This window comes from Podarcis filfolensis (genome assembly GCF_964270895.1).
Source record: "Podarcis filfolensis genome assembly, chromosome: 9".
Taxonomy (NCBI): Eukaryota; Metazoa; Chordata; class Lepidosauria; order Squamata; family Lacertidae; genus Podarcis; species Podarcis filfolensis.
Window position 1 is genome coordinate 57,111,884 of NC_139610.1, and position 62,314 is coordinate 57,174,197.

The 62,314-nt window shown below is 43.0% G+C and overlaps 3 protein-coding genes across 8 annotated transcripts; 2 read left to right on the forward strand and 1 right to left on the reverse strand.

Annotated features, from left to right (window-relative positions):
• Positions 1-6,611: 6,611 nt before the first annotated feature.
• LOC310742702 (uncharacterized protein) lies at positions 6,612-22,540 on the reverse strand. 5 transcript variants are annotated; one of them, XM_083572129.1, is made up of 7 exons: positions 22,469-22,540; positions 20,828-21,220; positions 15,712-15,991; positions 11,743-11,884; positions 11,107-11,152; positions 8,233-8,319; positions 6,612-7,219 (listed from the first exon to the last, which is right to left on the reverse strand). In XM_083572129.1, the coding sequence occupies exons 3-7, from the start codon at positions 15,904-15,906 to the stop codon at positions 7,126-7,128; spliced, it is 564 nt and encodes a 187-aa protein (XP_083428255.1). In that variant the 5' UTR covers positions 15,907-15,991; positions 20,828-21,220; positions 22,469-22,540; the 3' UTR covers positions 6,612-7,125. The 5 variants fall into 5 exon arrangements, with proteins under 5 accessions (XP_083428255.1, XP_083428254.1, XP_083428256.1 ...); XM_083572128.1 differs by lacking the exon at positions 22,469-22,540 and adding an exon at positions 21,820-21,980 and having other exon boundaries at positions 20,828-21,284; XM_083572130.1 differs by lacking the exons at positions 20,828-21,220; positions 22,469-22,540 and adding an exon at positions 21,820-21,980.
• H2AZ1 (H2A.Z variant histone 1) lies at positions 22,094-25,704 on the forward strand. Its single transcript, XM_083572131.1, has 5 exons — positions 22,094-22,273; positions 22,814-22,891; positions 23,409-23,522; positions 24,900-25,029; positions 25,162-25,704. The coding sequence occupies exons 1-5, from the start codon at positions 22,271-22,273 to the stop codon at positions 25,221-25,223; spliced, it is 387 nt and encodes a 128-aa protein (XP_083428257.1). The 5' UTR covers positions 22,094-22,270; the 3' UTR covers positions 25,224-25,704.
• A 1,408-nt stretch (positions 25,705-27,112) lies between these two features.
• Positions 27,113-60,435, forward strand: DNAJB14 (DnaJ heat shock protein family (Hsp40) member B14). Of its 2 annotated transcripts, none has more exons than XM_083571622.1 (10): positions 27,113-27,604; positions 39,550-39,724; positions 43,271-43,416; positions 44,733-44,915; positions 45,469-45,563; positions 46,328-46,437; positions 48,176-48,348; positions 49,702-53,184; positions 55,595-58,559; positions 58,820-60,435. In XM_083571622.1, the coding sequence occupies exons 1-8, from the start codon at positions 27,472-27,474 to the stop codon at positions 49,824-49,826; spliced, it is 1,140 nt and encodes a 379-aa protein (XP_083427748.1). In that variant the 5' UTR covers positions 27,113-27,471; the 3' UTR covers positions 49,827-53,184; positions 55,595-58,559; positions 58,820-60,435. The 2 variants fall into 2 exon arrangements, with proteins under 2 accessions (XP_083427748.1, XP_083427749.1); XM_083571623.1 differs by having other exon boundaries at positions 55,595-58,554; positions 58,825-60,435.
• Positions 60,436-62,314: the final 1,879 nt, after the last annotated feature.

A 62,314-nucleotide genomic window follows, 5' to 3' on the forward strand; every position in this document is an offset into this window, starting at 1 on the left:
CTGGAGGGAAGGAGCCTTAGAGAGGGGTGGGAAGGACCTTCAGTCCTCTCAAGTGCTTTATTGGGGCAAGACCTCCTTGGAAGCCTTGCTGAGACCACTAGGCTGGAGCTCTATGGTTTGTTTCATTGAATAGAGATTTAACTTCACTGGCCTCAGGTGATTTGTTGTTTTTGTTGCTGACCTTTGCCTGACTCAAGCCCTGGCAGCTGTGCTGGCCAGCCAGTAGCCTCACTACAACTGCACAGCTGTCATGCAGCTTTGGAGCGGCATCTCAAGGCTCCACAAAGCCTTTTTATGTGTGTGACATGGATTTGTGTGTGTGCGCACGTGCTTGTGGCAGTCATTCCAGGCAACATCCTATGAATACCAAGTGTTCCACTTGAGCTGGCCCTCACTGAACAAGATCACCTGTTTCCATCTGACAAATGTTTTAATGTATCTCGGCAGCTTTGTTTGCAACCTTAAGGCCAAACTCAATTCACTTTCAATGATTCGGAGGGCACTGTTTCCGATTGCTTTAATTTGTCTTCCCATTTCTTTACTTATTCCTTAGCCTGAGGAGCAGCCAAAGGCATCCAGGAAATACAAAATCAGCTCACGGTTCTTTGGTGTATCTGACACCTATCATTGCTGAATGCACCTGCCTCAGCAATCCTTTATGCCAGGCTTTGCCAAGCTGGTGCCCTACAGGGGTTTTGAACTACAGCTAGGAGCTGATGGGAATTGTAATCCAAAGCAGCGGGTGTGCACCAGGTTGATGAAGGCTGCCCCATAGAATTGCTGAGCTGGTCGTATTCAGCAGGGATCAGCAGTGTTCAACTGGCAAAGCTGCTGACATATTCTCTATCAGCACAGAACGGAAAGGGAGGAGAAAACATGATAATTCAGAAAACTGTTCATACTGCCCACCACTGGCTATGCCAATAACAACACCCACATTGCAGCCCGTGTAGCCAATAAACTCACAGCAATGAGGATACGTTTCCAGAGCACAACTCTGCATTGCAACACACAACCAGCATGCAAAACATAGTGCCCTGCATCACCTCGGTCTATCGGTCCCTGTGGCACAGCCAGCAATGGCCCTGCTTCTTCCAGTCTTTGGGCATCACTCCAGGTAAAGGTTTGATTCCCCTGTTGCTGCTCATAAGCACAATTTTGGAGGGAAAGTAGGAAAGCCTGCGCAACACAACACAGCACCTAAACAGTCCCTCCCTGGGCAGGAGGCATGCCCAGTCCTTCAGAGACAAAGGGTCCAGTAGACCCACTTAGAGAGGGAAGGGCCCTTTTGCAATGCAGCCCAGGTCACACAACTAGAGAAGTCGCAGAAAGTACTGGTAGCAGCCGCATCTAGTGGTTCACTGCATGGAGTGGAAAAGCAGGAGGTGTGTGTTTGGTTCCAGCAGGGGCTCAAAACTCATACCTTCTGCTCTGACACTCAACTTTTTGCACACCTGGCCCCAAAATCGTCATGTTGGGTACAAAAGAAAGGGAGTTCCCAGGAATCAAACTCATTGTCAGGAACTGGCAGGGCTCTGAAGAGTGTGCGACAGGGGACCAGGGAGGGATCCAGAAGAGATCCAAACAGACCTTGGTCCTTAGGAGTTGGATCCCATGCTCAGTATTCTTGACGCTGACTGGCCGCAGCTCTCCAGAGTTTCAAGCACATTTCTCTTCCAGCTCTACATGGAGACACTGGGGATCAAACCCGTGACCTTCTGTATTCAAGGCAGGTGCTCTACCACTGAGCTATGGCCCTGCCCCCAAAGGTCTGCTTAAGTGCAACCCTCCATTGAAGACCTGTCTAATCCAATTTCGCTTTAACAAAATAAACAACCATAAGGAGGGAGAGCAGGGACTTTGAAGTTCCCCAGCAACAATAAGCCAACAATCTGGGTAGCAGATGGAGCAGACACGTAGATAACCTGGTCGCGGTCCTCTTCACCAGGATGAGCTTTCTATTTAAATTATAGTCCTTATTTTGAAGCTTGCATTGCTACAAATAAGTTAGCACCTGCAAGCGTGCCCCCTGACCTCGGCCCTTCTTTTTTGGTGACACGGGTGGCGCTGTGGGTTAAACCACAGAGCCTAGGACTTGCCGATTGGAAGGTCGGTGGTTCGAATCCCCGCGACGGGGTGAGCTCCCGTTGCTCGGTCCCAGCTCCTGCCCACCTAGCAGTTCGAAAGCATTTCAAAGTACAAGTAGATAAATAGGTACTGCTCCGGCGGGAAGGTAAACAGCGTTTCCGTGCACTGCTCTGGTTTGCCAGAAGTGGCTTAGTCATGCTGGCCACATGACCCGGAAGCTGTACACCGGCTCCCTCGGCCAGTAAAGCGAGATGAGCGCCGCAACCCCAGAGTCGGGCACGACTGGACCTAATGGTCAGGGGTCCCTTTACCTTTACCTTTAAGCAGCCACCTTACCAACAAACCAGCATCCCAGCCAACAGGCATCACTGTCCCACTGCTCCTCCCTCACCATCGTCCAACGTTTATCCCTCACTCTCCTTCCACTTCTGCCGATTTGCCACCCCACTAGTGCGTCCTGGGAGGTCGGTCTTCTCACAGTCCAGGAAACCTGAGTGAGCGGTTTAAGGAGCCCACTGGCCCTGAGTCCATCATACTGCCTGCCACCTTCTGAATGTCATCCTGAGCTCCTGTTAGGGGGTTGGAAATGGATCTCTTACCTGCCGGCCCCTAGCAACCAAGAAGCATCACATGGGACAATGCCAAAGTCTTCGCAGAACAGCATCTGGGCTGGAGGAGGTCCCGAAAGGGAAAACCATATTGTGTGATGCTTCCAGCTACTCACCCGAGCACCAGCCAGTGACTTGGCACATGCTGTAGGGTAGCCGTAGGTGCCATGTCTCTTGTGGCACTGGCTCCATGCTAGGAACATCTTCACCTGTTGCATAAACTGTGTGTCACATATGTTTTGAGGCTACAGGAGCTTGCCTGCAGCAAATACAATTAAGTTCTTAACCCGAGGTACCACTGTACCAAGGGGCTGAAACACCTCTCTGGGCTGCAGATGGTGACAAATGGAAAAGGCAATTATAGGGTACATCCCTTAATGAATTTCATTCCCATGATCATGTTCACTTAATTGCAGCACCTCCAGCCTGAAAGCTATTTTGCAAAAACGAAATAGAAGCTAATTAAAACATATTACCTGCTTTCCTCAGGAAAATTACTGCCTCAGTCTAACCAAGCTTTGGGGCACTGCTCTGCAGAAGGTCCTCTTTGCCACCAGCGGGTGAGTAGCAGTTACAACTTTGCTACTCCTGTGAAAATTGTGTGTGTGTGTGTGTGTGTGTGTGTGTGTGTGTGTGTGTGTCTGCACACCACTTTGAAGAAAAGGGGGTGGGATATGAATGTAATATATAAATGGCAATAAATAAAGAGTACCGTGCTATCTGGGAGGCTTACTGTATTTCACCAGGCACAAGGTATTGTCCTTTGAGCCCAGAGGAAATGTGATAACTACAGTAGAAAGACTACTTGGATTCCTGCATTACAAGGGGTTGGACCAGATGACCCGGGGGCTCCTTCCAACTTACAATTCTATGAATCTATGATTCTAAGGCATCTGGACCCTCTGGAATGCCGTAAAGAAGAGGGTGGAATGGGAGCCATGATGAGGAAAGGTCCTTATTGAGGGACATCTCTTATTTCCAGAGGGATGGTGGGGAGGGATTTGGAGGTTAGAGAAAAATTGTGAGTTGCAAGATGTGCAGGAAGGCAATGGGTTGGGGTGGCGGCAGTTAACTTCAAATCTTCACATTCTAACCTCGTCTACCAACCTCAAGCCTATTTGATATTCACATTTGGCTGTGGTTTTCACTTAAATTAATGGCATCGGTTGCTGATTGGTATTAGGAATTCAGCCAAAGAATTGGCCTCTGTACTGCTTCATTCTCCCGGGCCAATCCACTACAATACACTTTTAATTGTTCCACTCAGTAACCCTGAGAGGACAGGAAAAGCAATCACAGAGGGCTGGAAGAGTCAACAGTCTGCTCCTTCCAGAGTTATCGAGCTCATTTTATCTGCCCTAGGCAGAAAATACCCGGGAGACTAATCTCATTAAAGCAGGATTTCTCCAACCTTGGACTTGATATAGTTGTATTTTTCCAAGCCAAGATACTGTCATGATGAGGAGACGTGGGGCCACAATCCTACACATACCTCAGAGTAAGCCCCATTGAACTCAACGGGAATTGCTTCTGAGTTCGCTGTAAGTGGAGACGGTGCCACTTTGATCTCCCCAAAGGGCTCACATACAATATTTGAACTTCTTTTCTTTCACATAGACTATTAAGTTAAGAACTACTACCATTAGCTGGAAGACTGGGTCTCCAAAACCACCCCTCGCTTTCACAGGAAACAAATGACACTGGTAGAAAGAGGGGCAATTTTCTGCCCAGCTTCAGTTCAGACTAGTGCAGGGGTTCTCAGACTTACTTACCTGCAGGGCCCACTTAATACGACTGAAAAGTTCTGAGGTACATCAGTCACAACATGGTTGTGCAGGGACAGAGCTAGTCCCAAAATGGTGGCAGATGGAGGCAGAGTGCGGCATAGTAAGATGGCAATCGCTAGCAACATTTTCTACTGGTATCTAAACCATCTAAGGAAATGACTAAATTCTTTCCCAAAACATTTTCCCTGTAGCAAGGAGTTTCATAGTTCTCCCTTTCCGTCAGCTAAGTGCAGGCAAAGGCTCTGGAATTATAGTGACTCAGCGCTCTCATTTTAGGCAGAATGAGTTGACCCAGAGGCTCTAGAACTCTCTTATATTTTCCCCCTTCCCATTCCTACATGCCTCTCAAAGTTTTTTTATCCCATCTCCTATAATTTCTTCCTCCCGTCTCCCTTCACACTCAGCCCTTATCCCTCCAGCACTCCAGTTTCTTTCACGCCTCCTCTTTGGTCCTTTTACATTCACTCCTTCCTCCTGCAACGCTTTTCTGCTCTTATGCCCTTCCTTTCTATTCCCAGTTTGCTTGTTTGTTGTAAAAAAAACATCATTGCCCAATACCTATTAGCTTTTATCTCACTTTCTGATTTCCTTCACCACCTCCTCCAGCCCTTCTGCTCAGAGGAGGGAGTTCTTTCTCTCCTCAGCCCAACCCTCACTGTATTTCTCTGTCTCCCAACCACCTTTACTCAGCAAGGAGTCCCTTGATTCCAGGGTATTAATCATCTTGAATTGTATTGATCATTTTGATGAACAATTTTTGATATTTTGAATGACTATGTTCTTATTAAACTGATTAATTCATTGTTGTTTGCTTTATTTGCATGTTCTTGTGTTTGATAGTATAGCGGTTGTAATGTTTGTTGTCTTTCGATGCCTTTATATGATTATTGTGAGCCGATTTGAGCTCAGTGTTGGTTACTGGAAAAGCCGAATAAAAATGTCATATCAAATATTAAATCAAAATAAGGGTGGGGCAGGCAAGTGAGGAGGCAGTGGGCAGGTTGGGGCGCAAGCGACCACCTAAAACGGGGCCCAAGGCCCACCATTCGAGAAGCACTGCGTTATATACTGTCTATACTGCTGTGACCTACACGAAGAACTGTGTCCCTGTGAAAAGTTCAGACAGTGCTTTGGGGACTCCTAGTGTTCACTACATGGAATGTCACATCCTTAAACCAAAACTCACCACCTTAAAATTAAAAGCAGCAAAAGAGGAATCCTTTTATTAGGAGGACAAAGGAAAGGTTGAAAAATAGTGGACAAACTTTTGAGTAAGCTCACTGTTTTGCTTGGGGGGATTCCCCCCTGAATAGACTAACATGGCTGGATGTTTTTATGTTGTGGTTTTATGTTGTGAACCACCCTGAGACCTGCGGGTATAGGGTGGTATACAAATTCAATGGATGATGAAATCAACAACAACAGCTCTATAAACCTTAAGGGGAAGAGCCACAGTTCAGTAGCAGAGTGTCTATTTTTCCAAGTATCTCTTTATCATATCCTCCAATACCTTGCAGCACCAAACAGGGTGTCCATGGCACATACCCGTCAACTGTCCAAGACATCCTCTTTTGGGGGTCCATGCTGTTGCACAAGACCACAGCTCCCCAAAATGTGTGATATGGCGGACAGACACACATCTCACATGAGAGCACGGTGCCCAAAAATGCACAGGAGCGCAGCCTGGAAGATGCACAGCTGGTTTTGCTCTGGGACATGTTGGAGAGTATGTGGCACCATTCACATAACAAAAACTACCACCAAGATATCAACATTTTCAAAAGTAGGGGGTCCATGGATTGGCTGTTGAAAAAACATGGGGTGCACAGTACTTAGCTAATAGGGAACCACTGTTCTAGAAAGGACGTGAAAGGATATGACAAAAAGCTCCAAGAGCCAGACTTTCATCACTTAAACTCTTATAGTTTTGATTAAAATGGCAACTCTTCATAACTGGACTCTGTCATGTGCCTTGTGATCCTGTTCCTATTCCCAGGTGCTCTTGTAAACCCCAAATTTGACTGTAGCAACAACCTTCCAGATCATGCTTGTAAAATGCCCCATGTTGCGTCATAAATATTTTTTACCAAGCAGTCGTGACAAATATATGAGAGAGCACAGACTGAAATTTCTCATGAAACAAGACTTTATTACCCACAAAAATCATATATATCTAGGCCTAGGAACTGTGCCTTCTGCTCAATATAATTATTCCCCTGGTAGCTTGAAAATGAGGGTATCATGAATGTGGAGGCAGCTTCTGTTCAATGTAATTAGTTCCCCCAGCTACTTGCATTGTGAAAAGTGCAGCTGTTAAGCCATAGTGAATGCTAAATGAAGGTAATTTCCATTATAGATTGCATGGTAAAGATGCGCCATGTTCACTTCTGTCACAGCCGACTATTACAATGCATAAATAAATTCTACTGCTCCAGTGATGGCCTTAAATCCTAAACCACGCTGTCTGGTACACTGTGTTGTCATGAATGGGGTATTTCTTCCTGCACCATACGGTAAATCATGCCAATTAACTCCACATATAAGGAAGCAGCAGTGTTTCCAAAACCAAGCATCAGAAATACAAGCAGAACCAAAACACACAAATATACACGGGAACCATGTTGTTCAATAGCCCTGGTCTCTCAGGGTAGATGCCTGTTTCGGATGTTATCCAGGAGATTTTGGGCCTCTTGGAGTCCATGACCAGCAGCTACATTCAGAAGCTTTTCTACATCCCTGGAAGATATGCAATCATTATCAGATAAACAGGCAGACAGAGAGGAGAAATGAGAACAGTGTGGGAATGGGCAGTTTTGTGCTTGCGTCGCTTCTTCATTATCTATACGTTTGCAGTGGTGCCCATTGGTGTGTCCGATGCCGAAAAAATAAGGTAAAGACTGGTGCAGATCTGCATAACATTTGCACATGCTATTGTATACAATGCAAATTAAGAAATAACAAGCAGAATTTAAACAAAAATAATAATACACCTCACCAGAGTGAAGAGCAAGACTGTGACCAAAGTAACAGTAGGTGCATGCCTGCTTAGTCCGCTGTGGGGAGCAAATTGTTGATGGGCAACTTGAAGCCCCGTCCTGGGACTCAGCTTGACTGGTAAAGAAAAAGCATTGTATATGCAATATAACACTGAGACACCAGATGGCGCTGTGGAGTCCTGTCTTTCCCTACCGGGTTTCCCCGTTAGGGTTGCCATATTTTGAAGAGCAAAAAAGAGGACACCTTTGCTGACTTCTGCTTTTAATTATGGATCTCTGTGACGACTCTCATGAAAAAGAGGATGTGTCCTGGAAAAAGAGGACATAGGGCAACCCTTCCTTAAATTTACAGCGTGTTTAATTGAAACGCTTCTTTGATGTGTCTAGATCCAGCCCTGGTCTCCCTTCTTGGGGTTCTTTATCTTTAAAGTCACACTTGACTGAACAGCACTTCAAAGAGAGACGAAGAACCTTGTTCAGCTCAAGGGCTGCATTCCCATCTGGCTAGTTTTCTGGGGGACACATGCTGGCAGTGGAGAGGGAAAAGTAGATGAATTGTAATCTTTGTGCTATAGGCTATGCATACTCACGCCCCCATTCTGTCCTGTATCCAGACAGAGAAAAAGCGCAATCAGAATTTAAGGAAACTTTCTAGTCAGGGAAAGACAAGGAGGGTTGGTCAAGAACGTGTTCATGGAGAAGGGAGAACTTTGACTGAGTATTGCCCTAGGAACAGAAAGAAATGAAACATACCCTTCTTCAAGGATAGTTGTCATGTTCTTCAGTTTCCCCACGGCCAGGTTGAAAGAGGAGTGTGGGTGGCCTTGCTCTGCTGCTTGTCTGAAAGAGGGAAGACGAAGGAAAGAGGCTCCAAATTAGGGTCAACATGGTGACCAGGTCAGACAAACTTGCAGAATGTGGCACCTTCCAACATTTCGCTGATGAAATGGGGGCATGCTTGAAACACCTTTACTGCCACACCAGAGACACCAACTTGTGAGGGAGATTGGGGGAGAATTCTGGGAACTGTAGTTTACCCCTCTCAGAACTAGAATCCCCACACCCTTAACCAACTATAGGTCCCAGAATTCTTGGGGGTGGAGTGGGGGCTTTAAACATATGTGTGTTACGCATCCATACCTAGCTAGGCCCAAAGATCCCACACCAGAATATGAGGTAAATTAAGTGCAGGCAGTATAAGTCCAAAGAAATCTTACAGTAACCATGTGTCCTATTTTACAGAGACTAGACCTCCATTTTGAAGGCCTGATAGAGAACAGCCCTTTATTTGAAGGCATCCTCAATTTGAGGACTGTCCAGTCCAAGTCTAGTTTGCAGTTAAGGAACCATAAAAGAAGAGAGTAGAAGCCTTGAAGTTGCCCATCCACAGTCAGGAGTGCTTGGTCAACAGACTGAGCAGGCACACAGGTCACCTAGTGTCTTCTGTACTGTAATGAGATGTATTGTGTTTTTATTTAAATCATGGTAATTATTTCTAAATTTGCGTCTATACTTATAAATTACCATGTGCAAACTGACATCCTCCTTTGTCCTCTTCTTTTTGGCTATACAAATCTGTTTTGGCAATGCATAACTGGCCACCCTAAAAAAAAACCCTGTCCCATCTGGACTTCCTGCTGGCGTGGGACCTTCAAACTGCTCTCCAGATGGCTATAAGCTCAATTGCTACAGCTAGAATAAATTATTCTCATCGATTACTTCTTCATATCAAGGTGCTTAATGGAGAAACATTTAGGAAGCATGTTGAAGAGGTAGGTTGAGCATGCCCGGCTGCGGGATTTAGCAGAGGACGGGCGATCAAGGACAAAGGGATTTAGCTACTATCCGTGGCTACTAGACACCTTGGCTGTGTTCTACCTCCCATATGCCTTTGAATCCCAGATTCTGGGAGTCGCAGGTGAGGAAAGTGCTGTTGCACTCAGGTTCAGCTTGCAGGCTTTCCAAGACCATCTGGTTGGCCACTGTTAGAACAGAGTATGAGGCAAAATGGGCCTTTGGCCTGATCCAGCTGAGCTCTTCTTATGTTCTTAAATTCAGCAGATGTTAGTGGTACCACCAAGCAGTGGCGTAGCGTGGGGGGTGCAGGGGGGGCCGGCCGCACCGGGCGCAACATCTGGGGGTTAGGGTTAGGGGGCGCAAATCCACGGGTTAGGGGGCGCAAATCCACGGGTTAGGGGCGCAAATCCACGGGTTAGGGGGCGCAAATCCACGGGTTAGGGGGCACAAATTACTTGCCTTGCCCCGGGTGCTGACAACCCACGCTACGCCACTGCCACCAAGGCAGGGCTTTGGGGCAGATGTCCAGGGCCCCATGTAGCGGTTTCAGCAGGAGAACCCCCAAATGCAGCAGGACTGGCTTGACACATCAAACTGTATGTGAGGGAAACCCTCTTAAGACTATTTCATAAAATCATAGGATTGTAGAGTTGGAAGGGATCACAAACAAAGGCTTGGGGGCCGGATCCGGCCCAATCGCCTTCTAAATCTGGCCCACTGACGGTCCGGGAATCAGCGTGTTTACACATGAGTAGAATGTGCCCTTTTATTTAAAATGCATCTCTGGGTTATTTGTGGGGCATAGGATTTCATTTTTTCCCTTCAAAATATAGTCTGGCCCCCTACAAGGTCTGAGAGACTGTGGACTGGCCCCCTGCTGAAAGGGGGGTGCTGAGCCCTGATCTACTTCAACCCACTGCAATGCAGGAATCCTTTGTTCAAGGTGAGGCTTGAACCCATGACCCTGAGGTTAAGGATCTCATGCTCTACCAACTGAGCTATCCCATGGATAGCAATCCCAGACCCAGAGGCTAAAATTACCTAATTGCAATCTCAGCAGGTAAAAGGTAAAGGTAAAGGGACCCCTGACCATTAGGTCCAGTAGTGACCGACTCTGGGGTTGCGGCGCTCATCTTGCTTTATTGGCCGAGGGAGCAGGCGTACAGCTTCCGGGTCATGTGGCCAGCATGACTAAGCCGCTTCTGGCGAACCAGAGCAGCGCACGGAAACGCCGTTTACCTTCCCGCCGGAGTGTTACCTATTTATCTACTTGCACTTTTTGGTGTGCTTTCGAACTGCTAGGGTGGCAGGAGCAGGGACCGAACAACGGGAACTCACCCCATTGCGGGGATTCGAGCCGCTGACCTTCTGATCAGCAAGTCCTAGGCTCTGTGGTTTAACCCACAGCGCCACCCAATATCAGCAGGTACAGTCATTTAATTCTTACTTCTTCTTCACGAGATGCACTTGCCCACATTACAGTATCTACAAAGAACTGTTAAATGCTCAGGAGCCCTTTGCTTTTGGCCATCCCAATGGAGATGGCTGTTTGTTGCTGGAATCAAGCCCTCAGATCCCTCACTATGCCTTTTCATAAACAGGGGAGTTTTAGAAATCAAAATACCAAGAAATGGTTACTTTGCTGTTCCTCCCATTGGCCCTGGAGCTCTGGACAGCTCTGGATTTTTTTATTTTTAATAAATAGCCACAGCAGGCACTGCGAACTTCCAATAGCTTGACTTCATCCCCAAAAGGTTCACTCCTCCATTGTCTCCTGAGACAGACAGATGCCAACAACAACAATAGAACGAATCATTACCCGCTTCTCACCTGAACCACTGCATGGCTTTCTCTTCATTCTTTTCTACACCAGCTCCTAGCAATGAGGCAAAGTCACAATCAATATGGTTGCTAACTGTTTTTTACTGGTCCTTGCTCCTGCATTGTTAAGGGCAGACCTTAGCAGACAGTGGTGATACTGAACATCTCCATGCTTTGAAAAACTTGGCTTGGCTCATTTCTGCAAGTTACCATTACAGCAACAAGCCAGACCGTCAGTTGACAACCTCACAATACAGGCCTGTTAGGTGAAAAGCCTACCCCTATTATCCAAAATATTGAGGGCAGCTATCACAGCAGCTGACAATACAGAGGGGGAACCAGGATGCACTTGTGATCCTGCTGTGCAACAGCTGCCGCAAGCCCGCACATTGAGCCTAATATCTGAAAGGGTCCATGTACACACAGAGATCTTCCATCTAATTAAGAAGCCAAGATTATTTTATCTAATGTTTTCCAACGTTCTTGTTCTCTATTTGGTGCGAAAAGAAGAAGTTCAAGTTCAATCATGGGTAGCCTAGATCTGTGTGAACAGGGCAGGATCCTGCACTAATGTCCTTTTCACAAATTCAAAGGTTGCTAATTGGGCATAGAAGTCATCTGATGGCAACCAAAGTTAAATATTACCTTTTAGGTATCTCTGTCCCACAATGTGCTGGGCACTGGGGTACCCTAGATGAGCGTACATGTGAGCCACGTGGAAATGGAAGTTCTCATAACACAGCATGATGTAAAGCAGAAGAAAGATGGAACCAATGATAGCCACCAGCTGTAAAGAAAGAAGAAAGGACTGAGAGGTTTGCTAGTAGTCTTTTTAGACCAAAGACCACTAATCCCCAGGCTGGTTACCGTAGAAATGTTTCTCCTCCTCCCTGTCTCACAGTCATTCTCCTTTCACTCTTTCTTCTATCCTGGGTGTGTACACACACCACATATTTTAAACCCCCCCCCAAAAAAAATCCTGGAAACTGTAGCATGCAATAGGTGCTAGAAATTATAGGTTTGTGAGGTGCAAGCTACAGTTCCCAGCATTCCTTGGGGGAAGCAACGTGCTTTAAAAGTATGGGGTGTGTGGAGCCCATTTCCTCCCCTCTTCTTTTCTGCTTTAAAAGCATTCTGTTACATGCCACCCCCATCTCTGAGTGCTGCGAGATTCCAGGGGTCCAGGGTTTAAGTTTCCATTGGGAATGAGGCACAGCGGAGACAGTGATGTCTTTATGATATATGGTTTATTTACACTTATATACAACCTGAACCTATGATGGACGGGCTCCCAGCATTACACTCTAAGAGGGTTCTGCGTCTTCTGTTGCTGCAAGCCTCAGAAACAAACAGAAATCAAACATGCTCCAAAATGTGGCTCTGGCCCTCTCACCAGCTTTCCGGCTTTAACAAACTGAAACGATTTTCCTCCAGCTCACATCAAGCAAAAGCTGCTAACCTGAAGCTCCACTGCTGGCCTTTGTTTTTCTAGCTAACCCTGAGCTCAACCCCTACCCCTCCACATCCAGCAGAGAGTGCTAGCCTTCTTGATGGCTTTCCTGATGGGTCACCACCCTGTCTTTGTTTGCTTAATGACTTGGCCATTATCAGGCTGGACATGGGAAGCTAAGTGTGGCTATTAAGAGTGTGCTTTCCAGTTTAACTCTCCAGGCATTGATTACATTCTAACACTTACTAAATCTAGAAATTATGAGTGCCTGACACTCACAAACTCGGACACCCGAAACTACTAACAAAACAGTCCACAAACTGGAAAACAGGCACTCTCAATGAGCAGTTATTACCCACCTAATTCCACCTGGAAGGGCACTCAGAAAAGGGCCTTTGAAACAGATGGTTAAATTTTGGACAACTCCATACAGGAGAAGGTAGTCCTTTAATAACTCCCTTAGTCCCCATTCATTTAGGGCTTTGAAGGTTAAGACCAGCATTTTTATTTGAGCCTGGAAACAAAATGGTATGATTCACTGTACTGTATATGAATTTGGATTTCCATGGTATTCTAAAGACCTTCTGCGGGAGAGCTCAGTCGGGAGAGCATGAGACTCTTAATCTCAGGGTTGTGCAAAACGATTCTTGTATTGCAGTGGGTTGGAATAGATGACCCTTCACGGTCTCTTCCAACCATACAATTCTATGTTTCTGCAATGGCTGGCTGCTTCTTTGGATGCCAATGGGATTGTGATCTTCATCCAGAGCCGCTACTTGTTGCATCCAATAAGAGATCATTTAGAACAATGGAATTCATTTTAAGAAAGCAATTTAGGAGATACTGCCACGGCTGGAACACTAGTTATTGTGGACTTTTTAGTTCTTAATAAATGGCTTTAGTTCTTAATAAATGGTTTTCTAATATGCCTGGATGGATGGACATCTCTTTAGTTGGGTTATTGCAATTCCCCACTTCTATGTGATTAATGAATGAGGAGCAGAGACTTCTTTTGTCTAGGTCACTGATTGGCCAGCTTATCAGCATATTTGCAGGCCGTGGCTGACAATTTATGCAAAGCAAACAGTATCAAACCTAAGAAATCTCTGCCTTTCACAATGGACTCAAATTGCTGTTAGACAGCTCCTTCTTAGATAAAGCCCATCTAAGTCCTTTAAGCATGACAAATGTGCTTTTATCATAGGGCACACAGATGTTTTCAATGACAAGCTGTTACAAAGGGTAATGGATCACCCTGTCCGAAGCAAAAGGTGGGTACCACTTTGAATGAGGCTTTAGAAAATAGGACCCTTGCAGCCTTGATATGCAATGATTGTTTCTCCTCTACCTGTTGATTTCCTGACTAAAAGTGCTTGATGCCTTTAAATGTGTTCATTCTGGATATAGCTTAATGAGAGCTATTTTTCTTTTTGTTATCTTTGTTGTCAGGAGGCAGGTTATATTTGCAGCATTTGAAAAAAAATTAGAAGCAGAAAACAGGAAAACAGAGATATGTATCAGCAATGAGAAAGTTGAGGGGGGACATGGGAATCTGCTTTAAACCAACTCAGACTATTGGCCCATCTAATCCAGCATTTGCCTACTGTTATGGGTTAGTGGTGAAATATTCTGTGGAATTAGCTATGCACTGGTCTCATGGGCATAGCATTTCCTGAAGCCTGGAGCAAGATGGCAGAAAACCATTCCGTTGAAGAAGAAGGACCATAGCTCAGTTGAGGAGAACAGGCTTTGCAAGGTTCAATTCCCGGCATGTGCAGGTAAGGACTGGGAAAACCTCCTGTCCGAGATTCTGGAAAGCCTCTGCCATTTAATGTAGCCAACATGGTGCCCCTCCAAATATGGACTACAACTCCCATCATCCCTGACCATTGGCCATACAACATTTGGGTGGCATCAAATTGTCTAGGCAGTTTAGATGGACAGTCAGTATAAGGCAGCTTCCTATATTTCTATGAACAAGAAAGGCTCGGACTCTGGAGTTTCTCAGCTACACAGTGGGTGGCGTCATCACCATCATCTTTAGTGCTGTTGTTGGTTGCATTATTACTACTGCTACGTAATAATGGCTCCCAGTACGTTTCTGGGCACAATTCAAAGTGTTGGTGCTGACCTTTAAAGCCCTAAACGGCCTCGGTCCTGTATACCTGAAGAAGCGTCTCCACCCCCACCGTTCAGCCTGGACACTGAGATCCAGAGCCGAGGGCCTTCTGGCAGTTCCCTCATTGCGAGAAGTGAGGTTGCAGGGAACCAGACAGAGGGCCTTCTCGGTAGTGGCGCCCGCCCTGCGGAACGCTCTCCCTTCAGATGTGATGAAAATAAGCAGCTATCTTATCTTTAAAAGACATCTGAAGGCAGCCCTGTTTAGAGAAGTTTTTAATATTTAATGCTGTATTGTTTTTAACACTCGATTGGGAGCTGCCCAGAGTGGCTGGGGAAACTCAGCCAATTGGGAGGGATATAAATAAATTATTATTAATTATTATTATTATTATTATTATTATTATTATTATTATTATTACATTCATTGTGCTGGGCACTTACAGTGGAACAAGAAGAACACAGATCCCTGCCCCATGTTGCTTTACTGTCTAAAATTCATAGTGAAAAAGCAGCATACTGGCAGGGATACAGCGTGTCTGTTGCCCTCATCCAATGTACTAACACCAAACTCATTCACCGTGTGAATCCTTATGCAGCCAAAATGGCAACATTCCTACATAAGGGAGAGGAGGAAGCAGGATCGGGGGAACCCCGAGATTTGCAGAAGTTCAAAAAAATATTTACATATATAAACCCTTAAAAGGGAGAGGGAAGAAAACCCAAAAGCAGTCCAACGAAGACTGAGTGTACCCATTTGGCATGGAATATGGACTGCTGCGGTGGACAGGGGAGAGAAAACGGGGTTGGGGGAGGTGGAATGGAATGGAATGGAGTGTCCTGGAACAGGGCATAGCTGGCTGGCATGGGGGGGGATCTTGAACAGGAGCAGTCCATGCTGCAACAATTTGTTGCAGGTCCCACTTATGCATCCTTTGATACTGCCCCTGTGACAAATAATAATCATGGCTATATTTTCTGCCTTTGAGCAGAGATGACCCGGAAAGTGAAACCACAGCCCCAAGTCCCCATCCCTGGTCACTCACCTCCCATCTGCTCCACTCGGAAAGAGAGGCTTTCTTAATCCTCTGATGAAGAGGAGCCTCCCAGATCTCCTCAGGACCTGCCTGGCTCCTTCTTGTCGCTTTCCTCTGCATTGTAGCCGCTTTCATGCCCCTGCTTCCTCTCGCATGCTTCTTGCTAGCCAGTTTTTTACTCCAGCGAAGAACAGCCTGCTTCATTCCCCTCCTCCAGATCCCATTCACAGTTTGCGCTCAAGCCCAGATCTTCCCGTCAGCGGGCAGGTGCTCAGTGTGGCTTCTACCTCTGATTTATGGGCAGCAAGAAAAAGAAAAATATGCACTGCTCTTGGAAGCAAAAAAGAGGGGGGGCAGTTTTCCTTTTGTATGGGTTCATTGCTTTTTCTTCCCCAGCAAGGCTTCCGTGTTTTGGCTGCATGGTAGACAGAAATTCAACAGATGCAGCTTTCAACAACGTATAGTGATGTGGGGGATAAGCCAGCAATCCCACCTGAACAGAAAGAGGGGAATAGTGACTTTTCCTTTAGGGAGCTTCTCAACAGCTCATATTTTAAAAACAAAAAAGTTCATGTTAAGCTTCTCGGCTTCTCTCTGATTTGAGTGGCCATTATGTGACCACATCAGCTATGAACATTTTTTTTAAAAGCATTTTTGACCCCTATGTTTTCAACTCATTTCTCAACATATAAGTTTCATATATAATTCTGAGTTTCTTGTTAGCAATGCAGATCTCGCTGCTAAGAAAACTGGAGAAAAAACTATGTTCCTAATAATTTTATTACATGTAAAAAGAAACTGTTTTTGCTGGGATAGCTCAGTCAGTAGAGCATGAGACTCTTAATGTTAGGGTTGTGGGCTTGAACTCCACATTGGGCAAAAGAACCCTGCATTGCAGGGGGTTGGACTAGATGACCCTCGTGGTCCCTTCCAACCATACAATTCTATGGCTCTATGATCCTTCAGAGGAAAAGAGAGGAACATAGAAAGCTGCTTTAAGTAGAGTCGGACCAACTGCCCATCGAATGTCAATAAACCAAACAGAATCAGTTGGCTCCATCTGGCATCAACTCCGGTGTCTTTTTTAATCTTGTGTTTTTATGTTGTGAACCTCCCCGAGATCTACGGATGAAGGGTGGTACAAAAATTTAATTAATAATAGTAATAATATACAAATGTACTTGTTTGCAGTTCTTATCTACCAATTTGTGCACTCATTCTACTGTTTATCATCATCATCATTCAATATGCTGCAGCTCAATTGCTGACAGAAGTAATACCAGTCAGCAAATTACGCCCACTCTAACGCATCACTCTGCACTGGGCTGGCCCACTGGAAATTGATGGGTGGGTTGTAGCCTATATTTTGTCCTCTGCTGATTGAGTGGCCATGTTAGAAGCAGTGATAAGGAGCCATCCTTATACCATGCTGCCATCATGTGGCCATATTAGCCTTTTAATGCTACAATTTCCAGAGGGTTTTAAAGAAAATGGAATCCATTTTAGCTAGCATTTCCAGAGACAATCAGCTAACTAGAACAGCACACTCGGGAAATTCTACACCCTGGTCCAGATAAGGAGCTCCATGTGTGGCAGAGTGGACATGCATCTCATGTCCTAAAGGACAGTTATCTGTTTTGAAGGGCTGTCAGAGGACAGTCCTCTATTTCAAGGCATCCTGCCTGGTCCAAAGATAAAGAGCCATAGGAAATAAGAACAGAGGCTTTTCAATTGCCCATCATATGACCTCCAAGTGTCCCTTTTTTTCCAGGGACAGTCCCAGAATTACAAAAGCTACCCCGGCTTCAGATTTGATCCTGGAATGTCACCAGTGCTGCCACTGACACTTGTCCTGAGTAACTATGGTGGTGACAGTGGCGAATGCAAGGGAGCATCTTGTTGCTTCTCCATGGCCTCTCCATGGCTACTGCTGCCGATCTCCTCCCTTGGGCAACTCATAGCAACGGCTGGAGAGCAGGTAAGGAGGAAAGACTGCCACCTCTGTGGCCCAGCCCTGGGTGACACACCAGCTCTGAGGTGCAGGGCCACCCTGGGCAGAAAGAAAAGGGGAGCAGAGCAGAGTGCAATGTGTCTTGATTTTTTTAAAAAATGTTTTGTGCATCTGCATCTAATCTTGCCCTTTCTAAATGTAGTTATTGGTGTGTGCTATTCTTTTGGTAAATCCACCAAATCTGTTGGTTGCTGCAGCTCAGACTGTATGGCTCTTACAAGCCACTGTTGAGTTCCTAGACCAACAACTCAGGAACTTTCATTGCTGTAAGCAAGTCAACTTTTACTGTCTGTGCAACTTGTTCTAAATGCTAAATGGGTAAACACATGAACCTGATCTTTGGAGAGTTTGTAAGGAAACCATTTTTAACTTACCAAATGTGTAGTCTTTTTCTATGCTAGGAAAAGAGGAGGATTCTGGAAGGAACTTTAAAGGGCACATTTTAAAGGTCTAACAGTCTATATTTCCACACTTCACATTGCTGCATATTTTGTCATTTTAAGCCTCTGCTGAGATTCTCTCACTAAAGAGTACTTGCCTCAAACTTTCATCTTGGTGTCCAGGAATTTATTTTTCCTTTAACCAACAGTAATGAGATCAGGCAACCCTGCACATCAGTCAAAGTGGCCTACGGGCGGGCGTGGTGGTTGAGGAGCCAGCCTGCTAGGCTGTAAATGTTCCCTGTGCTGTTATACGACTCTATATGGATTGCCAGCATTATTTAAGTTATGTTCACAATTCCAGTTGAATGGAAAGTTTGGTGTGCTGCAAGCCTGGAAAAAAATAGGATTTCTGTACAGACTTCTATTTTATTCCAAATGCCCCTCTGTGACTTTCCATATGCCCGCCATGCCTCAAACAGAAACCTGAAACCAACCTCCTTTGTCTCTTAACTGCTGTTACCAGTTGGGTGGGCCCACACCTTATACCTACTACTTCCATTGTTCTCATGTTAATTGATAAAATTCCCTGTTCATCAAGTTATTTTCCTTGGGGGAAATCACATGCCTAGTAGAGGAAAATAGTGGGTGACTATGAGCTGCTAATTAGGTTGGGTCTAGAGTGCAGACCCAATTTAAAGAACTGTTTCTGGCTAGATGTAAGAAAAGCCAATTTAATTTATCTAGATTTGAGATTAATTTGGTCATCCTCTTTTGACTCCAGCTTTCTCTAAAGAACTTGGCTCTCCTTTCAGAAATATGCAGTTTGGCACTGTAAGGTAACTAGATGTAAAGGAAGACAGGGGTCCCGAAGGTTGTGCAGGAAAAGGCAGGACATTGCTGGAATTCATTCTAACCTCAGTGTTCATAAATTACCTTTGTGTGCTAGTAAAAAACAAAAAAAGTACTGTATTTTTTGCTCTATAAGATTCACTTTTTCCCTCCTGAAAAGTAAGGGGAAATGTGTGTGCGTCTTATGGGGCGAATGCAGGCTGCGCAGCTATCCCAGAAGCCAGAACAGCAAGAGGGATCACTGCTTTCACTGCGCAGCGATCCCGCTTGCTGTTCTGGCTTCTGAGATTCAGAATATATTTTTTCTTGTTTTCCTCCTCCAAAAACTAGGTGCGTCTTGTGGTCTGGTGCATCTTACAGAGCGAAAAATACAGTACATACAGTAGCTGAGACACGATGAAGGTTGTGTGTGTTAAAGTTGACTATGTGAAAAAATTGTAGGGCTAGTCTGCAGTTACTAGAAAGCTGCAATACTAAGACCCATTCAGTATGGTAGAATTTGATTTTGGAGTAAGTGAATGGCCTTGGATTAAGTGAAATGTGTAAACTCAAGATATAGAAAGCTACCCATGTGCAGTGTCCTACGCAAGAAGCTAGGAAAAGCAAAGCTGGACTAGACAAAACATCTAAGTCTGGCATCCTGTTCACACAGTGGTGAACCAAACATTGTGTGACTGTTTTGATTATATGTAAGCCAGTCTGGGAACTGTTTTGGTTGAAGAGCGGGGTACAAATGCTCTAAATAAATAAATAAAAATAAGCCCACAAGCAGAGCTGAGCATTACAGTCCTCTCTCCCTACTTGTGTTTCTCAGCAATAGGTATTTAGAGACATACTGCCACCAACACTGAAGGTAATATATATGACTAGCATCCACTCATTTTTCCTCCTTCTCCAGAGAAACTGGTGTGTGATTCACAAAGGGTATAGAAAATATGTTTGTTGTCCAACTCTGTGTTTACTCAAAAGTAGGTGCCACTGTATTCAAGGGGCTTGCACATAAATTAACATCAGAAATCACCAGAGCTGGAAGCATGTCACAATCTTCATTTGTAATTATGACCTTGAAAGTTGGGTATTAAGAAAGCTTATAGCTCTGAGCCAATGCCTTTGTAGGAGGAAGAGAGAAGACAAGGCAGATTCATGAGAAGCTCTCTTTTTCCGTATAAACTGAAAGTTGCTCTAAGTAAGTACTCTTGGGGTGGATATTTGGCATGGGCTGTTCATGCAGATGCCAACAGAAATATGCCAACAGTTTCTAATTACTGGACTGTGTCACACAATTGGATTGCACAAGGGCCACCACCACCATTTTGTGACTCCTTATGTTTTAAGTGCTGCAGGTTTGACCCACAGTATTGGAAAGACACTGGAAGAAAACCATGAATGGCTCACTGATTACTGTGCTCACTTCACAAATGCACTCAAGTTTTTCTATCTACTTCATCCATGCAATTCATAATTTTATAAATTGAAATACTTTACACAAGCACCTCCCACTCAGCTCTCTTAGTCTTAATTCCCCTCGTTTACTGACGCACACCCACCAAACCCGAAAGTCAGTTGCCCCGTTGTTATCTTTTCATTCAGCAGCCTAACAGCCCACGGATAGAAGCTGTTCTTTACCCTGTTGGTGTGACTAATCATGCTACTGTATCTTCTGCCTGAGGGCAGTAGATCAAGAAAGTGCTGGCCAGGGGTGAATCATCCCTGAGAATTTTCCTCTCTCCTGAGACAACGTTCTTCTGCTATTTCATCCAGCGGATTCACGGGACACCTCAAAATATCTAGTGCTGCATTCACCACCCTTTGTAGGCACTTCCTATCAGTTGATGTCAAACTAGCGTACCACACCATGATGCAGTATGAAAAGAAATCCCACCTGATTTGACCTAAACGTCATGACAAATTAGATGCAAATTCATTTTAGTGCATTGGAAAAAAATTCAGTTCAGGCTTTACTGGAGAACCCACATGATGGTGTACGCAGGTGAGGAACTCAAGGCCCTCCATGTCTTCCTGGCTGATTGTCCATGGCTCAGTGATAGAGCATCTGATTTGCATGCTGAAGATCCCAGATTCAATTTCTGGCATCCACAGGTGGGCCAGGTATACCACCGCTAGCCAATGCCTACTGGGGATAGCTAACGCGGTATCCTCCAGATATTGTGGATCATCATTCTTGACCATTAGCCATGCTGGCTGGAGCTGATGGGAGCTGCAATCCAGCATCATCTGGAAGGCTCCAGCATGGTTATCTTTGGTGTGGACAGCACTGAGGAAGAGGGAAGCAATGAGCAGACTCAGTATACGGAAGCTTCCAACATTTCATAATGATCCTACAAAAAAAAGAGAGGTCAGGTTTGCAGCTCTAGTGGCAACCTAAAATGCAGATTTCAACAAACTGTTTGAGCATACAAGTTGCAAAAGGGGCTGATCCCACTATGGAACACCTACTCCCTTAATTTTCTCCATCTAAAAACTGTAGCATTGCACAGAAAATTTCCCAGGGAAAGAGAATCTGTGTGTGCGTGCGTTTCTGCTGGGCATACTTTGCTGTTGTTGTTGGGGGTTCTGTTGGGCCTACTTTGTTGCTATTGCTATTATTTAAAAAGTATGTACCAATCTTCATTAAAAGTTCTAACTTTTTAAAAAAATGCTAATTATGGTTTCTAACCAATCTGTCCATGAAATCCAGCTTTTGTGCCACTTGCCTGAAAAGCTCAAACTGCATTTCCCCCGTTTGTTTATTAAATTTCTATACCGCCCTTCGGATGAGGATCCCTGGGCGCTTTTAAAAACACAAAGGGCGTCGTTAGGCTGAAGGGTGGCTTTAAAATCACCAACAGGAAACCTCCTTCGACTGGTTCCCACCCTGTTCCCGTGGGGTGGGGCTAAAAGAAATAACACAAGCCCTGGGCAAAGGCGAGACCACTCGCCCCGCGGGGCCTCGGCCACCTCCTCCCGCCTCAGACGACCAACAGCGTTCCAACAGGCGAGCCGCTCTCAATGCGGGCGGAGTTCGAATGGGCGGCTCGACACGAGGTGCTCCGAACAAGCGGCCTGGTTCCCGCCCCGCTTTCCCATTGGCCCTCCCGGAGCGCAGAGGCGCCCGCCCCTTCGCCGCGATTGGTCGGCGTCGCGATCCGGGTTCCCGGATGCGAGGACGTTGGAGTCGGGTATAAAGGGATCGTGGAAGGCGGGAGTGGACGCAGTTTTGAATTGGAAGCCGCCGCCGAAGAATTGGGAGGGTGAAAGGCGTCCATTGAGCTCCCTTCAACGTCTGTGAAGCGCCTTCCAGGAGGAGAAGCAGTACCCGTTCGAGATGGTGAGTAGAGCCGCGGACGAAGGAAAAAAGGGTGGCTGAGGAGAGGGAGGCGGGCTCGTTCGCAGCAGACACGAGCGCGCGCCTGAGCCTTGAGGGGGGGGGGGTTGTTGCCGCCGCGAGGCGAACGTTGGGGGCTCGAGACCCGCTTAGGTGAACGTACGTCTCTGGCGCTACCAACGGTTCTCTTTAGCATACCCGCCTGTTGAGGGAGAGCTGTGAGGGGAAATAGATAAGGAGGAAAAGGGGCGCGGTCACAGACATAGCGGACGGGTATGAGGTCCCCGCTGAGGCGCATGCGCAGCGCAGCCGGCTCGTGGCGACGACTGGCGCATGCGCGTCGAATCGGAGGCTGAAGTAGGCGCGACTGTGGGGGGGGGCTGCGAGTGAAACGCGACCAAATGTGCGCATGCGCGGGGTGCTGCTAGTTGGCTGTGAGATTTCCCCGCCTCTCTTTCAGCAGCCGGGAAAGTAAAGCACGTGATTCTAGGGACGGTAGATACGACCAGTACTGATTCTTCCACACTTACTTTTGTGCACTAGGCTGGCGGCAAAGCTGGGAAAGACTCTGGCAAGACTAAGACCAAAACAGTGTCCCGTTCGCAAAGGGCTGGCTTACAGGTATGTATGTGTGGGAGGTTTAAAGTGGATGACCTCCTGTGTGGGGATTATTATGTTTTGACACATTCTGCAATGGAGGGAGCGTCCGTGCTTCACTTCCCTACTGCACACTTAATGGATAGGCTGGCTTCTAAATATTCCCATGAAAATATGGAGATCTGTGTGTTAGCGTCATCTGTTAAAGACTAATTTTGAGGCTTTTAAGATTGGGTCTCCTGCCAACCTAGCAGTTCAAAAGTACGTCAAAGTGCAAGTAGATAAATAGGTACTGCTCCGGCGGGAAGATAAACAGCGTTTCCGTGCGCTGCTCTGGTTCGCCAGAAGCGGCTTAGTCATGCTGGCCACATGACCCGGAAGCTGTACAGCGGCTCCCTCGGCCAATAAAGCGAGATGATTGCCACAATCCCAAAGTCGGCCACGGCTGGACCTAATGGTCAGGGGTCCCTTTACCTTTTTAAGATTGGGTATGAAACTACTGGTATTTATTTGGGCCTTGACTACTTTTCTGTGTGTGCAGTTTCCGGTGGGTCGTATTCATCGGCATCTAAAATCAAGGACTACCAGTCATGGACGTGTGGGAGCTACAGCTGCTGTGTATAGTGCTGCTATCTTGGAGTACCTCACAGCTGAGGTAAGAATCTGGAAAGGAGAGAAACCACTCTGCATTGCACATGCACAATAAAATATAGCTTGACTTTTTGTCTTGTTATCCCAATAAAATGCCCCATATTGAAAAGTGCAAGGTAGTAAAATCCTGTAAATTACTAATCCTGACCACTAAGAACCCACTGAGGCTGTATGCTTTTGGAAAACATGCCCCTATTATTTAACATATTTTAAATCGGCTTTTTCAACAAAGATTGGGGCGGTCCACAATGTATGAAAAATCCCAAACTATTAAGCTTAAGGAAACATGATTTGTTTGTCTGAAATTTGCTCATCAGGGATTGTTGTGTAATGGTACTAGCCCATGCATTGCACGTAGAAGGGTTCAATTGCCAGCCAGGATTAGGAAGGCTTTTTAAACACAGAGCCATTGGTGTTGAGTCTACACCAGCCTAGTGTTCTCCAGATACTTTGGACTACAAATATCAACCCCATCCAGCACAGGTGACTGATGCGAGTTGCACTCCAAAACATCTGGAGTACACCAGGTTGGCAAAGAGTGGTGTAGGCAGCACTAAGCTAGGTAGACAAGTAGTTTCCTTTGTATAAGGAAGCTTCCTGTTTTTCTTTATAATTTCCTCTGTTAGGGAACATGACTGGTTGTGTTCCTTATAGTTCGAAAGTGACAAGTCAACAAAAATCACTTCCACACAACAGGCTGGTGGGATGCCCTAGGTATGCAGGTTTTAAGCTAAATTTGAAAGAGCATGACATTTTTTACTAAAACCCAAAATCACTTGTTTGGACCAGGGGAAGCCACCATGGAGCCCTCCAAAGGTTTTTGAGTTCTAATTTCTATCCGCCCCAGCTAGTGTGGCCCACGGTAAAAAAAAAAAAAAAAGAGGTAACTGAAGCCCAACAGTTACCATAGGGGCACTTTGACACTCCCCAATACTCTTAACCTTGTGTGATTAGTACTATACTGGACATGTTTGAAACAAGAGGCTTGTTCTCTAGGAGCCATAAAATGTTAAATGCTTTTTGGAAAGTGGCAAGGGTGTTTGTAAAGAGATGGGCTAAATTGGAGGAAGCCTTGGCTGACCTGCACCCAGAACTGCTGTTAGACTGAGAATATAATACAGTGGTGCCTCGCAAGATGAAAAACGCGCAAGACGAAAGAGTTTTCCATTTTTTGAGTCATTCCGCAAGACGAATTTCCCTATGGTCTTGCGAGTTTGTTTCCTTTTTCTTAAAGCCGTTAATAGCCGTGCTTCGCAAGACGAAAAAACCACAAGACAAAGAGACTCGCGGAACGGATTAATTTCGTCTTGCGAGGCACCACTGTACACTATTTTCTTGGGTCCCACTTTTAAGGTGTACTTAACAGTAACAACTGTTTCAGGTTCTTGAATTGGCAGGAAATGCATCCAAAGACTTGAAGGTGAAACGAATCACTCCCCGTCACTTACAGCTTGCAATAAGAGGTGATGAAGAACTGGATTCCCTAATCAAAGCAACAATTGCTGGTGGAGGTAAGTGACAACTTAAGTAACTTAGTCTGCCATCACCACAGTTAGTAATGTGGCTTTGTTTTAGCACTTAATAATCTTAATCGTGTTGGTGATCTCATCATTTGAACCCATCTTTTTATTTCCTTCCCACAGGTGTAATTCCACATATCCATAAATCTCTGATTGGAAAGAAAGGACAGCAGAAAACAGTGTAAAGAAGGAACATGGGATTCCTTATTAACTTGGGACTCAAATGCTCAGTTGTCCAGTGTTGGTGGATTTCCAGTGGACTGCATCTGTGAAACACTTTTTGCCTTTCTGTAACCTTGAAGCTGGAGCCCATCAAGCTTTCTAACAAACCAAAATTCTATATTTGAAGTCTTAACCTTATTTAAGTGTTACATGGCTTCAGAGAAGCTGTTGTCGTGGTTCTTGACTGTTTTAGATATGTTGGATTTTAATGAAATTCTTGACATTGTTGCTCATTTTTATGCTTGAAGTTGCTTTACTCAGTTAAAATTTAACTACAAATGATTGGCACAAGCATTTTATGAAATAATTAAAAACTAGAGGTATTAAAACGCTGTTGCGGCTGTCAATCTCTTGTAGTTAAATACGAATAACCATTCTGACAAGCAAAAACACAGACCTTATTCCATTCTGGTCAATGAGTTCAATAAATGTTACATTATTACATTTTTATCATTTTACTCATGTCTTTAAGAAGTGGAATTGCAATTAATTTGAACTGACTAGTTCCTAACACAGACCAATATCTACATGGAACCAAAGGAAAGCTAAGGTAAATGTAGGTGCAAGAATCAGACAGCATTGGTTCAGCAATAGTAATTGCTAATCATGTAGGTACTTGGCAATTTGTATTTATTGGCAGTTGGCCAATTAACACGGAAGTGTTCATGTACAGCATATGCTGTAAGGGAGAACAAAGGGTGATTCCATTTGGTCTCATAAAGTGGGAATGAATAATTGGTCTCTATAAAAGGGGTGAAGATGTAGGCAGAACAGCCTGCCGCACTTCAAGCAGATTCTTGTTTCATATACTATCTCCAAAGAACCAACTACTGTACTAGAAGTACTTTACATTTATGTTTACATTTTTTTTATTCCAGAGATGGGGCTCTTTAAAGTGATAAAAAAGCTGACCTTTTCTAATTACACACCTAATTAGAAACCAGCAGTTTCCATGCAGTGCTTCCGCCTTACTCTTCAGGGTTTCCCAAAGTTGTTGTCTCCAGTAGTTTTTGGACTACAGTTCCCATCAGCCCTGACCACTGGTCCTGCTAGCTATGGATTATGGAAGTTGTCCAAAAACAGCTGGAGACACAACTTTGGGAAACCACCTCCTGATGTACAGTAAATGTTGGGAGAGTCCTATCCCAGCATTACCATTGCATTCTGTCCCCCAACACCCCCACTGGACCGTTTTGGATTCATTGGCCTTCTTAGGGTCTTTCTAAGAGGTTTGTTTTGTACTTCTGTGAAGCTTGGCCTCCTGGAGTGGATTGTGCAAGTTTAGCTACATGAGTTTTGGGGCCTACTAAAGCACAGAAAATAAAACATTTCAGAGTGCACTTGAGTGACAGTTGGCTTAAGAAGCCTGTATGGAGCTGAAAAGCAGGTGCAGGATGGGTTGATGAATATTACTGATTTCTTAGTCTATCATGAGGCACCAGGGTGGGTTATGACTATTTAAAAACAGCAATAAATCCATGTAGCCAGCATGGTGTGAGTTGGGAGTCCAACATCTGGAGGGCCATCGTTTCCCAATCCCTGTTGCACATCCTAAAAAACTAGATGTGGTCCTCTTGACATCTCACATTTTTGGGAAGGAGAGCTCTAATTCAGCTTGTCCTAAAACCACAGCTTGGGTCTAATACACCACAAGTAAATAATGCTGTAAGGTACAAAAGAGAGTGCTCTTCACCCAGAAAAAGCATCCTGAAGTGTACCGAAAGAGGTGAGCAGGAAGGAAAATTGCCCCCTGAGCCCACCTGCCCGCGGGGTTGGGCTGCGACCCCTACTGGCCGCTCCGCGAAGCCGCGCTCGCGTCGTGGCATTTGGGAGGCGAGTGCTCCTTTCGGCCGCGCCTGCGCAAAGCGATCCTCGCGGCCGGTCACGGAGCCTGTCCCCGGAAGCGAGAGCGGCGGCGGCGGTGCTGGGCCCGGCCGGCTCCGGTGCGTCGAGCAAGCGCCCTTAAGCCGACGTCGCTGACTGGAGAAGCGGAAGGCGATGCAGCGGAGGGCGCCCGTCGCCGCCGGCAGCGGCCCCAGAGGCGCGGAGTGAGGCGGCCCGCGGAAAGGCCCCGGCGAGCGCCCCTCTCGCCAACCCCGCCACCCCCGGCCTCCTCAGCGCCCCGGCGGCGCTCGCCCGCCCGCCCGGCTGGCCCCGTCAGGCGCCTTTTCCCTGCGCTGCGGCGGGCGGAGGCGGAGGAAGGACAGGCCCATGGAAGGGAACCGCGACGAGGCGGAGAAATGCATCGAGATCGCCCGCGAGGCCCTGGAGGCCGGCAACCGGGAGCGGGCGCTGCGCTTCCTCAACAAGGCCCAGAAGCTCTACCCGACCGAGACCGCCAAAGGTGAGCGCGGGGCGCCCGACCAAAGGTGGTCTCGGGGCGCTGTGTCGAGGCAGACGGCAAGAGAGAGGGCGACGTTTGCTGCTCTTGCTCTTTCTCTTTATAGCAGGCAGGGGGACCAGCCTTTCTCATCTTTGGGCCCCCAGCCCATTAATGATCCTGTTCCTGAAGCTGCTGCTGAAAACACAACGGGCCAGGAGTCTCATCAGATCGTAATGAAGGACGCTTGGACAGTATTAGGGCATGCCAATAACCCTTCCCCCCCCCACTTTCCATTTAGAATATATAAACATTTTTGGGAAACATCAGTGATGGGTGAAGCTCTTTGATTAGATTTGAAGTCAACTTGGTAATTTTGAGGTTTATTGGTTAACTTTTTAGGGGGGTGGGGGGCCTCCTGAGAGTTCCATGCTGGATTGAAATATCAGTATTATAGAAAAATAGAATTGTAGAGTTGGGAGGGACTACAAGGGTCATCTAGTCCAGCCCCTGGCCATGCAGGAATCTTTTTGCCCATCGTCAGGCTGAAACTCATGACCCTGAGATTAAGAGTCTCATGCCCATCACCCTGACCCACTGGTCCTGCTAGCTAGAGATCATAGGATCATAGAATCTTAGAGTTGGAAGGGACCCCAAGGGTCATTGAGTCCAATCTCCTGCAATGCTGGAACCTCATCTAAAGCATCAATGACAGATTGCCATCCAACCTCTGTTTAAAGACCTCCAAGGAAGGAGAGTTTACCACCTCTTGTGGAAGTCTGTTCCACTGCTAAACAGTTCTTACTGTACTGTCAGAAAGTTTTTTTGAATGTTTAGTCGGATGTTTAGTGGTCCCCAGAATTGGACACAGTATTCCAAGTGTGGTCTGACTAAGGCACAATAGAGTGGTACTATTACTTCCCTTGATCTGGACACTATACCTCTGCTGATACAGCCTAGAATAGCATTAGATTTTTTTGCTGCTGCATCACACTGCTTACTCATGTTAAGCTTGTGGTCCACCAAGACCCCTAGATCCTTTTCACATATACTGCTAGTAAGCCAGGTGTCCCCCATCCTATATTTGTGCCTCTGGTTCTTCCTGCCTAAGTGCAGAACCTTACATTTGTCCCTATTGAAATTCATTTTGTTAGCTTGTGCCCAGTTCTTCAATCAGTCATTTTGAATTCTGATTCTGTCTTCTGCGGCATTAGCTACCCCTCCCAGTTTGGTGTCATTTGAAAATTTGATGAGCACCCCCTCAATTCCTTCATCCAGTTCATTTATAAAGACATTGAACAACAACTGGCCCAGAACAGAACCCTGCAGCACCCCACTTGTCACTTTTTTCTAGGATGACAAGCAACCATTAATGAGTACTCTTTGGGTTTGGTCAGTCAATCAGCTACAAATCCACCTAACAATTACCTCATTCAACTCACATTTTATCAGCTTCCTCATGAGAATATCATGGGGGACTTTGTCAAAAGCCTTACTGAAATAAGATACAGTGTGTCCACAGCATTTCCCTGATCCACCAAGTTTGTAGTTCCATTAAAAAAAAAAAAGAAATCAAATTGGTCTGACATGACTTATTTTTGAGAAACCCATGCTGGGTCTTAGTAATCACAGCATCCTTTTCTAAATGCTCACAGACCGACTGTTGAATTATCTGTTCTAGAACCTTTCCTGGTATCAATGTCAAGCTCACCGGTTGGTAGTTACCTGGGTCTTCCTTTCCCCCCCTTTTGAAGTTGGAGACAACATTTGCCCGCCTCCAATCTGTAGGGACCTCACCTGTTCTCCAAGAATTCTCAAAGATAATAGACAAAGGCTTTGAAATTACATCCTTTAGTAGCCTTGGATGCAGCTCATCAGGCCCTGGAGATTTGAATTCGTTTGAAGTAGCTAGGTGTTCCCTTACTACCTCTTTTCCTATCTTGGGCTGCAGCTCCCTCCTTACATCATTTATTCTGTTATCACCAGGTTGGGCATCACTTTCCTTTTGGGTGAAAACAGAGGCAAAGTAGGTGTTGAGTAGTTCCGCCTTTTCTCTGTCACCCAATTGCATTTCTCTGTATTCCCCATGCAGAGGACCTTCCATTTGCTTGTTCTTCCTCTTACTTCAGACATAGCCAAAGAAACCTTTATTATTATTTTTAACCTCTCTTGTAAGCCTGAGCTCATTCTGAGCTTTAGCCAGCCTTACTTTCCCCCTGCAACTGTTGGCTACTCATGTATACTCCTCCTTTGTGATTTCCCCTTCCTTCCATTTCTTATACATACCCTTCTTAACTCTCCTCTCATCTGTAAGCTCCTTATGCAGCCACACCAGTTTCCTTAGATGCCTCCCACTTTTCTTTCTTGTTGGTATTGTCTGCATTTGGGCCTTCAATATTTCTCCTTTTAGAAACTCCCATCCTTCTTGGACTCCCTTCTCATTGAGTATTTCTGACCATGGGATCACACCCAGTAGCTGCTTCAGCTTTTTGAAACTGGCCTTCTTAAAGTCCAGAGTACGTGTCCAACTACACTCAGTTTTCCCATGCCTCTGTATCCTGAAACCCAGGAGAACCTGATCACTTCCTCCCAAGTTTCCAAGCACTTCCACTTCATCAATCAGTTCCTCCCTATTGGTGAGGACCAGGTCCAAGATGGATGATCCTCTTGTTGGTTCTTCCACCTTCTGGGAAATGAAATTGTCAGAGATGCAATGCAGGAATTTGTCGGACCTTACACTCTTGGCAGTCCCAGCCATTATTGGGGAAGTTGATGGGAGTAAAGGTAAAAGATTAGCAACAACACCTGAGGACCCAAGGTTGAGTAAGGCTGCTTTAGACTATACTTCCCCAACCTGATGGTCTCCAGATGTTGTGGACCCCAACTCCCAATAAATTTATTATTATTATTATTAGCTGCAGGTAGCATATCCTGTGGTTGGGTATGGTGGCAGCTAGAGTCCAACAACTTCTGGATAGTTGTGAGGCTCAGTCATCCCCGCAGTGCCACCCAAAGCAAGTGTGTGTTGTGTTGTGTGAGCTGCTGCCTCTATACACTTATGCACCCTCCCTTCATGGTACACAGTGGAATTGGGAGCAGGTGGCACTATGGTCTAAACTACTGAGCCTTTTTGGCTTGCTAATCAGAGGGACGGCAGTTCGAATCCTCATGACAGGCTGAGCTTCTGTTGCTCTGTCCCAGCTTCTGCCAACCTAGCAGTTCAAAAGCACACCAGTGCAAGTAGATAAATAGATACCGCTGCAGTGGGAAGGTAAACAGCATTTTCATGCGCTCTGGCTTCCATCACTGTGTCCTGTTGTGCCAGAAACAGTTTAGTCATGCTGGCCACATGACCCGGAAAGCTGTTTGTGGAGAAACACTGGCTCCCTTGGCCTGAAAAGCAAGATGAGTGGTGACTGGTCCATTGGGGCAAATAGGACACCAGCCTCTCCAACCTCAGTCAGCCATGGCCAGCCCCAACTTACCTGTCTTCCTACTTAGTCATTCTAGGGGGTAGCCCTGGCTGTCAGCTTCTACTTGCTTAGTCTCAGTGCTGCCATTGTAGAACTCAGCAGGAAGGAGGATGGGAATAAAACTCAATTTAGTTGGCTCTGCCCCTTATTGGCTTTGGCTCCACCTGCTGTTTGGGCTCTCCACTTTCCACCTCATCCAGTGGTTAGCAGTCACCACCGGTGTCCCCATATCCTGAAACCAATCCTGATGACGATATTATATAGTATTTATAAACAAGTTTCAACATGTTTCATGCCCATTATTTCATTGATGGATTACAACAGCAACTCTGTAAGGTAGCTCAGAGAGTCAGTTGGCTAGTTACCTAGTGAGTTCACCTAAAGTTACCTAGTGAGGCAACCTTTGAACTGGGTACTCCCTTGCTATAGAAATCCCGTTGTCATGTTTCGTAACTTATATAGGATAATTAGCAGAGATGATTCTAGCCACAATTAGTAGGGAGTAGCTGTAATTAAATTTCAGAGGTCTTACTTCAGTATCGACTTAGTTAGTGCTGCACTGTATTAAAAGTGCCTTAGTATATGTGCAACTCCCCACCACCAAACACACACCTTTTTTGTTATACATATGGCCTGAGCTAACTGGAGCCAGCACCATTGTCTCAGTTTGTTCGTTCTTTTTGCTATTGTAAAAAGGAAAAAAAGTATGTAGTCTTGTTGGAAAAACACTTGGTAATACGTGAGTTGTACCTGTTGAAATTTTAGAAACTTGATCTTTGGGGTATATCTACACAACAAACAAACCAGTTGTGTAGTGCAATCCTATGCAGGGCTATTCAAGTGCCACTGAGTTCATTGGCATTTAGCCTTAGGTAAGTGTGCATAGCATTGTAGCTGGGTGGTCTGGTTTAGCTGGTTTTGACTTCTGTAGGGGGATCCCAGGGGATCTGTTTCCATGAGGGCACTGAGAAATGTTAATAAATTTCTAGTTTCTTAACTCTAGCTTGTTGGCAGGGGATCAGTTTTAAGTGTGGCAGTAAGCAAGTTCAGGTTTCCATGAACTTACATGTATATCCTGGGCTTTTGTAGAAACTTTAAAAAGGGTGACCTAGATTTTTCCCAAGATATATTTGCTTATTTAACATGAGTTTAGTTTCATCAACCATGCATATCACTGAAACCCAGGTCACTCGAAATTCTACCCAGCCTCCATCTTTCTTGCCCACATGCTTTAAGCATAACTTTGCAGGTTTAGAAGCAGTGGTGTGAGTTTTCTAGATATTTTTTTTTTCTAGGCAAGGGTAACTTGTAATGGGAAAAGTTTCTGATACCCTAGAGAGTGATCAAATTTAGCATGTTTATTGTACTTTTATTTAGTGAATACAGCAAAAATGTGAAGCTTCCCGACTTGCCTAATACTGTATTTGCAATTCATATCCATTCATTGTTACTAGTAAATGTATAAAATGACATTTTTTCCATAGAAAAATGAAGTGCTGGATTTTTTTCTTATGGAAGATTTCCCATGTGAACATCACTGGCTTGCTTCTTTTAAAGTAAAACCGTAGATTCTCAGGAAGCTGAATTTATTGGATGTCAGATTCCTACATATGATTGTGGAAATGTGCTCAGCCCTTAATCTTTTATGCTAAGCCTGCCTCCAATTTTCCATTTCCTTGTTTCACTACTTAGCTATTCCCCTTGCCCAAATTATTTCCTGTATGCTGTAGACTGCACCATTGTCCCAAGTTCCCTTTTATTCAAGCCAGTTTCCAACTGCTAAAAGCATAGGAGGACTTGAAATCTGGTTAAACTGTGGAATCAAGGCTGGATATTTGAAATACAAAAGTGAAGAGATGGTAATGTTTAGAAATTATCATTCCCTCCACAGTTTAGAGATTTTGTTGGGATCATACAAATATATGTTGTTCCTGAGATACCTGCTGCACATTACTCCGTTAGCCTAATCTAGGCTGATCTGTCACGAAACCCAGTATAACATAATAGTAGCCTGCTTGGGCCCCTTGCTTCCTAGAGCTATGAAAGTACAAACAGCTTTGCTAATATATGTTGGCTCTGATAAACCTCCTTTCAAATACCTGGTTATATTTCAGGTCACAATACGTGTACCCTGGTAATCTGATCTGAAGGTAACATGTTCAAAAACCTATGTGGCTTTCAGAGCAATTTGTATCGTCATTGCCCTGGACCAGTACATATATTACTTGAAGATTCTTCTGCAAATAATAAAAGTAACATTATTATTATTATTTACATTTGTTAGTTAGTTACATTTTGCAAAAAAGAAAAGAAAAAAGTTTCAAAACTTTTGAAATATAACAGTTAAAAACTTAGAAAATGTAAAGCGGTATATAATACAGTGTGTGTGTGTGTATACACACACACACACAGTATATAATAATAATATTATATAATAATATTATAATAGTATATAATACAAAGTACCTAAAGTGCTCATCCAATAACACACTACACTAATGGCAAATCCTATGCACCCCATTAAAAGATAAGCACCACTGGAGTGACCGGCTTTGTTGCCAAAAGCCTGAGCGAATGAAAAGATCTTGGGCTGGCACTTAAAAACTGATCATGATGGTGCCAGGCACTTTTCCCTGGGGAGAGCATTACACTTATGGGGGACCACTTCTGAAAACGTCTTGTTTTCATGTGGCTCCCTCTGTATCTCACTCAAGTAAGGTGCATGGAGAAGGATCTCTGATGAAGACCACATGGTCTGCGCTATTTCATACAGGGAGAGGTGGTCCTGAGTTGCATAGGGTTTTATAGATCAAATGTTGTCCTTAAGGCTTTCCAAACTATACTTCCTGTGGATGTCATGTTTTGAATAGCAGTATATCCAAGTTTGTAACTGGCATGGACCTAATATTAAAGATGAAGGTAATGAACTGTATATTTTAAAAGCACAAATAAGACTTAGCAGTAAATGCCATTGTAGAATGTACACCTAGCTGAGCTCTGTTTTATTCAGAGATTCTCCAACAAGTATGATCCAGCTGAAACATATTGCCAAACATTTTTTAAAACCCTTGCAGCATTCCATGTCTCCAGTATCTCAGATAAGCCAGATCAGTTCACCTGGGTGTGCAGTGTTAGCATGCCACATACCTAGCAGCAGAGGTCTGCAGGGCTGTGAAATGTTCCATGTCGAAGTTCTTGCACTCTTAGTGTCATGTTTAAATTGAACCCTATAATTAAAAACCTGAGGAGCGGGCAGTTCAGTTTAAATTTCTCAAAAGAGCAGATTTACCTGAATAATTTAAGTGAATGGTGTGTGTTTACGTTCCCCTCTGAAAGCATCTACAGTATTCTAGGCCAGGCACGTACAGTGGTACCTTGGGTTACAAACACTTTGGGTTACAAACTCTGCTGACCCAGAAGTAGTACCTTGGGTTGAGAACTTTGCCCCAGGATGAAAATTTCATGACGGCGGCCCCATTAGCGAAAGCACGCTTCAGGTTAAGAATGGTTTCAGGTTAAGAACGGACTGAATGAAGCTCGTAACCCAAGGCACCACTGTATATGTGGCACTATATGTCCTGGGGTAAAATCCTTAAAAAGCTCAACAACTTTGGGGTAAACTTCAATCCCCTGTTCTAGGCCAACCCAAAGGCCTGATGCTAGTCCATGGGAGTTGCTCTTCTTTATACTGCTGTTTACTTCAGTAGATATAAAAGCAGTAGTGCAAATTGCAGTAAGCAGTGGAACTGGATCTTTGCAGCACATGTAACATTATCATAGCCCTGCTTCAAATCCAAATTTGTAGTCTTCACCAGCCATAAGAGCTGCAACCATGGCAAATAATCAAATCAAGCCTAGACACACCTAGTTTTTGCAAATTCAGTTTAAAGTAAGTACTAAAGAATTACTCCTTAGTAAGTTTCACAGGAATTCACTTTAATTAAGGAATTTGTCTTAATTAAGGAAATCTGCCTGAATATCTGGATGAGGGATGTCATAAGGCAGAGATGGTGAGCCAGTGTCGCAAAGGCACTTGCAGCAGCCCACCAGCTCTCTTTCAGATGGAGGTATCTTTTCTGCCTCTGGTGTAGTGCAGTTCTTAGAAGGCCTTAGTGTTTGGGAAAGAGGGGAGTGCTTAGAGTAGACCTTCTAGGAGTGGCTCCATGCCAGAGGGAGAAGAGGCATCATTGTAAGTAAGTCGGGGCTTCCTTGCAATCACAACACTAGGCTGTGGAGGAGAGGTTCCTCTTGTAGCCCAGCGCTATGATGCTCTTCAGAGACTGATATCTCTGAAGAACAGAGACAGTGTTTTTATTCCCCGTTGGAGTGCTAGGCTGATCAGCAGAAAGGAGGGGTGTGCTGCTTGAATGTTTCTGCCTGCCTCTCTGAGTGTACCTATGTGTGTGGTGAGTGTGTGCATGTGAGTGTACAGTGGCATGCAGTCCTTGAGGGGGACGGTGATGATACTACAGTATAAAAATTGATCACACACCCTTCACTCGAAGTGCCCAGAGCAGGTTACTGCAATTAAAACACAATATTAAAAATAGTTTTAACCAACCTTCAATGTGGTTTTTGGGCTGCAAAATGTTAGCCACCCTCTTCTTATAGGACGTTGGCCCTCAAAATGTCAGGTAAACTTGTATCACTTTATTTATATTTATTTTAATTCATTTAAGTCTGTTCTTGGAAGGAAGAATGACTTTTGATGTCAAGCCAGTGATGTTTCAGTTAGTTTGACTTCTTTCTTACAGAGGTAGTTTGCATGCTTGAGACTGATGGGACTTCAGCAAATATTTTGCTTGCAATCTTTGATTCCCTGGAGGGACCTGTTAAGGGACTGTATAGCACCTGTAGGCCTATTTGTTCCTGATTTATTTGTGCCTTCTTTGGGAGCAGAAGGATCTGTTCTTCCATCTAAACAGCTGGTATTTTTGTTTTGTGCTTTGAGAAGCCCAGGCTGGTTTTTTTGTGTTTCCTTTAGGCATGATATGTCCATATGTACTGAAGAGTTTTTGGAGGCGGAGAGTTCTGAGGGATAAATTCAATCTATTTACAAATGAAAGCATCAAGCCAGGAATATAGGACTGTGTAGACATGCCCTTTGACATGGTTCTATATAACATGATCGCAACCATACACAAGCAGGAGAATAGATTGTACCTTTCATAATCAACAGCAGACACAGCAAAGGGCATTGAAAGAAGCTTATAATTGTGGAACTATTTCAAAGGCTTTACAAGAGTGAAGTCCGGATTTGAATTTACTATATAAATAGCATTGTACTTGACTGGCCATTTCAATTCTTCCTTAGAGCACTGCATATTCCTTAGAGCACTGCATATTGCCCCCAAATACCCCAGTAATAAGATCATTAAGTTCACAGATGATACAACGGTGGTTGGTTTAATAACTGCTGGAGAGGGGGAGGCGGCCTATAGGAAGGAAGTTGAGCAGTTGGGGGAGTGGTGCAGGAAAAACAACTTACTCCTTAACTTAAAGAAAACAAAAGAGATCATTGTGGACTTTAGGAAATGTAAATTGAATATTCAGCCACTTATTATTGAGGGGAAGTGCGTGGAACAGGTCTCGGTGTTTCGATTTCTGGGAATGGAGTTGAGAGACGACCTAATCTGGGGAGAGAACAGCAAAGACCTGGTGAAGAGAGCACAGCAGAGGTTATATTTTCTGAGAATCCTCCGGAAAAACAATCTCTCAAAGGACTTGTTGATGGCATTTTACCATTGCACTGTGGAGAGCGTACTAACTTATGGTCTCTGTGTGTGGTTTGGGAGCTGCACGGCCAGGGAAAAAACAATGCTATCCAGGGTTGTAAAGACTGCAGAGAGAATTATTGGGTGCACTCTTCCCACCTTAGATCAAATCTATGCTGCCAGGTGCCATAAGAAAGCGGCAGAGATAGCACATGATAGTACGCACCCCGGAAATGATCTCTTTCAGCTCCTGCCTTCTGGAAGAAGGTATAGGGTTATAAAGGCCAGGACTAGCCACCTGAGAAACAGTTTCTATGCTAATGCAATTCTGTTTCTAAACGCAGCATAAGGGGTCTTTGTAGTATAGTGTATTTTAAAATGGGGTTTTAGAGTTTTTAGGGGTTTTTGAATGTTTTATGTAGTTTTTATGTAGTTTTATGTAGTTTTATGTAGTTTTGTGGTACTTTTATGTAGTTTTATGTAGTTTTTCAATTTCATTGTTCCGCAAGGGACAATGACAATAAAGATATCGTATCATATCGTATATGTCCACATCACTGAGGCATATTGAAGCAACTAATTTATATGCTTTATTTGCATGTAAATAGTATGTATGCTAATGTGGATTATTTAAAAAATCAATTGGATATGTTTTGTCTTATTTAAAAATAATTATTTTAATCTTCTAGTGAATTTGTATCCTTATATCTGAGTTGTGAGTGCAATAATAAGAGCTGCCATATTAGCATTTCATTTCTGGTACTTGAGGGACAGTCTTCCATTTGGGATTGCAAACTGACTGGGGAAAACAACACCAGCCTGGCCTGCTTTTGTGCTTTTAACAGCAGCTTTATTTGTAGAAATTGGCAGATGCAGTTCTTCATATCTTAGTGAGAAGGATTATAACGTTCTTAGACATTTTAATAGAAATGTGAATGGACTAGAAAAGATACAAGTTGGTAATCCCATTTCCTACCTACAATATTTGTCTTCACATGCTTCACACTAACAGATTTTTCATTCTGTTTGAAGTCCTGTTAGTTTCAAAAATGTGCATCTTCTTAACAACTTTGATTAATTAGAAGTTTCCCTTCTGCATTTTTACAATGCTGTAATAGTAATGATCAACAAGAACATGGTAGAAAATAGTTTTCTTCTAAAGCTGTTGAAGGCATTTTTTTCTTGCAGTTCTGATTTAACCCATTTCAAGACAATGGCTGTATTTTACAGATCCCAAGCGTATTTGCTCAGAAGTGACCTGCACTGAATTCAGTGGGAAATGCTCCCTGATAAGTGTGCTCAGGATTTTCCAATCTTAAAACTTATTTTTACTAATTCAAGAAAGTCTTTTTAATCTAATATTAATATCATATACGTTTAAAATTACATTACTAGGGAAATTTAGGACGTGAGTCGGTTGATTGCTCAAATACAGTACTATCAAAGATTTCATCAAGCCGGGATGGAGGCCCTTGTGAAGGTGGAAGCTTATATTTCTTATTTTAGTAATTTAGTTGCATCATAGTATCGCCTGATGGTATCATCTAACCTATTCTATTTTGCTTCTTACAGCAAAAAGATCTTGATTAAATTGAAACTATAGGTTTCAGTTTTCAGGAAGAAATAACTCAAGTTTAGCCCCCTCTTGACAAGAGAACTTGGTTTTCCTTTCTGTGGATTTAATAATTTAGATGTCAGAACATAGTCCGAAATGGGCCAGAATCAACCTTTTTGGATGCTACATTTTGCAGTGTGATTCTCCATTGAAGACTTTGCAGGCAGGACTGAATCAACCAGACAGTGCTGCCTCAGCAATTACTGTGAAATGATTGCTTTTTCTCTTTGCCTTAAAAGCTGTGTGTGGAGATGCAGGAAAACAATTATTTTCCTAACAAAAGGAACTACTGAACTTACTTTCTGTGGTAATAGTAGCAGCATAGAATCTCAGAATCATAGAGTAGGAAGGGATCTTGGGGGTCATCTAGTCCAACCCCTGAAATGTAGGAATGATTGAGCAGGTACTTATAGTAGTGCATAGGTACCTTTTGTATGGCACTCATGACATCAGTCCAGATGTCTTGTGTCACTTTTAACTACTCCATTTTATGTGCTTTAAAAAAAAATATTCTGAGGATGTGTGATTGAACTGTCTATAGCAGTGTGTCAGCACAAAGATAATAAATGAATAATAAACCACAGTAATAAACCAATTAACTGACCAATCTTCTGTGCAATTCATCAGCTAGTTTGGCATAATCTCTTTCTGTTATATGGGGGACAAGGATATCTCTTGCTGTGGGATCTAAGGTAGGGCCTGTGTGTGTATGAAGCAGTGGGAAGATGGTTCTTCCTTCATTTCCATTGTGTGACCTTCAGATTGGCATAAAGGAAGCTCAGGGATTGCTGGTGCCACAGCCCTTCAATGCCTTGTTTGGGGGCACTTGCTACTGCAGGCAGGAGAAAGTCTGACAATAGCTTTCCATTAGCACTCATCTCTGGTGGCAGAAAAGCACATATGCACTGTCTTAACTCCTTGGGACGTTGGTGGAATGGTTCAAATTGTGCTCTAAAATGCTATCCTATACACACTTACTTGAAAGTAAGTTCTACTGAACTCAGTGGTGCTTATTCTGAGTAAACCTGCTGCATAGGAATGCATTGCAAATATTAGCCTAGGAACATAATTAATTTATCTGATTCTTTCCCCCATTTGTCCTCAAAATGTAAGCCTATCGGCAGTATCTTCTATGCTTATGTAGCTTACACTCTTTTTCTTCTGTAGTGTTACTGGAAGCAATTTCAAAGAACGGGAGTGCTGCCGGGAGTGGTGCTTACTGTCGAAAACCAGCAAGTGGAAGTGATAAGAACAAACCCAATAGCATGAAGGACAGCAGTGCATCTGCTGCAGGTGAAAGTGGGAAGACCTACACCAAAGATCAAGTGGAAGGAGTGCAAAGGTATTTTCCTAAATAAACAGATTGCCTGTTGATAGTACTGATAATAAATTACAAGTGTATCTGACAGCATAGCGTTCCCCAACCTGGTGCCCTCCATCTATTGTTGGACAGCAGTTCTAATAATACCTGACCAATTGCCATGCTGCCTTGCAGGATATATTCAGGAGAAGAAAAGGCTGAAGAGTAAACCCTATAAAATTCCGGTCTCTAAGGCATCTTGTAAGCCTCGTAAGTCCTGGTGCCAAGCTGGTGCAAAACATATTGCTGTGCTTTCCTTTGGATCACATCAGCGAGGCCAAAAGGGGAGTCTTGTCATCTGGGCAGCCCAGGGCTTTCAAACACACTGCCCAGGCTAACACAGTCATTTGACTTCACCCCCAGAGGCACACTCCAGATGGATACCAACAACATTTGCTATGCTGATTGGAACTGATCAAAGTTGTAGTCTAAACGACCTGGATGGCACCATGTTGTGGAAGGCTGGTCTAGGTAAAAACAGTACCTCTTCAGATGTTGCCAGTGTGATTTCAGCTTAAGAATATTAACTTAGCTGAGAACATCACACTGCTCTTTACAAAGGTTTTAAGTCAACCTTTTAGAGCAGTACAGCTGTCACTTAAATGTTCTGATGTGAGAGCTAAACTCATGGATTCCATTTTTGAAAGGTCTCATAGTTTGAGCGCACCGCCGCTATGTTGACAGAATGCTTTGTCAATATCAGTTGGAGCCTGATGTAGCTTGTTATTATTTCAAACAGTAAATGAGATGGCTAAGAAAGTTTTGCCTATATAAACAGCAGCTGTGTCAATATGTTGAATTGTTCCATATACTGAAGTGTTTTAATTTAATTCTACTATTAACATGGTAGGTGAATAGGTCCTTTCCTACTTCTTTTCCTTTAGTGCATGTATTAGTGACTCTTTCATCTCTAACCTGAATCCAATCAGCAATTAGATTATGAGGAACATGTGGTCCTTGACCCAATTTGCAAGCGATAAGGAGAAAGAAAGCAGGGGCATGGAGAGCAAGCCCAAAAGCAAGAGGGTACACCACCCACTTTTGACTTTGGCTCCCCCACCACAAGCTTCAGTTCTATTCACTTTAACATGCACGTCTAATAGATTGCCCCAAGGGGATGTGGCCCTCAACAGAAAAAAAAGAAAAGGTTCCCAACTCCTGATTGACTCTCTCATTGAAGTATGTGAGATAACTTTTCCAGTGCAGGAGGAAAGGGTAAAAGGCCCCTTAGCCCATGCCAGGGTCCTGATCTGGATTGGCCCCCAAGCTTGCAATCTATTGTACTTCTGGACTAGCTGGGGTCCCATATGCTACTGGCATGAATGTCAAGGAGGAGGGGCAAAACTGAAGAAAAGAGTTCCTAGTGGCTGATGGGAATCTTCTGGGAGCCAGATATAGCTGGCAGGCCAGAGATTCTCCATCCACGTTCTAAAATATGATGCAAATGGTCTAGCCACGCATTTGCTGCATCCTGAGGTTTTTATTCTTACTTTTATTTATTAAATTTCTATTCTGCCCTTCTTCCAAGAAGCTGACAGAGATGGACAAGATTTTTCTTATCCCCAACCCCAATCTAACTTAACAATCTGCGGAGTAGGTTCAGCTGAGAGATAGTGACTGGCACATAGCCAGTGAGTTTCATGGCTGACATAGATTTTCCTGCTTCTTTTCCCACATGTTTAGCCTCTGCAACTCACTAAATATGACAGAAGTTATACGAACAACATTTGGATTGCATGTACATCACCTGAATGTTTGGACAATAGTGTTAAGAAGCACAGGAGTGCCATTTATAGAGCGGAACAATCTCCAAGTGATTAGTTTTAGCATATTTTTGCCAGGTTAGAATCTAATAATGTGTGTTGATAGGCAGAAATATAAACAAGCATTTTAGTTTCTTCCCCATCCTATACACAAGAGAGAGTGCTTGTAGTTCTTCAATAGAGTGTTGCTCGGTGACAGTATGGTTCAACTGGGAGCAGTGCAAGATGCAATAACTCTTTACTGATTGCATAAGGGTTAAGCAAGCTGAACAGAAGGCTGCTCACTTTATTGCACCAAAGAGGTCTGGTGATAATGTCTTCTCATGTGGGCAAAATTTCATTTCCAAGTTTCTGAAACAAAAAATATGGGCTTAGCTTTCTAGTAAAGAGCTATCATCTTCAAAACCTGCACAACTACCAATGGCAGCATAAAAGTGAAATGGAGATCTTTCTTATTGTAATGCTGGTGTCTCTGGAATATCTATCACAGCATTTAATCTCATTAAGTTTGGGGGGGACCTAATGGGTTGATCATTTTCATAACTATTATTAGTAGGAACTACTACGTTATCTTATTGGATTAGCGTTGCTCTGAATCAAAGTGGGATTTTAAAAACCATTTAGCCGAAATATCAGTGTTCCTCCAAAATATTTACTAGTTGTCCTTGGTGCACTTTTAATTCCTCTTCAAAGAGGAGCTGGAACCAAGATGAGACTCCAAGGAGTGCACTTTCCTTGTTGAAGAACTACAGCCGCTGTAAATCTTATTACCCTTTCAGGTTCCATGCACATTCCTTGCTTTTTTTGTTAAAGAAATATTCAGATCTGCTTTGAGATGTTACAAATTATTTTACCTAATGGAAATTTACCAATTCTTTCTTCAGTATAATGAACTGTATCTGTCATGCATGATTGATATTCATTCATACAAGCAAGAGTTCAGGAAAATGATTTGCCTCTTGTTAATACGTAGATGTATCAAAGTACTCATCTGTCTTAACAGAAGAATTTTGTGATTTAATTTCTTTAGAAATTGCTAACCTATCTACTGCTAGGTATTTCCATAATATTCCCTCCTATGCTTCTTAACACTTTTGTCCAAACTTTCAGTTAAAAATGTACATGCAATTCAAATATTGTGCGTATAGCTTTGACCCACATTTAATAATCGTACCTCGATAATAGTAATAATTTCACAAGTCAGCTGCTGGATTCTATGGCAATAAGATAAAAGTCCTTTGGTTTTAGGAGAAGACACAAGAGCTTTGCTTGCAAACTGCCATCATTTTTTCTAATCCATCCCCATAAGAATAGTTGTGCTGTTTGTCCCTGGAGTTTATCCTTTATAGTCTCTGGTGTTTGAAGCCACCTCTTTCTTGATGGTTACATCATTGACCTCATAATCCTTTTGCCATCATGAACTGTAAAGTTATAACAGGGCAAAGAATAAAAACTGCTGCCCACTTAAATGGGTTTCAGGTAACTGTAATATTGGATGTGTGTGTATTATATCTGGGATTCCTTTGTTAACATTGCTTTACGATAAAACACATTACCAACATTAGGCATAGTTCTACATATGGATTTCCCAATGTATGTGTAATATTACTGCTAAAAAAAAAATCCAAAAAATTTTCGGAATACTGGTACTGTGGTTTCTGTGCATAAGATGAAGCTGTTTGAAAATGAACTTTTCAAATTGTGCTTTAAGAGTTGATAGTTGTGTTTTAAAATTGAAGTTATTTTGTTTAATGACCTCTTGCAGTATAAAAAAATGTAAAAATTACTATGAAGTCCTTGGAGTGTCCAAAGATGCAGGTGACGAAGACTTGAAGAAAGCTTATCGAAAGCTTGCTCTGAAGTTTCATCCGGACAAAAATCATGCACCAGGAGCAACAGAAGCTTTTAAAAGTAATATTTTCTAATTCACTTGTAGAAAAGAAAACATTTCAGGGGCAGGTGTATCTCTTCTGCCCAACTGGTTGTGTTAATGTACATCCTTTTAACAATGGGTTGGATCCAAAGGTGCTCTTTTGTAGCTGCTAAAGGATGGCTTTTCACACCTTGCACTAAGCTGTACACCTTGTGGCCAGAGCGATTTATGTGACAATGAAACTAAATCTGTGGTCTTCTACTTCTGCAAGTGGAAGGATAAAAAGTGCTGTAGAAGTAACTTATTGCAAACCTTTCAAAAATAGCACTGGTTGTTATTTTCCTCCCATTTATGGTCCTTTGGTTGTAGCTCAGTATATTCAGATTCTCATACAAAAGCTGGTAGACATTGAGTTGTAAAAGCAAACCATCATCTATGTACTAACCTCAATATAGGTATGAAACAAACCTTACCAGTAACTTATTGGAAACATGGGCTGGAACCCAGGCTACTGGGAACCTTGTTTCATGTGCCCAGGGGGTGCTGGGTTTGTCAGTCTTGAGCAGGGTCCCTGTAGGTTGTTTCAAAAGCATGTTTAAACAGTTTGTGATACGGCATGAACACTTACTACAGTGGAACCTTGGCTGTCAAACGTAATCCTTTCTGGAAGACTGTTCGATTTCCAAAACGCTCAACAACCGAGGTGCAATTGCTGGTCAGCAAAATCCTTTGGAAAAATGGAGAAATGCGCCTCGGAAGACGTTCGACTTCCAAGGTGCATTCGAAAATGGAAGCATTCACTTCTGGGTTGTTGGCGTTCAAAAGCCAAAATGTTCGACTTCCAAAGCATTCGAAAACCGAGGTTCCACTGTATTTAAATAAAATAATAAATTGGGCACTGTTATGGCCAAACACTGCTTGCACTGAAGGAACACGAGTTTATATGTTACCAAACACACTTTCTGTTGTGATACCTGCTTGCATTGTTATTTGTTTTATTTATAAATAAATTGCTTCCTATGAGGCATCCCAAAGCATTTCACAGTACTATAGTCATACTGGTATCTGTACTATACATTTGCTTCCATGTTTCAGAGGGGAGGGGGAATGGACAACAACAACTTACTCCTTAATCCTTTTAGACTGTGTGCTATGCATCAACCCCCAGATGTGTTTGAGACCATGTCCAATGTTGTCTATGTGCAGTGTGGAAAAGTGGCTCACTGCAAGTCAGGCAGTCTGGGTCCCCATCTGACCTGTGAATTAATACAAGTACAATGTATCACTCCCTTCTCTGTGTATCTAAACTGTTTCTTTTCTCCCATCCTTCTTTCCCCTGCACTCTGCATTTCAGAGATCGGAAATGCATATGCTGTGTTAAGCAATCCAGAAAAACGAAAGCAATATGACCTCACAGGCAGTGAAGAGCCATGCAGCCATCCTGGCAACGGTAGATTTAACTTCCACAGGGGATGTGAAGCAGATATTACTCCAGAGGACCTTTTTAACATGTTCTTCGGCGGGGCATTTCCAACAGGTATATTCACTGATCACCTCGCCTTAGCTCACCACTTCCATCTCACTCCCTCTGTATCATCCTTCCCATTCACTTATCAGTCCCAAATATCTCCCCTTTCCTAAGGTAGATCAGCCACCTTGAGTTGTACATATATATTAAATGAATGGGGTGTAAGTGCTTTTGTAACTGATTAAATCTGTTCTAGCATGCTCAGCAACCATTGCCTTATGTAGGATGGTACCAGCAAGGTTCTCATACAATGATTTCAGAGCTCCCATGAACTATTTAATGCTTCCTAGTGCTTTGCTTAAAACCAAATTTGCTTTTCCCAAACCTGAAGAGCAAGTTTGTTAAACTTAAATGCTTGCCTTGCCCACTAGCAGCCAGTGGTCCAATAAACTGTTATACCTTTTTTGTGAAGGTTCAATATATTATTTGAACTAATTAGTATGGCATTCTGCATTGCCTATAGTGTTGCCTCAAAACGAGTACAGCTGAGTACTTACTTTTTCACCTTGTCGTGTTTTTTTCTGCTCCCAATACGATCTTTTAAATGTTTTCTCCCCTGTAGGCAGTGTGCATTCATTTTCTAATGGAAGGTCTGGCTACAGTCACCATAATCAACATCGTCATAGTGGGCATGAAAGAGAAGAGGAGAGGGGTGATGTATGTTTGTCTTTTGCATGAACTTATCTTTTTTGAAATATCGTCCCTAGAAGTAATATTAATGAGCAGCATGCCTTGCAGTTCTGTTGTCTAAATGAGTGCCTGTTTAGTAAACAGAAGCAAGGAACTAGTAACAGTTAAAAACCTAATTCCGAATTTTCTGAACTAGCGTATCTTATTTTAATGGAGGAATCCTATGCATGATGTTTACTCAGAAGTAAGACCCATTGTGGCTCACCCCCAGGTACTTCTTCATAATATTGTAGCCTGCATTAGATTTTGGGCTACAGTAAAGGCACCCTTGCACTTAATTATATATGCAGCATAAAGTTTATAAAGAGGAGCTAGCAGCAGCTTGCTTTTGCTCCTTTATGGGAATTCCTGCAATTCCTCTAAGCCAGTGGTTCTCAAAGGGTCTAGTGAGTCACACTAGTGTGGCAGGAGAGGATGGCAAGTGTGGAGAAGAGGAAAAAGTTCGAGAACTGCTACTCTAAGCCATGGCTTCACATGAGGATAGGACATGAAGTGATAGGTTTTAACAATATGAAGTTAAAGAAAGACTACACATAAGGCAACTGTTCATTAGTGCAACCTATCTCCTTCCAAAGCTTTCAAGAAAGACTGGACAGGAATCCACTATAGGTCTTTTGGGGTATACACATATTTCCTGTCTGGGAAATTGGTGGTGATGGTGGACTAGATTCCTTCCAACAAAAACAAAACACCCTGTGATTTGTCTATCTGATTGCTGTTTCCTTCTCCAGGGCGGCTTCTCTATGTTCATCCAGCTGATGCCAATTATTGTGCTGATCCTTGTCTCTTTGCTGAGCCAGTTGATGGTGTCTAATCCTCCATACTCCTTATATCCAAGATCGTAAGTAGTACTATTAATATTTGTATGGGTTCCAGGATATTTTAAAATACCTCTGCTGTTCCTGTATTTTTTCAAGCTTTATGTATTGCAGAGCTTTTCTCCTTTGTGTGCACCAATTCAGAAGTGATCAGGAAAATCCAAAAGCAAGAAATGCTGCTATTACCCCCTTGAAAAACTAGCTCAATATAGAAGCTCAGTTCTGCTGAACAATGGCTTATTGTGGGTCTGTGCTATGTTTACATCACTTAGGTCAGTGTTGCTAAGGGTTTCTGCGCCTTATTTTTGGCCTTCACAACTTCACTGGGAAAAGAGGCCTTAATGCTTTCTCACGTGGTTGTCCTTGACAAGGTTTGGACAGTTTGACTTAGAATATCTTTAGGAAAGTAGATTCAACAGGGGTTAAAGGAGAGCTTACAGTGAAATTTACCCATTTGGTTGCACTTTAAACTAGCAGCATGATGCTGTAACTAAGAAGTATTTACAAGTGGTTCTGAGTTTTGATTTTTAGAATTAGAGATCTTTAGATGGCAACCACAGCTATTTTCAGGCTTTTTGTGAGTGGAATCCTAGTGCATATTTGGATTGCTTAAAACAAATGGCTTTCCTTCTGGTACTTACTTCTGTTGGTAGTTTATCTACTAACACAGGGGTCAGCACACTTTTTCAGCAGGGGGCCGGTGCACTGTCCCTCAGACCTTGTGGGGGGGGCGGACTATTTTTTTTGGGGGGGGGATGAACGAATTCATATGCCCCACAAATAACCCAGAGATGCATTTTAAATAAAAGGGCACATTCTACTCATATAAAATCAAGCTGATTCCCTGACCGTCCACGGGCCGGATTTAGGTGATTGGGCCGGATCTGGCCCCCCAGGCCTTAGTTTGCCTACCCATGTACTAATGCAATGTGCATTATGTTTTCATGCTAATAGTAGATTCGTTGTTAGTATCTAGACTGCAGTTGCATGTGTCAGAGGCCAGGACCTCCTACCTGAGTGATAGCCTCTCCCTAGAAGGTGAGAAGTCCACAGCATTACTAGCTTCCAGTTTCCTATGGTAATGGAAGCCACTATCTTAAGCTGGCCGACTCTGTAAATATAGGCAATTAAGAACAGAGGGAACTTCTTAATTTAACCCTTTGGTATGAAGATATTTTTTCTTGTCTATTAATTTTAAAAAATGAAGCAAAGGTAAATATAGAGCACCTCTCCAAAATGAACTGTAAAATTCAGTTCAGTGTAAAGTGTTACATGTGAGGGGGGGGAATCTTACTTTCACACATAAGCTCATGGGGTCTGAACTGGTAGTGACTGACTCAGGAGTGAGACTTTGCAGTTGTGGATAGCTTGATGGAGATGTTGATCCAGTGTGCAGTAGCTGTGAAAAAGGCAAATTTCATGCTAGGAGACTTCTAATTAGGAGCCTTCTAATTAGGAGCAATCTAACTCAATAGAATGCCCACTTCATTGTGATAAGCTCTAGACATGTTTTAGCAAACCAGCGACATGGAAGGTATAGAGTTTACAGAAAATCGGACACCAGATACAATACATCATTTACAACATTGCTGTTTCTTGCTTTACAGACATGGCAAATAGGTGTTGTATATATGTAAAGACTTTTGTGAAAACTCTTATTTATGTTGCAATGAATCTGAAACCCTCTTTGATTTTTCTTTGCTGACAACAACACTGGGGACAGTGACACAGGCTGACAATTAGTATGGGATCTCTTTACAGGGGTTCAGGACAGACCATTCAGATGCAGACACAAAACTTGGGTGTTGCTTATTATGTCAACAAGGACTTTAAAAATGAATATAAAGGTGCAAATTTGCAGAAGGTGGAAAAGAGCGTGGAAGAGGACTATGTGTCCAACATTCGAAATAACTGTTGGAAAGAGAGGCAACAAAGTAAGTAGACCTTATGGTTTTTTAAAAAATAAAGGCATTATATCGAAATAACATGTAGCTCTGAATAGAATGACTTACTGGCATGGATCCTAAGGGAGTTTCCCCCCTTTTCAGAGGTTTGTAAGATCCAGTTTCATTTTCCCTAAACCACACCCACCTGCCCACCTGGTTTGACTTATAAGGCTCTTCTTGTATAAGAATTATTAAGGTTATCTTTGTAGAGTGCTTCGAACAGTTGCAGTGGAAGTGCTATATTTGTTGTCAGCAAGAGGGGGAATGATCCCAACCTCCTCAGAAGCAGTCATAAAATTCCGGGGGGGAGGGGGGAGACACTTTATTTGGACTCCAAATACTTCAACAATTATATTCTGGTGGCTAGCATCCTCTTCCTGGAGAAGATGTTCAAGCAGGTTGCTGACCAATTCCAGACACTCTTGAATTAAACTCTTTATAGATCCATTTCATTCACTGTTTAGCCTTGGTTTTGGCACCAAAACTGTCTTGGTTGCCTTGTGGAATTATGTTTTCTAGTAGGGAGACACGGTGTAGCCTTGTGGGTTTTTTTGGACACTGTTCTTAATAGTATCTGTTATAGTAACCTCCTAAAGATGTTGCTTGATTGGGTGTGGACAGCATTGCTGTTCAGTAGTTCCTCTTGTACTTGGACAGAAGCGGGTGTTCAACTCCATCACTGGCTTTAGGGTCCTGAAGGGTTCTGCCTTATCCATGCTTTTTAACATCTACATGAAATGGCTTGGTGAGGTCATCTGGGGATTTGGAATGTTGTGTCAGCAGTTTGTCAGTTAACATCTAGGGGTTCCCCCCCTTCCTTTATATTGAATCCAGATGAGGGTGTCTATCTTGTTCAATGCTGGGCTGTGGTAATGAGGAGGATGAGGGCCAATAAGCTTAGGTTCAGTGCAAACTATAGAGAGGTATTCCCCCTAAAGAACTGGGTTTGTAATTTGGATAGAGGTAGCCCCTCTAAAGGACTGGGTTTGTAAGTTGCATGAGCGGCTTGGAGCACCTTTCAGCTTGGATTGGTACACGGCTTCTATGATCCATTGTTATAGGGTGGTTTATATATTAAATAAAAAAGGGGAGAGAGAAAATTGAAAGCCACATGGCATCCAAGAGAAGAGGGTACTCTCTGGCAGGTTGAAAATTTGTGGATCTGAATCATTTTAGTATTGGCATCATATGAAAGAAGTAGATGACATTTTATTGTTTTTTCTTTTTGTAAACCACTTTGAGGTTTTTTACAATCAAGTGGTGTATACATTTTATGAAATAAATGACATTTGTCAGCTATTGCCAAAATGTTTTATTTACTTTTTGGTTTTGTTTTTAAAGAAACAGATTTACTGTATGCAGCAAAAGTGTACAGAGACGAACGTCTTCGAAGGAAAGCAGAAGCCATCTCCATGGACAACTGCAGAGAGTTAGAACGGTTGACCAGTATCTATCGGGGAGAATGAGCTAGATCCTGAAATGTACTGCCTGTACATGCTCTCTCTCTCTCTCTCTATGTATAAAAAGAAAAATCTGTAAACTGAGAAAATACTATTCCGTCATGAAAAGGAAGAGGGATGTAAAACTGCTGTCTAGCTGTTTCCAAAAACCTTATCCTGAAGTACCAATATAATTTAATAGCTTCTTAGTCTGAAATATATGACAAGGTCATATATTTATATCATTGAATTGTCATTTAAGTTTTACTCCCAGAGCTTCTGTGATTTCTTTTTCTACGAGAAGCAGCTCCAATGTGCTGCTACGCTTGTGGAGATGTAGACATAGTGGTTCTTCTTCTGAAATACTTGCCATGTAAATATGTGTGGAAAAAGAAGACTTGTGTATATAAAAATGTTTAAAGAAATCTCAAAGGCATTTAGATGCATTAAACCCTTTAATCTCATGGATGGAACAAATAGTATGACTACATCATTCCTTATTCAGATGTCAAGTGTGTGGAATTGAAAGAAAACAGGAACAATTTTCTCTCTGCATAAAATCTACTAGGTTGAATGAGTATTTTTTAAAAAGTAATGGGCCATGTGGATTTCTTATGAGATGATTGGATAAGACTGGCTGATACCAGAGTTTCAGCATTCATGCTGTAGTTTTAATGCTGTATATCTAAGCAGTGACAAACCAGACATCTGTACCAGACTGTTTCTTGCTAAGTGGCACACTGGCACCAAAAAAGAGAAGTACACAGATACTTTTGGTACTTAATCACATTCTGTTTTGGTGTATTTAAAAAAACAAGGTGTATTTAAGCAAGTGCTGCTGTACAACCCACCTCTCCATATTTTTTAGTTTAGCATGACTTAGGGTCACGTGCAAATCCTTTAGAAATGGAAGGTCTTAAATCCACTTGCTAAATACACAAGCATGCTAAATATACATTCATAGGCTGCTTCTCTTTCACTAAAAAGCAGAGAAAATAACGGAGTAGCAATTTTTTTAAAAGTTGGGGAATTTGGCAGTTGTGTTCATTTACAACTCTGTTTTCTGTGTAGGTATCAACAGTTGATCAAGCCACTTCTAGGGCATTATCCAATGTCACACCAGTGGATATAATGGGATTTTCCTTTCTTCTCCTCCCCGATGTGCCCCCATAATTGACTCAAAATATTCCCACCTCTGGAGCAGATTTTGAGGATGTGCAGGGGAGAGAAAAGGAATAAGTCCCCTTGCACAAGCAGACATCCACTGTGCAAGGATAACACTGTTGTATGTCACCTCTAAAGTTCAGCCTTGTGCCTTTGAACCCTTTGCTGATTCTTTTACAATTAGCTTGTCTATGAATTGCTGCTTTAAGCTGTGGTTTTGCTTGTTGACAAGAGCTAAGAAGCCACAGTGCAACAGTTTCTGTCCAGATGTGTACAGGGTAGATTTTTGTACAGAGGAGCATTGAGATCACTGATGAAAGAAAAGTGCTATAGTTCTCAGTGATCACATGCTTTAAAAAGGATATAGTCACATTTGCTGGTGTAAATTTAATATGCGGTTTTGGAGAAACTTTAAACAGGAGTCTTGGTGCCTGAGTTCCGACTTTAGCAAACCTTTGTAAGCTATTTTGCGTCTAATACTGCATATAAAAATATTTATGTTCCATTTGTTTTGTTCCAAGGGCAGTGTGGTTTATCTTAGAAAATATTTACTTTAAAATGAATCTGCAAGAGAAAACACGATTTCTACGTGTTAATGGAAATATAGTACCTCAGCTGATCTCTCCCCCCCCCCCCCCGTGAAACTAGTCATTGTAGTCTGATGTATACAGAATTCAATTTTTAAAATAAATCAAATGTTGCCTGAGTGGCTCTGAAATCCATTGGCCTTCATCAGGAATAGGCAAACTTGGCCCTCCAGATGTTTTGAGACTACAATTCCCATCATCCCAGACCGCTGGTCCTCTTAGCTAGGGATGATGGGAGTTGTAGTCCCAAAACATCTGGAGGGCCAAGTTTGCCTATGCCTGGCCTTGATTTAGGAGACCACATTAACACAGAGTTCGATGGCTGAATACAGAGCAAAACTACACCATTATTTCCAAGATGTTGTTCTGGATTATAACTGCTTTGCATAATCTTTCCTAGATATTTATAACGTTTGCAGGTAGATAAAGAATTTTAGTTGGAACAGACTGACTTGAGTAGGACAAGTAGTATTAGGCACAGGGAGAGTGTTTCCAAAGTGAGCTTCAAAGAATATGTGGCAGTTGAGCACTTTAATCAGTTTCCCCTCATTATTCTCCCGGTTAAGCTATGGGGTAAACAAAAAGAAGCCATGCAGCAGTACCTAAGCATTTTTATATGCAAGGTTCCATAAGTGATAATCAGTAGAGGCTCCCGATGCCTGCATTATCTGATCAATATATGTGAACCCTGTGAGATTATTTTGTTTTGAAGATCATGCAGTTTGTATTGAATTGCAAAACTAATGTTGTATACAGTACTTTCTGATACTTAGAATGTACATGCAGTATCATAACTTGAATAACGCCCCCTCTGCCCCACCCACTTTAATTTGCCAGTCTTACTTGTATGAACAAAATGGTAGAGACAGGCATTTTCAGTATGGGTGGAGCCAAGGTGCCTTTTGGATTTCTAGCAAAGTAGATATTGTAGGTTCCATTTTTTTTTCAAAATCTTGGGACATGCCTGGAACTAAAATATGCCTAATTTGGTTTACTGTATTAGATGATTCTGCAAACCTCTTTTACTTGGAACTGAGTTCTCCATTCTTCCTAGTAATTTAATTAGGATTACGTTCTTAGATACATAAGTCACATCTGTGCATGGTTTGTTTGTCTCGCGGGGCTGGGGTTCTTGACCAGGGTTTCTTGATTGGACTTGATGTTTCTTTGAATTTTTGACAACTTCTTTGTTTTTTTAGTGGCGCTGCACAGTATGCTGACCATTATTTCCTGAGTGTTGAGGTTCCCCAGATCACTTTTCCTGAATTAGCAAAACTAAATGTTGCAAGAATTATTAAGTAGTTATTAAGCTTTGGGGGGAAATTACTGGTAACCAAAGGTTAAAAATACATTAATGGTCTTCAGTTTGGTTTTGTAGAAGCTTACCCAGGATTCTGCCATGAGAATATTGGTGAAAGAAAAGCTTTCCATTGACATGCTTCTTCCCCTGCCATACTGCAGGTGCAACAAGAATGTAGGGCAGGCATAGGCAAACTCAGCCCTCCAGATGTTTTGAGACTACAATTCCCATCATCCCTGACCTCTGGTCCTGTGAGCTAGGGATGATGGGAGTTGTAGTCCCAAAACATATGGAGGGCCGAGTTTGCCTATGCCTGATGTAGGGAATGCTATAGGCCACGGGTGTCAGACTCAAGGCCCGCGGGCCAAATCCGGCCCGGCAGACCTCCTCATGCGGCCCGCGTAGCCGCCGCCGGCCGCCAGCGCTTTTTTTTTAAAGGAGAAAGCTTGTGTGTATTCATTGAGGGAAAGACCGGGGCGGGGAGGCGGGATGGCAGCACCGCACATTCAGAGAAAAGGAGGACGGCCCTGGGGGCGGGCTGATGCTTTTACGTGACTGACTGGCTCGAGGTTGTGCAAACAAGGCTGGGCTTTCCCTCCACACGAGCAGCAAAGCGGGAAAGGAGGCACGCGCTGTCCCACCCCTTTCTCCCCCCCCCCCCCAGGAGAGAAAAATGCCAGACAAGCCATAGTACGTTCCTAAAGGAGGGCTCTCCCCTCCACGCTGCCCAATAGCAAGCCACGACCATTCCTGCTAGCCAATGGCGAGGCGACAGAGGACTTTGCCTTTTCGGGCGGTGGTGTTTTGGCGCGCCAGCCGAGCTCGGGGGATCAGAGCGCTCGGTCCTCCCAAGGCACGTGTTCACTTTTTGCAGAGAGGCAGTTGCAAGGCGAGGAAAGCTCCTGGTAATCATAAAAATCCCATAAGGATAATTAAATTGGGATGGGGAAACTAGCTGGGAATTGCATTAGGGCCACGATCCGCAAACCGCTTCCTCCGGAGCAAACACTTAAATAAATCCCAGTGGAACTTTGACCTTGCTTGTCGACATAATAGAGTGGTTACTCCTGTCGCAGCCTCTATTGTTCAAGAAGTGGCAGTTTAAACTATTTGCAGGCTACCGATCCACATCAGCCGCTAAGGCAACATAAGGAGTTTGTGGATTGGTCTCTGCGAGCAACCCCTCCTGGGGAGAGGCTGTTTAGTGCGGGGAAGACTCTTGCCTTAACCCTTGCAGAGCCGCTGCTAGTCAGCCGTACTCAACCCTCACTGTCGCCAGATATGGCTGGGAAAGACTCTTGCCTTAACCCTTGCAGAGCCGCTGCTAGTCAGTGCCTGGCAGTGCCGGGCTAGATGGACCAATGGTCCGAATCGAATTGTTACAATACTGATGAGACAAATACACCAGTCGATGGCAAACCTTTATTCTGAATGCGCGGTGATTTGGAATCACTACCCTGCTCCAGTTTCACCTTGTCAGTCACTAATGCAGATTAAAATGCCACCCACACACGCGAAAACAAGTATTGGAAATCAGGCTTTGGTAGTTGCAGCACGTTAACCAGTCTTGAGTAAGGTACCAGTACTTACTGCCTGGAATAAAATTGGCATGATGCATGTGGGTACTGGGAAGACAAAAGCAAAATACTGCTAGATACAGGACTCACGGGATAAATAATAATAATAATAATAATAATAATAATAATAATTATTATTATTATTATTATTATTTATTATTTATACCCCGCCCATCTGGCTGGGCTTCCCCAGCCACTCTGGGCGGCTTCCAAAAGAATATTAAAATACATCAAACATTAAAAGCTTCCCTAAACAGGGCTGCCTTCAGATGTCTTCCAAAAGCCTGGTAGTTGTTCTTCTCTTTGACATCTGGTGGGAGGGTGTTCCACAGGGAAGGCGCCACTACCGAGAAGGCCCTCTGCCTGGTTCCCTGTAGCTTTGCTTCTCGCAGTGAGGGAACCGCCAGAAGGCCCTCAGTGCTGGACCTCAGTGTCCAGGTAGAACGATGGGGGTGGAGACGCTCCTTCAGATATACTGGACCAGGGCCGTTTAGGGCTTTAAAGGTCAGCACCAACACTTTGAATTGTGCTCGGAAACATACTGGGAGCCAATGTAGGTCATTCAAGACCGGTGTTATGTGGTCTCTGCGGCCGCTCCCAGTCACCAGTCTAGCTGCAGCATTCTGGATTAGTTGTAGTTTCCGGGTCACCTTCAAAGGTAGCCCCACGTTGAGCACATTGCAGTAATCCAAGCGGGAGATAACCAGAGCATGCACCACTCTGGCGAGGCAGTCCGCAGGCAGATAGGGTCTCAGCCTGCGTACCAGATGGAGCTGGTAAACAGCTGCCCTGGACACAGATTTGACCTGTGCCTGTGAGTCCAAAAAAAAAGTTAATGCCTTATGTTTGCCATATGTGTAATAAACAGTGTTTGGCAATATTTGGATGTTTAAAAAAAATTACTGTCTGTTACCAAAAATCATTTTTCAGTAAATTGTACAATAATTGTACATTTGAATATCTACTTGCCATTATTCTGACTATGTTTCTGCTTTCAGAGCTAGTTATTACTTACATTATTACAAAAAACAGTAATAATTGAATGCAGTGACAATAATTTATGATAAAGAGTGGACACATAGTCCTACAGATACAACCGGCCCTTTGAGGGTGACCAAACTGCTGATGCGGCCCCCGATGAATTTGAGTTTGACACCCCTGCTATAGGCACACACAGTATTTGTGACAGGCTACAACCAGATACAACAGCTTTCATTCAAGTAAACGGAAGGCCGCATTAGTACTCACCCCAGCAATAATTGAACCTACTTCCCATGATAAAGCTAATCTCAAGCAGTTAACACTGCCATTGTAAACCCGTGGGGATTGGATACAAAGCTACTCTTGTCCTTGCAAAAGGTTCATCTGCTCATACATGAGGCCCATCCTTATTGCCATTGATTCTAGTCTCCTTTTTGTCACATCCCATGCCATCCAAGTCTCTCCAAATCCTCGGGAGCAGCGTGGGAGGGGAAGAGGGAGATTGCAGAGAATAGGATTGGTGGGAAAGTCCTCTTGTGTGTAAACTGACTTCCCCTTGTGCATCTTTCAATCCAAGTGGTAATATTGAAAAAGTACTGAAATGTACTTGGAGAATGTTCATACAGATTACAGTTAAACTTCTAAATCTGCAATATTTGCTGAACTGGGTCAACCTTCTGTAACAACCAAGACCTGGTATACTAGATACTTTATTCTTTCAATGCAAACGAATGTGTGTTACTCACAGCATAAAGTCCTCCGTTTTTAAAAGTGGCCTGAGAGATCTGCTTTTAGTGTTAAGATGTCATTCTTTGATTTTGTTGTTGCTGTATATTGTTGTTCTCCTTAGACTTTCAGGAAACTTTTTTTTTGGGGGGGTGCTCTATGAACTGTAATTGAAAAAGACATTGTCAAGCAATATGTTTAATTGAAAACACAAGCAGTCTTTTCTTCTTAACATATTCTTCTCCCATAATTATGGGTTTGTGATAGCATGGGAAATAGTCTGTTTGCAATTAGAATAGTTTAACTCTGTAACTTTCATGCCTTTCATGTCTTCTCTTCTCATGAGGTGACCAAAGTATTGGAGCCTCAGCTTCAGGATCTGTCCTTCCAGTAAGCACTCAGGGCTTATTTCCTTAAGAATGGATAGGTTTGATCTTCTTGTAGTCCATGGGACTCTCAAGTGTCTCCTCCAGCACCATAATTCAAAAGCATCAATTTGGGTAGACGAGTCTAAAAAGCCCGGGACACAAACTTTCATGGCCCTCTAGCAGCTATGGCAGTTTATATAGCGTTAACTCTAGAAGTGTATACTGTACTCGATTCTGACCAAACTAAGCCTCCTGATCTATATTGTGCTCTAGGATGCTTAGTTTGGTCCAAACACTTTCAGAGTTAATGCTAAATACATTTCTTCTGGCAAATGAGCCGCCTAAAGATTTGTGTCCCAGGCTTTTTATCTGAAATCAAAGGGGCACATTTGTTGCCAGATATGAAATACATTGGTATTTTGGATAGGGGGGTAGGAGAGCTGAAAATAATGCCAATTTCTCACCCTGAATCTATTAGCAAATTCCACTTTAGATTTTGGTATCAGGAGTTATTTATACTGGAAACAGCAGAGGAATAATTACTAATCTCTCGTATAATTTAGCCCTTGGTACCCACTACCTAATCTACAAAATAGTTAGGTCTGAAGCCCTTGAAGATGCCAGATTTGATCCTTTAATGCTGAGTGAAGCTGCACAGAGTTGAGAGTACTGTACTTGCTTTGATTTAAGTAGTTCATGGATTGAACTGTCATTTACTTATTTCTGAGCCATCACAATTCTCCTTATAGGCTGCCTTGAAGTATAAGAGGACTCCCATGCAAGATGTTTCATTTTTATGAATGGTGTACAGCTCCTTCATATTATACATTGTAGGTTCTGTGTTTTTTCTGTAAGTAAACCAGGTATATATTTATTTATTATTTGCAAAAGTTTCTATACCACCAACGTTAAATAAAAACATGGCAGTGAACATCATAAAATCGACAATAAAATTGCATCCATAAAACATATACAAAATACATCAAAAATCAGTAGATCAGGTTCATACACCAACATATCTGAAACCCTCCTCAAAGCCTGAGTGAGCAGCTGAGTTTTGAGCAGGAGACTAAATGTCAGTACTGTAGCTGTAAAGAATAAATCTTGTCCCTGAGCTGGAAGCCTAACACGGGTGCTTTGCTTCTGCTCTGTTCAGAAATCATTTTGTGCTCTGCATAGACATTTCATTTTTTAAACTGTCTGTGTAGTTGGCCAGTGAACGCATTTACAAGATGCTCAGATTCAGACCGTTTCCCAAGTACTGAGACAAAATTGTGTCCATGCTATAATGGACACCTTTGTACCTGCCTGTTCTTTAGCTCCCCTATTATTTAAAGGAAGTTATTTTGAGGGACTTGGATGCAGCTATTATGACACAGCTAGAGGGAAAGAAAAAGTACACACTCCTCAGAAAATTATTGAGTCAGTGGACTGGCTGGCATATAAAGGTAATTGTGAAAGAGAAGCAGGCTAGCGTGTGCTCCTATTTCATTCTGCCCTGCTCTAAGTAATAAACCAGTAGCCTTGGCTTAACAATGTGTGAACCACTGCTTGTTCTTGGGGAAAAACAAGCCTTGATTGCTGGTTTGCATGTCACTAAGCCAAGGCTCATGTTTTGTTGCTGCTACCTCCAGGCAGAGCAGGACAAAACAAGCAAGTCAGGAGTGCATGTTTGCACTCTGCTCAATCACAGCAATCAACATAGGTGAAACAGCAGATGACACAGTTGTTGTCTTTCTAACTTTTATAATGATAGCACTGTAGATCCCAATCTATGTCAGTTTTGCAAAGACAGCCCACTTTCTGTGCCCTCGATGCTTCCTCTACTTCAAAAAAAATGCTGCCTTTCCTGCTTCTCTGCTGCAAAAAATTATGGGATGGCAACAGCAGCAAATGTTGCATGGTTTTAACAGGTAGTTAAGACTGACTGAGCCACAATCCACACAGGATGAGTTCATAAGCAAAAACCAAGCTGCCTCTTCTTGGAATAAGATTCATTTAGAGCAGATTAGAATATTTCTTCTAATTTGGAAAGAGACTGGGGGGAACAATGTACCGTATTTTTCGCTCTATAAGACGCACCAGACCACAAGACGCACCTAGTTTTTGGAGGAGGAAAACAAGGGGGAAAAAATTCTGAATCCCAGAAGCCAGAACAGCAAGAGGGATCGCTGCGCAGCGAAAGCAGCAATCCCTCTTGCTGTTCTGGCTTCTGGGATAGCTGCGCAGCCTGCATTCGCTCCATAAGACGCACACACATTTCCCCTTACTTTTTAGGAGGGGAAAAGTGAGTCTTATAGAGCAAAAAATACGGTAGTTGAGGTGCAGCTGATTATTCATACATAACTATGCCTCAACCATATTTGACGGAGGTTTTGCAGAGGTGGCGTATGTTAGGTGGGGCAAGAAAGTTCAATTAACAGCAATCTTTTGTGCGAGTTCAGTTAGCGCTGATGCAATCCATTGACAGGTCAACCTCATTCCCCTCAGTAAGGCTTGTGAGGGTTTTTAGGCAAGCACTATCGAAGAAATGAAAGTTGTCCTATTGAAGTGCCTAGCATATTGGGCCCCATAGATTTAAGGAGCATGTGAATCGTCTAGTTATACTGCAACTACAAATTTAATAAATAAAAACAAACTTTTTTTAAAATTGAAAGGCAGCAGTATGTTCAAAGGTCAATTGCCAGTTTAGGTTTTTTATTTAAAAAAATTTGGAAAAATGTATACCTTATGTTAAGGATTATTTCAAAGTTTCAGGTGGTCTTGAAAAATAATTTGGGAAAGCATCTTGGAATGTGTATTTTGTCCCTCACTTTATTTTCACTCTGCACTAAAGTCTATTGGTTTGGCAACTACTGTGTTTGCAAATTACTGTGTGGGACCATTTGTGTGCGTAGATGTGTGTATTGTCCAGCTTCATAACTCAAACTTGGGTGTAATATTTTACCATTGTATGTTTGCACAGAGTACCACAGGCAGTTGGGATTTCAGTGTCATAATGACAAAAAGCATTTTTGCCTGCATATTTCTCTTTCCCTTCCATCCCCCCCCCCCCCACCTCCCATTACGGCCCAGTGCAGTCATAACAATTAATTGTGATTAGCAGCAGCCTTTGTTTGTTGCCTGAACTTTAGTTACAATCCCACATAAAGTGAAACCCTGGTTTCAGCTTGCTAAAGTAAGCTCTGCTACTAAAGAATGTATACAAGAAAAGACAAGCAAGCCGCCTGATAAGAGCTTGGAGAAGGGAGAAACAGCCTTAATCATGTATAGAGATTAACACCAGGGATAATGGTTTAGGTATTCCAGATGCAACTTTGTTTAAATACTATGTCTGCACGGGGCCTGTGTGAGAGGACAATCAAGTTGTCACAGGGTCAACATTTCAAGGGAAATCCCATGTATTGTTTTTCCCTGGAGTGCGAAGATAAACAGAAGCATTCCTCCACTAAACTGTGAAATAACATTGGAAATGTCCTAAGGACCAAACAATGTTTCCAAACCAGTTGCTGACCTTGGATGTTCTTCTGATAGTAACCACTGTTTTTCCCCCTGACGTTTTATAAGTTGATGTCAAAAACCTCCAAGCTTAACTTGGAAGTAAGCTCTATTGGCATCAATAAATTATTTTTAAATAAATGCGCTTAGGGCAGAACTGCCAGACATGTCTTTTGCTAGCTTTAAAAATCTGAAGGAACTTCAGTGTTGGCTCTTGAAGGGCTAAGATGAGAGCTTTGATGTTTGTGAATCATGCTTTTAAAAAAAATGAATGCAAAGAAAATTCAACTAAATTTACGGTGGCATCTTAAAGAAGATCCTATTTTATTTAACTGTAGATTTAATGGTTAGGTTTTAAAAAAGATCGGATTTGTAATGTACCTAATGTAATATCAAACTTATATCAAAATAAAATTATTTTCAATGTGAATAAAAGACTTTTTACCTGATTATATAGCCCTATTGCATTCAGGAACTGGCATGCTAAAAGGAAGCATCTACAGCAGGCATGGGAAATCTTTTTTAACCAGAGGTCCACATTCCCTTTCAGGCAAACTTCTGGGGGCCACATGCCAGCAGTGGGCAGGCCTAGAGGCAAAAGTGAGCAGAACAAACATAGCTTTTCCCATTGTACTACAGATTAGTTTGTACATACATCCCTCTCTATTCTCCATCCAGGCAAGCAAGAGTTTTAGGACACATTAGATAAAGGTAAAGGGACCCCTGACCATTAGGTCCAGTCGTGGCCGACACATTACAGTCAAGCAAAAACACTCAAAGGGTGCAGAGTACGACAGGGGAGAGTTTCAAGGATCAAACAGATCCCAGCAACCCTTGCTCAGGACTCTCTTCCTATCATCTCATACCCAGTTATCCCGGCAACCTTCCAAATGTCACAGTTGGAATAAGACATATTTTCATTGCACTCTCATAGGAAAAAACTTACAGGTTTGACAGTACCAATGTAATTTATTTGGGTACATTCAAGTGCTTCACAAACAGATTGAGTACCGCACAAGAGACAAAGTCAGCTTTGCAATATCTAATCTTTATTTTAGCTTTCACGCCATCTTACCTTCGTGCTGTTGTAACAGCAGCCATCGTATCCTTGGCCATGTGATTTTCCTATTCTTAAACCAATAATTGTATACCCACCAATAATTGTATAGCATCAAACTCATTTAGTATTCCAAAGCTAATGAATTCTTCCCACATAATATTTTCAGTACCAGCTGCATCAACAGACACCAGGCAACAATTACAAATACACAGAAGAAATTCAATAGAACATAATCCCTTAGTGTTCATTTTCCTCTACTAGATGCTTCACAGCACTTGTCAGTTTGACGCACATGGTTATTCAGGTTTGCTTCCGATGGCCAACAAATTAGTTGCACACACTTGAGCACTTCTGTCCAAGTAGTTGAAGTATGATTTCTTGCACTTTCATGAAATACTTTTTGCTTCATAAAAGGCATAGTGGTGAAGTCTGTGCATGTTGAAAGATCAAGGTTCAGCTTCCCACATATTGAAAATCAAGTGCCCCTCAGGCACCATCTTTTTGCACAAGAGTCAAAGTTAATTTGTATCTATTAGGAAGTACGTAATCTCCCTTGAGTTCAATGGGGCTGACTTCCAGGTAAGTATTTACAGGACTGCAACCTAAGCAGCTCCTTAAAGCACTGCAGTGGAAGTTATTTCTAGAGCCGGTCACTTTTCTGGATGATTGAGTTGATTTATATGCCGCTTTCCCACAAATAGCTGTGCCCAAAATGGCTTACAGCAAATGTTCAAAACATCAAAATACAAATATACAAAATATGCCAGTAAATTAAAAAATGACGCCCAAAAATGTTAATAGGAAGTCACGACGAAAGAAGAATGGATACTAAAACTTATGCAGAAATGGCAAAACTTACCAGAAAAATAAGAAATCTATATAAACTTTTTAGAAAAAGAATGGAAATAGTTTATTGAATATTTACAAATAAACTCTAAACAGATAAGAACATTGGCAGGATTATTGTAATAACCTACAGTTTTTTAAGAGTATACATTTAAAGTAGATGAATAAATGCTTAAGTTAATTTTGAATATGCAGAAAATACAAAAAATTAATTTAAGGAACCTCAGAAAGAGGGGGAAGGAAGTCGAGTTTAATGTCAAAATGATTGTAACATTATTGAAATGTATAAAATTGAAAATCATAAATAAAAGGTTTAAAAAGGTAAATTCAAAAATGACAAAACTAAAGCAATTTAACAATAAATTCCTTTATTACCAAAATAATAGTAATCTAGGTTTAAGTACATAA

Bases quoted from the DNA above. Each gene is read 5' to 3' on its own strand.
- LOC310742702 (XM_083572129.1), bottom strand. From the start codon at position 15,906: ATGAAGCAGGCTGTTCTTCGCTGGAGTAAAAAACTGGCTAGCAAGAAG. The intron at 11,885-15,711 runs GTGAGTGACCAG...CTTTCTTTACAG, and splicing joins CCGAGTGGAGCAGATGGGAG to CTGGTGGCTATCATTGGTTC. The intron at 11,153-11,742 runs GTAATATTTAAC...CCTCATTGCTAG, and splicing joins GGGACAGAGATACCTAAAAG to GAGCTGGTGTAGAAAAGAAT.
- H2AZ1 (XM_083572131.1), top strand. The intron at 23,523-24,899 runs GTAAGAATCTGG...CAACTGTTTCAG, and splicing joins TGGAGTACCTCACAGCTGAG to GTTCTTGAATTGGCAGGAAA. The intron at 25,030-25,161 runs GTAAGTGACAAC...TCCTTCCCACAG, and splicing joins AGCAACAATTGCTGGTGGAG to GTGTAATTCCACATATCCAT.
- DNAJB14 (XM_083571622.1), top strand. From the start codon at position 27,472: ATGGAAGGGAACCGCGACGAGGCGGAGAAATGCATCGAGATCGCCCGC. The intron at 39,725-43,270 runs GTATTTTCCTAA...GACCTCTTGCAG, and splicing joins CAAGTGGAAGGAGTGCAAAG to TATAAAAAAATGTAAAAATT. The intron at 44,916-45,468 runs GTATATTCACTG...TCTCCCCTGTAG, and splicing joins CGGCGGGGCATTTCCAACAG to GCAGTGTGCATTCATTTTCT.